Here is a 72089-nt window from a genome sequence, read left to right as displayed (position 1 = left end):
ATTCAACTTTTGACGAGCTACGCCCACCTTCGAAACCTTCGATTTACCATATTTCAAACGAATTTCTGCCTAATTTACGCAAATTAAATCGAGCTGTTCGAAACAAAAGTAAATATACAAAGGTGAATATAAATTACTTTTCACTGTGAAATTCTAGCGCAATTTGTACACGTCCACTTACGTTGTACGGGCCTTAAACATTTTTCGTACGAAAAATTCAAATTTGAAAACACGATGAATCCACATCTTGCGAAACATTTCCATCGCAGAAAGGAATAAAAAGGAATCTCGTATCTCGTTGGTGAAGAACGAAACGTTTCATCGAACCGAGGAAAACTAGTAATATTGCGTTATTCAAACGAAAGACACGATATGCGAGATAAGTTAACTATTCAGAACGCGAGAGGCAAAAAATTGTTCAATGTAAAAATTTTATCAACAGGTTGTTTCTTCGTGTTGTAAAGTTAATACGAAGTTGATTACAAAATTATATAAACTTGTTCACGAGAGATGTGTTCTCGATAACGAAAGAAAAAAACAGAACCCTTTTGAAATATCGTTTTGAAATACCTCATAGTAAATAATAATAATAATAATTAAGAATGAAAGTAGATAAAGTGGTAAATATTCTTGTCTATAATTAAATTTTGTAATAAGAGTAGAATAATTTCGTGAACGCCAATACTCATTTTGCACGTCCACGGAACTTTAAAATTAGCGAGACACTTTCCAAGATTATCGCATACAGTTTTTCACGAATAACAAACGAATATTTCCATGTTCGTTTTACAATACACAACCACAAAGCGATTCTTCCAGATCGATTATCCGAAAAAGCCGATTATTGGAGGACCAAATTTGGCCTAATATTTAATACTTTTTTTTTATTAATCATCGCGTTCCACTAAACACGGTACAACACTCCCTTGAAATCCGTGAATAATATTTTCCTGTGTAAAAAAAAAAAAATAGAAAACAATCGAATACGATGCAATCCCGTAATCCGCCAGGAATTGCAATGCGGTGGCGGAGCAACGAAGCGTTGTGCATCGACAGACGTGGAATCGAGTCAAGGGGTCAAGGTTACCTTTATTTCGAGGAGGAACGGCGTTCTTGGTGGCCGGCCAATCCCTGTCCAATCCCCACTTCCGCCACGTCGCACCCTCGGCCAGCGGAAAAAATGCAAGCCGAGCCTATTAAACCGCTCGACTTGCTCTCAAACTGCTCCTCTCCTCGATTTTCACCTTTTCTCTCTTTTTGGACAGAAACATTTTTTGATTAGACTCGATTGATTATTTCGTTACAATTCTCTGCGCGCAATACGATTTTTGAAACCTGTGAAATGAAATACTGAGAAAACTATCATTTTGTTAACATTTTGTGAATTCGAAAAAAAGAAATAATTAGAATTTCTAATTATTCAAATTTTCTACGATTCTTCGATCGTGTTTCTAATGATATGAACGAGATATTAACGTATTGAAAAAAATGCCATGCTTCTTTATGCTATACTTTAATCACTGCTTCACGTATTTCTCAAGGAAACAGTTACATTCGTATATTGTATATACGAATAGTTTATGCATCGAGCTCGTGGATTTGTGTCAAGAAACAAGATACAATTCTTCGATAAAAAAGCACGCCTGTGTTTCTCCCTAAAACAGATAATAATCGAAAAAGATTATTTCAAAGTCTTTTTCGCATCTTTTCAGAAGCACAGAATCGTTTCTCGATTCTTCTGGAAATTACCATAATCGTGAAATTAATTGTGAAACACGCGATCTCTATACGCCAGAATCTCGAAACTTGGAGAGAATCTTGGTTTCGAGGCTAAGCCTGAATCTGGCAATTCAATTCTGGTCGTTCGTTTAATTAAACGCTCGATAAACAACGATGGAGGGACGTTGAATTCCTCCTCTTAATTGAATCGAGGAGGAAACAACACTGTCATTTTTTCGTTCCTCTCTCCTCCCCTCCTCTCGAAGCAGCAGCCACTTTTTATCGCCATCCATTACCCTCGCCAAGTTGCCACAACAAGTATATTACGAGATCAGTCTTCTCCTCATTCACTCGTTCGGCAAGTTTATTAAATCTTGAAATTGATTTTTCTCGCCTTAGGATTAAGTTATTAATAACAAGGGAGAATTTCGTACGTCGAGAGGAAAAAAAGAGATTGAACGATGACGAGGAAAAAGGTACGAAGAGAAGGAAGAAACGTAAAAAAATACATTCACCCGATAAAATCGTTCGTCCCTCGAATATTCACATTTGAAATCCACGAATTCTCAAATTTCGGAGAATATTAAAGCGGGACGGTACGGTAGTTTTTCGAATGAAAAAAAAAGAAAAAAAAAAATACATCCCGCGGCAAAAGCTGAAAAACCTCCGGGGAAAAAATTGTTTCGATAATAATGGCAAGGTAGAAAAAAATATGGTTTACGAAGGATAGATCGAAAACCACGACGGATCTACGTGGATTCTCTGCGACAGAAACACGAGAGAGAGAGAGAGAGAGAGAGGCGGCTGTGGTTAATCGTTGACACGAATAACCGGGATGAATGGCAGCAGCCAAGGGTAGGCCGTACCTTTCAGGGTTTAATAAAGAAAGGCGAAGCCGAAAGGGGGAGGAGGGCTCATTGTTCCTATCGTTGCTGGTGGGAGTAAACTTGGGGAGGGTTGGAAACTCTCGTTCTACACCCTCGTTTCCACCACGATGCTCCATTCACGCTCTTCTTTTACACGATCCAACATCTTCTCAACTGAGAGCAGCATCTCCTTCCACCCAGGTGGGACGAAAGTAGGGTCGGCAATTTTTTACTCCGATAGAAAACTACCCCCAAGAAATTTCAATCCTTCCCCGCTATTTTCAACGCTCTAATTTTGAAACGAAATGTTGTTGCCTCGCGACAAGTTCCTTCGTTCTTTCTTTCACTTTTCCTTTTATCGTTGGAATACTTAAAGTTTTTCAACACTTTCCTCGGTACGACGCAGAACGAGAAATTATTTTATAACAAGAAACCTATAACGCGATTGTTTGGTTTCGTGTTATAATGGAAATGTTACAAATTCAAGCCTTTATTTACGTGTTGCAAAGTATATTCGACAGAAAAATAATTAGATTTAAGCATTTTAAATTATTTTAAAAATGACACAGGAATTCTAAGGATTAATACGAGGAGGAAAACTGCTGTTTCGTTGAATCTCGCCGTAAAAGAGACGATTTTAAAATCACTTTTAAAGATATATTGTAAATCGAGTTTCCTAAAGTGATAGGAAACATAACAAGTTGCTCCCAATTGTTCGAATTCAAGATAATCGTTCGAGATAGAACGAACCCTCTTTTTCTCGATATGATATTCCCGTGTTCGTGCTCTCGTTGGCAAGGGGGAGGCCATACTTTCCTTCGTCGAACAACTTTATCGAGCCTTCTTGATCGTTCGACGCGACATTTTCTATCTTTTAAATTTTCTACCTTCGTTTCTCTACATATCTTCCTTCGAAGCGATCGAGTTGATCAACGGCTCGTAATTACGTATTCCAGTCGTACGGAGCCATCTTTTTCGCGGAAAATCGACCCGAACTTGTATCATTTGTCACGGCCATTAATTCGAAATGTTCGAAATGAAGCACAACCAGACGCAAATACCGGTTTCGCTGTTATATATACGCTGTCTCCTCGGCTATCTCGCGGTCGATTTATCAGAATGTTTCGCCTTTAATTCAGGTCAGTGGATACCTGCCAATCTTACTCGACAACTTTCAAGAACGCGGGAAAAGGTTTTGTCGGAAGAAAGAGGGAGGTGGCGAGTAAAGGAAGAGTAAAAAGTGGATGGAATCGACGAGGAGGAAAAATTTCAGAGGTTATTTAATTTCGATACATATATATATAGTTTAAAGGAGATTTCATACTTTTATTAGATTGGAAAAGTATGAAACGGAAATTTCGTAAATTTAAAAAATTAAAAAAAAATTGGTTTCTATTAATTTCGGTTTCAATTATCAACTTGACGATCATATATATATATATATTCAGCTCGAAGTCGCATATATCCAGCTTGACTGGGGAATAAAACAAGCACGTTTCTTCTCCAAGTTCGTTTTCCTCTTCTTATTGTACGAAAGGAAGTGGCACCTTTTTGCTTCTCGCTCTCCTTCTCCTTGTTCCACACGTTGCCCGACATGGTCGATTCTGCTCGAACCTCGGCTCAATCTTTTTACGTTTGTTCTTTGACGCGACCGAATCCCTCGTCCAATCTCTGTTTTCCACCGATAAATAAAAATCGTTGTCACAGATTTTTCGGGCAAATTTTTGAGAAGAGAAGGCAAAATTCTTTTCTTTAAAAATATATATCGTATACGAACGCGTATGACGATAATAAAAGATAAATAAATAAATGGATAGAAGAGAGGTGGAAAAAATTTAAAATTTAGAAACACTTTGGATCGAATTTCAATTCCAATTTCTGTATGTGTTTTTCTCCAAACGTTAAAAATAAACAAACAAATAAAGATATCTGAAAGAGAAAAGCTTCTGAAATATTCACTACGTTACATATACGGAATATAACTTGAACCCAATTTTAAATTCTTTCCATACAAATTTCGAACGAGAACGAAAATATAATAACTCGATCTTTTTTTAAAATAATAATAATAATTTTCAATCGATCGAAAAAGAAGGAAAGGATCGATCGATCGTTGCGTTTGAATTCACACACACACACACACACACGCAAGAATAAGCGAGATAAAACTCGTGCCAAAGTGTTATTATTTTATCATTAGCGTAAATTGGACGAGCGTTTTCGGTCAAACGCGTACGAGTCCCTCGAAACCGATCCTCGATTCGAATGAAAACATTTTGTTCCGTGCGGTGACGTGATTCTCGGTGCCCATTAAAATTTTAATCCAATCCCCTCCCATTAATCCATCCGGCCAGAGTTTATTATTTCCCGCGATAATAAATTTCCAACATCCCCCCTTCTTCGTTAATGCGATATTTTTCCGCTCGTGCAAACGTATCATCGTCCCGCTTTATATCCGCGTTTTCTTTTTATTCTGAAATCCGTATTCCCCTCCTTTCAATTTTCACCCCTTTCAAACGAATAATTTTCTTCCAAATCGTAACGACAATCGTATCATCCCGTTCAATCGAACAGAGAATATTTTAGGCGAATTATTTTATTTCTTTTTTCCTTTATGTTTGATTTAACACCAAATATAGGTGACGAGAAAAATAAGATTTTTACCCGTTGTGTTTGTATTTAAGAAGATTAGCAAGAAGAGTAACAAGAGTTCTTAGAATGTAATTATATTATATTTTTATATATTTGTGAATGTAGGATAGCGATTATATGGCGATATACGAGTGCAAAGGGGAATTTTAAAAGAAATTTAAAAGAAATACAAAATAATATACATTGGAATCGCAGAATTTGAAATTTGAGAACGATAGAAACAAGTATGATCTGTTGACGAACCACTCTTTATTATTACAATTTTAAATGTAAAATTATATTGTGTACGTGGTAACATAGGAGGATGTTGTTACGGTTTTTTCTCGGTATCAAACGTTATTGATCGAGAACGGTGGCAAAGTGGGTGGGCAAGTCGAGAAAAAAGGACGATTGCACAGCGTTTACCTAGCCTTCCAATTAAGGGGCCAATTATAACGGAATTCGTTTATTTGGCAAGTTACAACAAAAGTTTCATCTCGTTCCTTCTCTCGTCTCTATTACTTACGATAGCGATGCGTGTGATGCGATTGATAACTCACCAACACTCGAAGAAATAATCGAAAAGGCCAAGGATAAATGTTAGGTGTGCAAATAAAGTTGCTTTTTTTTTTCCACGATCTTTAACTTTTGACCGAATTCGAATTACTTCGAATAATAAATATTGGAATGTTAGAAAGAAAAATGTCCTTAAAAATGTCGTGGAAAAGGATATTAAGCGTCGTCGAGGACAGTGAAAGTTCTGCCAAGAAATAATTTGATAGATATTTTGAATAGTGACTGTATATCTAATATGGTTGTCGACTCATCGATAGCCATCCAAAAAAAGAAAAATCTTCCGTTCTTAGATACGACTATAAATCCACGAATATCACAATGGTGACGAAACTGTTGCAAAATTGTCACGAATATGTAAAAATAAAATAGAAAAACACTTTTTTCGAATCGTCATTGAACACTCCGAACCCGATCTGTAATCATTCATCAGAACAATCAAACAGAATGAAATTCACCAGAATCGAGACGTTCCAATTCCTCTCAAAAAAGTGTGAACTCTTTCCTTTGAATGATGAAATTCACCAGAAATCGAGACGTTCCAATTCCTCTCAAAAAAGTGTGAACTCTTTCCTTTGAATGATGAAATTCACCAGTATCAAGACGTTCCAACTATTCGATAAAAATTTATACTCAAAAAAGTGTGAACTCTTTCCTCAAAAAAACGATAATTTGCCCTTTTTTTTTTTTTTTTGTCTCTCGCGGCAACAACAAACGGCAACTTTCGACGAAAACACGTCGTGAAAAGCGAAACGGGACCAGGTAGCGAAAAAGTGTAATCGCCCGATCGAGTGGAGAGAAAATTCGAGTTTACGAGTCGAAACACGGCCCCTCCCCCTCCCCCCACGATTTTCCACGCGATATCGTCGAAATTAACGCGTTCGCGGCTCTCCTCGATGGACGAGGAGATTCGTTCCAGCACGCGCATTGGAACGGTAAACTGGCGGATAAATAAAACGTCGGGCCTCGATCAAATATCGTACTCGAGTGTGAAACGCGTCGTCGCGCGGGAGTTATTTTTCTGATTTATGGAACGCGGTGTATCGTTTCCAGGTTTTTAATCTCCGTTTTCCGGGATAATGATGGATGCTCGTTAAAAATGATCGATACGCAAGAATAATTTTTTCGAGAATATATCCTTCCAACTTGTACCCTTCTTCTTTTTTTTCAATTTATATCCGAAAAGAGGATCTTCTCTTTCAGGAATTCTGCCTTCTCTTCCCATTGTTGCCGTCCCATCCGCGGGAGGAGTTGATCGGTGGAAAGGAATCGATGGAAATTCTGCCGATGGAAAATATTATCGATTAATTATTCGAACGATAAGTTCGTTGAACTGTTGTAGAGTATAAAGTTCGGTGAAAATTTATTTATAATTTTATTATTGAACGTTGCTAGTTGGTATCTTTTGTTTCTTGATCTTCGATACGCACTTTTCACATGTAATTAAAATATATTCATTCAACTAAATCAGCATATTTTATTTATCGTTCACCTCTGCATAACCAGTCAACGTGCACACTTTCGAACGATTGCACAGTGCCCGATGTCTGAGATGATAACGCAAAGGCGCGTTCTAACAATTGATTCTTTTTCTACAAAGATCATCGAATCGTCTCTTTATCTTTATTATTGCTTCAAGGTTCGTTACATCTTTGTCTTATCCTTCGAAACGAAAAGATCTTGCAACGAAACAAAAGTATGTGGTTCATTGGACACGTATGAAGGTGAAGAAAATTCGTTGAAAGAAAACTAGAAGGAAGCTGAAACACGACAATGTCTTGCCAAGCACGGCAATTTCGTTATAATTGAACGATAGTTTCGTAAACTTTGGGTTGGAATCCTTGCACAACTTCCTTTTCCAGTTACGTTACTGCATAATCGATACTGCTCGAGTCTGTACAGATTCCCCTCCCTCCTCGTTGGATCGTCTTTTGTTTAGAACGAACGAAATCTGTCGTTGCCAAACCGATTTCGCGTACCGTGCACAATACGAGGGAAAAGTTGTCTCTGGGAAACACGCATTTGGAACGTGCACTCTTCTTTTTTATTCTTCTTTTTCTCGAACGAAGATTCAAATTTGAACGTTCATTTTGATAACGAGAAAAGGTGTTAAAAAGAAAATAGAAAGGATCGAACAATTTGAATGATAAAAATTCGTTCAAAGAGCCCACGGGAAGAATTCTAGAAGAAGGAGAACAATTAACCCTTTGCGGTTCTCGCTGGAACAAATTTTATTGAGGAAAGCGATATCGTTAAATATATGAAGTTGATTGATTAAAAATATTTCGTTTGGAATTTTAGACTTTGCCATTACGTATTTTGTTATAAAAAAAAACTAGCGAAACTCATTTCGATCTTAGCAAATGATTAAACTTAAGTCACTAATCGTATCTCTATTTACTTAATTTAATTATTTATCGCAATTCCTGTAAAACGAAAAAAAATAACGCTTTATAAAGTGTACCAGTACCAAACTAGTAAACAACAAAGCATCGACAAATTGAAATTATTTTCTGTCACCTTTCGAACAGAAATGTCATGTCACTTGTCGCGCAAAGGTGTTAAAAATTATCTCGAAGAAAAGAAAATTTTACCCTCGATCGAGAAAGACAGTGGACACAAGGTTCGATGGACACACTCGTTACCCTTCCTGTTAACAAGTTGACCTAACTCGTCGAATCGGGGCGTTGCGAACGGGAAAGGAGAGGAGATGAACAAAGGAGGAAGAAAAAAGGGGAGGCGGAAAATGAAAACAGAAAGGAGCTGCATGCAACGGGGATGAGAGGGAGAGAGGAGGAGGATAGGGGATAAATGGAAACGCGGACGAAAGGTTGAACAAACGAAGCGTTTCACCGTCAGAAGGGACTTTCGATCGACCATGGCTTTCATGATTTTCCAGCTGGAAGGAGATCAGGAAGCGAGCGCTTCTCGTTTTTGACGGAAAGCTAAGTAACGAAGAATCGATCTGGAAGAATCGAAGGAACCGCGATCGTTCCTTTTTTTGGGGGGAGGGGGAGGAGGGCGAGAAACGATGAATCGACGATTCTTCGTTTCAAACAATGGGAAAGTATCTTAGTATCGGCGAGTTTGAACGAGGCGAAGTGTTCATTCCTTTTATAAGAAATTAAATTCAAATCAAGCTACGTTGAGAATTTACGTGGAAAAAGTGAGGGTATTTTTTGGGGGGATGATTTAAGAGAATAATCGTTCGAACGAATATTTTGTTTTCCAGACTCTTAAACAAACTTGATTGTTTCCTTCTTCGAATCGTTGAGAAGGTATGAAAGTTGGAAGGATTAGGAAAGTGTAATTCCAACCATTGTTCAATGATCGATGAAAATGTTCGGATGATAATTGTGCTTTTCGTTCGACGAGATATGCGGCGATATGCGCAACTTGATGGAAACTTTTCTATTGAAAGTTTGTTTATTTTCACGTCTGAAGAGTTTCCACTCGGCCGTCCGACTATGAAGTGGTTATACCACTGATTGAGCTCCTCCACAAGAGATATTTCTACTTTCCGGATATCCCTTTTCTTTTCCCTTCACAATTTACCTTTTATCCTCCGATTTATATCCCCGCTCGTGATAAATTGAGAGAAAAGTGATACGGCGCCATTCCATTAACCAAGTTTAAAATTAAACAGCGAGTTCTTCTCTTCGAATACGAAGAGAGATCGCTCTTCGATCGAATATTTCAATGTGATAAAATAACGAGTGATAACTATACGTTCTTCTTTCTTTTTTTTTTATTTTGATCGATTTGTTTCCAAATATCGCGCTCTCGAGAATTTTTCACAAGTACGCGCAAATATTCGTGTTATGAATAAACAACGAGTATTCGATAACAATCGATTTTTTAACGATATTTTTCAACACGAATAGTATCGATACCTTTTTATCAGTCTCCTGAAAACAACAATACAGAGACAAATTATTTAAAGATGGAAAGGAAGAAATTTGTACAAAAAAAAAAAAATTTATCGTTAACACGTATAGCTTATCGAAGCTATGTTGAATATTTGACTTGATTCAATATCGATCCAAAGAAAAGAATCTTCCATCTTCAGCAATCATCAATCTAAAAAAAAAAAAAGCTTGCATTAGAAATAGAAAAAAAAATTATCTCACGAATTGTTTAATCTGAGTTTATAGACACATGGTGCCATCGTCAACTATATCAGAATTTATTTCATATTCGTGCATACACGACACGATGAAATTTCATTGGAGAGAAGAGTAAAATGAAAATCACAGTTTTTACCAAGTAAACTGGCAAATATTTAAAATCGAATCAACACGCGTCTTCAAAACATCGAGCTTCGTGTCAAGGATAATCCCCAATGGATTAAAGACGAATCCCTGCAGGGTTACACCGGTTAAACTCGGTTTCACAGGTTTGTGAAACATTCACCGTAATCGGTTCTCTCCAAATTTTATGTAAATCGGCTGGACGAAAAATTTATAAAAAAATAACTGGAAATTAAAATTTTATATCCTCTTTTTAAACGGATTAAGCAAAATATATAAGCGGACAATTAATCGAGTATATTTTAATTTAAATCATTAATTAAATCATTGTCGATAGGTTCCTTGCGTTTTTCGTAAATTGAATTTAAACTCAAGTAATTGATACTTCATATTAGAAATTACACATTTGATCAGTTATTTTTCTTTTTTTCCAACAGATTCGACCATCCCTCTTTTTCAATTTGTAATACGAATTGTCCAATCCGTGTATGCAAGTCATCGGATCCAAATTCAAACAGCGAATAAAACTAGCACATTTTTCGTAAGTATATTTTCAACTAATTCCATATTTATAAAAACGGTAATTTTATTTCGCTGTTTTTATTGATTTCCTTTCTATTTCAAGTTATATCTATATTTTTCTATATCGCCACGCATTTTCTTCCCTACTCCACACAAATAAAATTAAATGCACGCGTCGCAACAGAAAAGGCGATACCGTTGTTTTCTAAAAATTAGACTACAATTTGGTCGAATTGGCCTGCCATTATTCGAGCCGCGACAGAGAGGAACGAGAAAACGGAGGAAATAAGGGAGGAAATCTGAATATCTGACGCGAGTGAATAGCGTTAAACCGTTCCTCGCAGCTCATAAAACACGCGCGCGATCGTCTTAAATGGAAATTCCTTTTTCGTAGCTGCTCGTCGAATCCTGTCGCGCGAAATTTCACGCGTCGAAAGGGCGGCGATTGGCCCGCGAGGAATTCGATTATCCCGACACCGAAACTCGAGCAGCGAAAAACGAGGAGAATCGTGGCCGCTCTTCCGGGAATCGTCGAAAGAAAAACGAATTTCGAAGTTTTTGGCCCACGATTGGATTCGAGGATAATTGCAGCAAGGAAAATTGGATCGTTCTTTTCGGATGACTTTCGTGTCACAAGCTTCTTTATCTGTGTAGAAAAATCGATAACGCGTGATGAATTCCAAAAGCCAAATACAAGATCAAACAACTGGATGATTCAAAAGTAATTATTGGGATGAAAAATGAAAACTTGGTTTTGGTGGATTCATATTGGGATTAAAGGAAGAGGCACAGCTAAACTGGCTTGCAAACTACGTCAAATTGTGAACTTGTGTCCCATAAAGTTCTTCCAAAACTTCTTAATTAAAGCAACAACACGGCAACGTGGAATGGAAAAACTCGAGTCTTACGAAAATTATACGAGCGATACAACTTTAACCCTTTAATTAATACTCAACTTAAGAAAAGACCAAGCTGTACTAACAAGAGCAAGAACAAGGCCACCAAAACATTTGCAATATTTGAAACACATCTTTATTATGAGCTTAATATCCAAAGAAGCCAAAACAAATTGCCGAATTCATTCACCAGGCGTGCTGCAAGAAGAAGAAGAAGAAGAGGAAGAAGAGTTTCTGCAGTGAAAGCACTACGCTTGCTGAAAGACATTGTCATCTATTTACTAGATAACCTCGTCGTGATAACCTCGAAGTGACCTAGAACGCGTAATAATAATGGAAAAAAAATCTCTTATCCGTGAAAAAAGTTTAAGAAACAAGCATTAGGATAAAATTCTAGTGCAAATTTATATTACGTATTGTCTCGAGGCAATGGGCAAAAATTAAAAATCGGTCGCTTTTCGTGATATTTCGAAGGCGCGTGCACAACCATTTCGATTGATAATATCGTTCAACGAGAAGTCGTTCGAAGCACAAGGCGACTGGAAATTCGAATCGAGTTACTTTTCACTTGATATAAAATCGTTATAAATGATCCAACAAGTGCGACAATCGAATCGCGAAATCTCTCACGACACCTTCGTTCGTAACAAACGCTGTATTTTTTCCAATCGAGTTTCCGATTTTGTTCCCTTTTTTTCGAATTTAAGCTCGCAACAATCGAACATAATTGTCGTAGAATTTAAAGTTCACTGAAATTTCATTCGTGATTTTATTATTGAACGTTGCCAGCAGTTATTTCATAGTTTTCCGTTTGTTTTTCTTCGAATGTTTTGCAAACACGCGTAATTACGTGTAATTAAATATATTCGTTCAGCCAAATCCGCGGTATTTTATTTATTGTTTTCACTGCCCCAGTCAACAACAATAAACGTATTTTTATCGATTCATTTATTACACCACGTTTAATTTTCTCCTCGATTCGAGGAAAAAAAACCGAAAATCTTTTATCCAACTTCTTTCTCGATACAACATTTCGTGCCATAAGAAAAATTTATGCTCGTCCCTTTCCAACGCTTCCGAAAGAGCCTTTCCTCACGAACGCTTGATCGCCCTGTTTATTATTAATAAGACACATAAACGAAGAGAGAGATGGTGACTCGAGATTCTCTCTCCCGTGAAAAAAAAGTAAGTGGAAAGTTATAATAAAACCGAGAATTTACATCCCAATAAACAAGACGCTGTGCATCGTAAAATCTCTCCCCTCTGCGAATAAAGTTAAACGTTGGAACAGGAGCGACATCTTCCTCGAACGTGAATCTCTCGTCGCCTGGATGTGTGTATTCGATATCAAGGCCGACAACAGCCAGGCGATTTGGATCGTTCGTCTCTCTCTCTCTCTCTCTCTCTCTCTCTCTCTCTCTTTCTGTCATCGAATAACACACTGATTGTGACGGTACGAGGCTATGGCGGTTTGGGGATGCACGCCGGCCCTGTACGAACGCCTCGTCTCGATTGTACACTCGATAATTCAATTCGACTCTTGAAAATCTATGTTCGCTCCAACGGATGTCTCTCTCTCTCTCTCTCTCTCTGTTTTGATCGCGTGTTTTCGATCAATTTCGTTCGGGAGAGTAACGTGGTCGTGGCATGGATTAACAAACACGAAGAGTTTTGGCCGATTGGCCATTTTAGGATTAAAAAAGAAAACGAGGTGGTTTTTTTCTTTTTTGGTTAAAGTTACAAATGGTAGGAGAAACTAACAAAATTATTCTTTTTCCGGTTTTCAGCTTATAGAGGAAATTTAATTTTTAGAAAGCAATACCGATTTTTATTATCAACTTTTCGTTAGAAATGTAAAAGAAAATTATTTGTGTATATTCGAGCAAAACAGTTGATTAACTTGGCATCGAATTTGGCGAACGTACGATAAACTGGGTCTTATTGAAAGAAACGGATGCTGAGACTTGTTGAAAAAAGAAATCAAGCTCAAGTTTAATTTACAAGAGAAAAAGAAATAAATTTATCGATAACGATTTAATAAATATTTTACGATCAGTCATAAAATTTAACTGCTTCTTGAAAATACTTCTCAACCGTTGAAATTTGATCGATTATCGATTACTTAGAATCGTTATTTATATATATATAAAACGTTTAAAAAGAGGATTTAAAACTTTAATCGTTACGATTATTTTTCATACATTTCTTATTCTCGCACTCGATTTAAACAAGGAGCGGTCGCGTCACATCAAGAATTCACGCACGTAACTAGTTTCTTAGATTCGATTCGACGGTTTTCCACGGGACGGAAGAAACTTGGTGATATAATTCACACTTGTTCCCTTGGAGCACGATCGAGCAGGATTGACACCCGACAAATGTAATGTTCCACGATGCGGAAAATTAGAATTCCTCGGCCTTATGAATCGAACGATGAGTCGAACGATGTCGTTGGAATAACGATACACATACGCGTTTAAAGAGGGGGACAGAAATATAATCGAGAAACGGTGGAATAAGATTTTCGTGACCGAGTTATTAATAATCGAGAGATTGAGTATTGTCAAAGAGGTGAGTGAAAGTGAGAAACGTTAACAATTTTTGTTGAATAATACGAGTAATTTTGAAATATTTTAATCAGAAGCAAGTTGTAAAGTATCGTTAATATTAATTAATTTAAGGCGAGTTGTATATTACTGTCAAAGTTCTACTTGGTTTTCCTAACTTCAATTAAACTTGAATAATTACTCGATGCAGAGTTGGGCAAAACGTAATCCGATTAACGATTGAAAATTAACGATTAATATAAAATCCAATTATTAATCGACCGATTACTAAGTAAACAGTTGGTCATCGATTAACGAATAAGAAAGGAATCAGAGAAATTGTTGTTGATCATGATTGCACAACACTCTGTGAACATTCTTTCAGAAATATATGTATATATATTTTTTTTACTCATTATTTTGCGACGATTCGTCTGATAATTTGTGCGTTTCTGAAATATTTGTCTGAAATACTTAAATTTCGTTGCTTTCGTTCACACACGAATCGATTTATTTCAAACGATGATCGAACGATTACTGCATTAAATAATCGACCACAAAATAATCGAGAGGATTAATCACTGGATGAAAACGCGTGAACGTTAATCATCCAGAGAACAGGAGATCTTCTCCCCCACGCGTAGTAATTCATTTCTTATATGAAAACGAAAACGATATATCGCGGCGATTTCAGAACCACGCGCGTGAAAGATTGCGCGCAAAAAAAAAAAAAAAAAAAAAAAAAAAAAAGAGAAATCTACCACTCTCATAAACTCAGTATTCAGTAAGATCTATCGGTGTACAATGGCTCACGCGATGCGGGGGGATTTGCGAAAATCGTTCATAAAGCCGACTGTCACTCGCCGACTGTCATCAGTCAGCGAAAAAATGGGTCGGCTCCATTGTATCGAGGAAACGCGTGCCCTTAGGGAGAAAACAGTTTTCGTCCGTGGTGTTTCTTCCAACCTGACGCGTTTCTTTTCGTTGTACACGTTAATATTTCCAATCGAAAAGGAATTCGAGATAGACGAGTGAATTAAAGAAAAAGAGAGCAATGGATGGAAATATTTACTCTAACGAAAAATCGTTAATAAATAAATATTAGAACAGCGTGGTATGTATATATATTGATACGTTTCGATTGAAAATTTAGCACTTTGAAATTGATTTTATACACACGCGTGTCGATGTATTAATGGAATGAAATTATTCACTCAATATTGTTATAAATTAACCCGTATAACGTTATTATCTCTGCGCGCGAAATTCACACGATTTCGATTTTTACGATACGGTTGATGGAAAATTTAACGTAAGGATCGTAAGGGAGTAAATTTTCGTTGTTCCAAGTGGAATAATAATTACGCTCGACGTGAATACGACGTCATATGGCAGAATTGATACAGGTTTCGTTTTCACACGGAAATTGGGCAGGCGGCGAGTAAATTTTCGGTGTCTGGAATTATCGTACTTACGAATTTCATAGGATAGAAAATGGAATCTCGTTCCGTAGAAGAGTCACGTACGCGGTGTTATTCCTCGAATGGAATACCACCGTATTTACGAGGGACGCGCGCGTCATGCGAAATGCGTCATCGCCCTATTAAATTATGTCCCCGCGAATCTATTTCCGGTGTTACGGGGGCCGATCGTTCGAACGAGACCATGACGTCGCTTCTTTTTTTTTTTCTTTTTTTTTTCTTCATCGATACTTTGTCTGTTGCTGGATCTTCTCTTATTCGGCGGCGGAAATTTGAAAATTTGTAAAGGAATCGTAAGATAATTGGGGAAAACTGAAATTTGTGTTTTGGTGAGAATGAAAATTTGGGACAAATTTATGACAATAATTTAATTTTATATATAATAGTCGATGAAGAAAGATTTGAAAATTATATATTTTATTCGTTACAAGATTTTAATCATTAAAATGTAGAGGTAATGGTTAAATTGATGGATAAAAAAATATTTAATCGTGTATAATAATACAATTTAAAAATATATTATTCATATATATTTCGTCTTATAGATTGTAATTTCTAGTCAATTTGCTTCATGAATATAAATTTTAAATAGCCGCACTGTATATTAATATACTATAATATAATAATAAATTGTCTTTTAATCGAAGAACCGAATTAATGAAATACTAAATTAATGAACGAATGTATTAAATTTTTAATCAAAATCCTAAAATTTAATCACTAGCAATAAGAGACCTATAAGAGAGTTTATAGAATTTATAACGAGCTAATTTTATTAATCCATGTTAATTTAAAACGTTCGTCTTTTTTTTTTTTTTTGAACGCGATTGATGAAAAATCGATTATATACGATTTTGCTCGTCGCGTTAACCAGCAGCACGCTTCCTCGTTATTTTAATTATGAATATAGGGGGATAACTATAGTTCAAACTTGCGCTTTATCGCAAACGATTTACACAAATGTTCCATTCCATTCATATTCTCCCTCTATCAATTTGAGCCCCACTTACAAACCGCAAAAGCGTACGCAAACCGAGCATTGTTTCGGCGCGCAAATTACTTTATCCTTTTATCAACTCGAATCATAACTTTATTACACCATTTGTCAAAGGTTTCATTACGGGGATGTTATCCAGTCTCCCTTAATTGAACGAAATTTAATTAATTACACGTGAAATCTTCCATTTCATTCGCGTTATCGTATAAAATATAACTAATTGAAATTTATGAATTTAAATCAGTAAAATAATGATAAATAATGCTAACGCTGATGATCGAAGGTACAAAAAAAAAAAGGAAAAGAAAAATAAATTTCTCTTCTCCTCAACCTCTTACTTCCATCCTTTATAACGAATCCTTCGTAAATTCGAAAAAATTCTCTTCAAGATTATTCCAACAAAGAACACTTTCCTCCATTTGGCGAGATGAATAACACAGTTTCTCGAGACGGACAAATTATCGAGAGAATTAGAAATCAACACAACGATCGAACGAAACATTACCGAAAATAATCGTTAATCCTTCCATCGATCTCCTTCCACAACTTTCCTGCTTCCAAACTTCTCTCGCGGATTTCCACGAGACCTCGATCTTCCCTCGACCTTGGCCGGGCCGATAATCCTCGACCCAAGTTTCTCCGCGAAACTTTCGATTCCAACTCTTCTGGCCGCCCAAGAAATCGATCTTTTTTCACCGAGTTCTAATTTCCTCCACGGCGACAATAAAGCAGGAGGAAGAGCTCTGTCGTAAACTGTGCTTCCTTCGCGGCAACTTCCTTCCGCTTTCGTGGATAAATTTCAACGATTCCATCCCAGGTCCTCGTGCAACCGGCGTTCTCCACGGGGATATATACGACGGTCGGAAGGGCGGATACACGGATTTCGCGTTTCGAAAAGTGGGAACGGCCATGAGTTTGGATTTATTCCATTTCGAGAACTCGACAATAACGAGCTTTCCCAAGGAGTTGGGGGATATTAAGAGATAGAACCTCGTATATATCGATGGGTGTTCGCTCTCTTCGTTAATATTAAGGATATTGTATGATATTATCTCCTTTCCAAGCTGTGCGTGTTATTCTCGTGAAATTTAATAATAATAGCGAAATGAATCAATGGAGGAATCATTCTTCGCGATCTTCGTTGTTTGGAAGAAGAATTCATTTCAAAATTGGCGCTGTACTTATAATTTGTAAATGAGCGGAGGAATCATCTTTACGATCTCCTCGTGATATTTTAGACGTATTGCTTTGAAGAAGAATTCGTTTCAAAATTGGCACTACATTTATACGTTGTAGATAAGTAAAAAAAAAAAATCATTTTTATAATCTTCTTGTGACATTTTATCTATGTTGTTTGGAAGAAGAGTTCATTTCCAAATTGGCACTATATTTTTCAATGGATACTAGTGGGTTGAAAACTAGATTATAGTTAAAATTTCGAATAAAAGTTAGTCGAAGTGAAAACTTAATTTAAAATGCTCGTCCGACATTTACCACAACTTGCCACGTTCCTCGTACCCCGCTTGTTCAGCAGAATAGAGTTATTCGAATAACAGAATTATCAACTGCCTTTTGGAGAAAAGATAAAAACGAATCATCTTCTCATGGATATTGAACGCAATACCGAATCGAGAGAAATTTAATAATATTCCAAAGATTCGTGTAGACAATGTTTGGAAAGCGTGCATCATCGATGAGAATATCTTTCCCTTGTACCGATATACCGCCTCTTCCCTTTCTCTCCCCGAACGAATCCCATAATCATAATCGCATTCGTGGTTCCCGTGGTGCACACCAGAGGACCTTCTCCTCTCCCGACGAGATGGAATTTACCTAAGTCGGCCGATAGAGGGACGAGGAAATGAAATTCCTCTCCAGTAGGGGTTGAATTAATACGTGTTCTTTTGTCGAGCGAAATGTCGCGCTTCTCGAGCCAGTTAATCGAGGCGATAAAAGAAAGGAAAAAGAGGAGGGGACGGGTGAGAATTCTTGGCAAAGTCGATCGAAATAAGTAAGGGCTTTCGTTTGGGAGACAGAGAGATTCATTTTGAAACGAACGATGTACTTTTGTCACAGGTGTAATTGGTTTAGCCTAATTTAGGATGGAGTTGAGATGTTGGATTTGGAAGGCAGTTGACACTTTGGAAAGATGATAATCGAGGAAGCAGAGTTGTCGCGTAACAATAATATGGAAGTGGTTGCCATTCGGAAAGAGATTATATTTGGGAGTTTTCAGGGAGATTCGATTTCGGTTTAATGATGCCGAATCCCATCTTGAGACGATTTGTAGTAGAAAATTTAATAATGGTTGTAAAGTTGCTTCGATTCGAGCATTCTAACAAATAATTTTACTGGAAGTAAAATTCTATTCGGAATTTTTAACCACGCGTTACATCTGGAATCGTTGATTGGAAATGAATTGGAATCGTGCGAATCGAAGGAATTTTCCTGCATCTCGTTTCTTCCTTCCTTCTTTTTCTTTTTTTTTTTTTTCCCCTTCTCACGAGTATTCGTTAAAAGTATTTTCATGGAGGAAAGGGAACGAAGTTACATCATAAAATTTATAAAGATATCTTTATATCTTGTAATGAATACTCTTTGAAGGATTGTTTTTAATTTCTTTCTTTCTTTCGAAAGATTTCCACTTATTATAGTGTTACTTTTCATCATTAACGAAACAGCATTTATTAAAAATTCAATATTCCGTAAAAATAAAAAATAATTCACGCTGCATTTATTCACATTTATTCCCACCGCCTTATTATTCATACCGTTTCCTTACATAATAAGATATTCATTCCACAGAGAGAAACGCAGCAAAATTCCTTCGAAATTTAGCGGAAGAAAAATTTATACCAGTTTTCCGCGTGCCCCCCAATTTATCTCTATCCCAGTTGACAGAAGGCAAGCAGTTGACCAACTTTGAACGAGACGTATTGCCGCGGGGGGCATTGTTCCTCTCTGCGGACCGGCGCCAGATTTAAATTTGTACGCGCGAAAATGGAAGCTTTTAAGGGGATTCCACAAAAACCACTTTTCTCGTATTTTAATTAATCCGTCGCCTTACGATTTATGCTTCAAATATGCGCGCTGTAAATAAGAACGTTGGTCACACGTTCCGTGGTTTGGCTGAGCGTTCATCATGGAAGAAGTAAAATCGCCACTGTCACTATTTAAAATATTTATCGAATTATTCTTAGCGATTCAGAACGTTCACTGATGTCACCAATAATATTCATTTAATATTTTCATTTCGTTTAATATTCTTTTCGACGACATTTTTAAGCATTCTAAAATCGCTATCGTTATTTAAAATATCCAAATTATCCAAATTGTTTTCTTGGCACAACTTTCACTGTCAGCAACGTTTAATATTCTTTTCGACGATATTTCTAAATATTCTAATATTTTTATTATTTTTCTAGAGAAAGTACATGTCCGAATGCAAAGTAATTCGAATTCAGTCGGAACCTAATATCGCTTTTCATAGAGAAAGTAAAGTTATTACTATTGCTATCGCTATTCAAAGTATCTATCAAATTATTTTCGATCGTGGCAAAACTTTCATTGTCATCGACGACGCTTAATAAAAGGTATCTTTTAATATATTTCTAGAGAAAGTACATGTGCATCGTCCTTAATGCAAAGTAATTCGAATTCAGTCAGAAATAATAATATAACCAGTCGCTTACAACGTTTTCATAGAGAAAGTAAAGTCGCTATTTAAAATATCCATCAAATTATTCTTTGCCATCTTGATAGAACTTTCACTGTCGTCAGCGACGTTTAATATTCTTTTCGACGACATTTTTAAAAGTGCCTTTCTAATATTCCAACATTTCTTAATATTTTTCTAGAGAAAATACACGTGGAACGCGATGAGAGAAAATTAGTAAATGTTTGTCACCATAGCCCGATCGTCGTACTCGGTTATTCAATTGGAAAACACGGAGGGAAGCGCTACGATAATTTCGAATTCTGTCTCGTTTAATTTAATAGCTAATAATTCGTGAAATTATTGCAAGATGCGGAACAAGTAGAGTGATATAAACGTGATAATAAGATTCATAGAGTAAGATACTCGTTGCAAGTGGCTGATCATTGAATATAAAAGAATCGAGTAAATAGAACAAGGGATCGAACGAGTGGAATAAATCACTCCTTCGAACGATGTTCGAAGCGGCCTCGAGTTGATGTTGCCCCTCCGCTTTGATCTTCAAGCGGACGAAATAATCTTTCGAATCGTTGCCTGATAAATGATTGATAAATGAGCGAAATGAATTTAAAAATTCGATATTTTTCAATTTTAAAACGAATTTTCTCTTTATCGTTATAAAATCGAAAAGTTAACTTCGTCTTCGAATTCTCATTCGTGAAATGGCGTGATCAACTTTTATCTTCGATTATTTATCTCCCTCCTCCCCCTCTCGACATACAAAAAAAAGAAGAAGAAGAATCTTTTGAAAGCGTGCCAAAACGCTACTGTTCTCCGTATTATACCTTTCAGCGATTTTTCCACGTTGGATTTATCGAAGGGTGTGAATTTCGTCCAATGACGGATCGTCGTCTTGGGAAAAAAGAAGACGAATTAGAAATTTTACAAAGCATCGAGATGATAAATATGAGCGGTTGGCTTTGTTCATATCCACGATGCATAATCTGATTTGTTAGCATCGAGCGAGATCGATCAATCGATTCGATTGATAAACTTGCCAAATTCGACGAAGGAGAAATTAAATTCAGATTTTACATCCAGTTTTAGAAAATTTAGAATTTCCTTCCTTCATCAACCGTATGATCAATTTATCGCGTTACAAAGCGTTGGCCCCAGCTAGTTGGGATCCACCAGCTTTGAAATTGCACGCTTATAGAGATCGGATAATTTGTAACATTTCAAGGCTATTAAGTAAGCGTAATTACGTAATTGTTCACTTTTGCAGCACAAATTGACGATCGAAAATAAAGATTTTAATTAATTAATTGAAAGTGTGAAATAAATATTTGTGCATTATTATATCGCTCGAGCAATGTTCGAAAATTCACATTAGTAAGATTTAATTGGTGATAAAACAACGATTCTCTGGATATCGTGGCTATTGATCTACCGGTTCGTCGAAATCGAACCAGTTTTATTATATCTTCTCGATTCGACGGATTTTTCTCTCTCGCTACGCTACTCTCGTGAAATAGAAGCAAGCCGCAGCTCAAACAGGGAAGAGATTAAAATTAAATAAAATCGATCGAAACGATTTCATTGTTGGATCGAATATCTCTCGCGTTATTTGATCTAAAATCAAAAACCGAGGGGGGAAAAAACGTACGCGCGCGAGATATTATTTTTCCTTTTTATCGAAACTAATTATCCACTTTTATTACGTTAAATTCGTCGAGTTTTTACCGAGATAAATGGATTAAAAAATTCCACCGTTATTTCTCAACGTCTCGTCCAACACTTTTTCCTTTCTTTCCTCTTCTTCCTCCTTTCGATCCAAATTTATCCTTCGCATTGTTTAAAAACGTAATTGTTGACCAACTCGTGAAAATCGATGCTCTCCTTCTCTGAAAAACAAAAACTTGCAACTGAGAGGAGAACCTTTTCGAATGAAATCGGGCGAAGCTTCGATCGTTTCGCGATGGAAATTAATTCTCGCGCGAATTCTCGTTCGAGAGAGAGAGAGAGAGAAAAAGGGTCGATCGTGAAAACACGCGTTCGAGATCGATCTCGACGAAAAGTCTCGGCGAGTTGTTCGAGGCGTAACGCGAAAGTTAAATGGAAACGTCAAGCGTCCTCGAAAATTTCACCAAGTTGCAAGGATCTACCAGCCCGCCTAACTTTCTCCTCGCTTAAATACGCAACGACGAGTAAAGCAAACTGCTTGGAAAATAAACTCATCCTGCGTTACGGTAAAAATATAATGCGTTAAGAGATTGTAAAGATCCGTTATTCCAACACACAGATACTCTCGAATTAACAGGAAGACAAAAAAGTGGACAGTGGAATTTTCGCGTGACGGAACTAGATTACTTTCCTCCTTCGTTCGAGCAGAAACGAAGAAAATCGACAATTTCTTTCAACATCCAAGGGTCCCGTATCTTTTCATCCTCTAAATCGTAATAATATCGTAAGCAGCTTGCGCCTCGAGCCATGCATTCTCGCTAATTTCGTTTGCACTTTCGCCACTTTCGGCGTCCTCAATTATTTTCTATTTTTCTTCGTAATAGTTGAAACTACGCGTTTTCGTTGGCTCGCCATCGCGATACCGTTCTCCGCTTCGCACCCAATTGATATTAACCGGGCGAACGTATGAAAGTATTCGTCGCATGTTGTAATCCGAGTGTGCAAACACCGCTACGAAACGTTGCAACGCGCGGATAATGGAAATGAAGATACGTCTCTGCTGTAAGTGAAAAAATTGGTAGAAAGGTGGAAGGAGCAGAAATCGAGCGATCGTTGGAGACGGTCCACGTGGAACGAAAGCGGAAAACTCGCGATCCGTTTCCATTCCGACTCGAGCCTCGACGATCGATGTGCACGCTCGAAAAAAAAAGAAAGGATAAAATTTGGCCAGGAACACTTTTCCTTGCGTTACTTGCGCGCATTGGTGAGTCGACTCCACCAACCTGGTGCTTTCTTTCGAATCGTCTCACTCCTGTTTCCCTCCTCCTCCTCCTCGACCATCGTCCACCCACGATCGTTGTCGAAACGAAAATAGTCGAAGGATCGGTATTTTTACCCGATGAAAAGCGTTGATTATTTGATTCCAGAATTTCGAATTTTGATCTTTTTTTTTTTTTTTTGCAATTTTGCAAAGCGGATCGAAAGATGTAAGATATTTGAGGAATATCGAGTTTGGAAAGTTGTTTAATACTTGAATTATTTTCGGTATAAAAAGGAAAAAATTTTAATTCTCGCGTCGGATTTAATAACAATCCTTCTTCCTAAAATATCCTTCGAATTAAACGAATTAATACGAGCGTTTTAAAATTTGATTCAGACTCCTTATCCGCTTTTGCGTACGGAACACATGCGAGCCTCTACGATACGAATAAAAAAGAACTTGATGCTTCGAATTGTTATAGATCCAGCGTGATACGAGGATAAAGCGCGGTTTGATAAAAAAAAAAAAAAAAAGGGAAAAAAAAAGAAATAGAAGAGTAATTCTTTTTCCGGGGATTTTAATCCCCTCGCGTATCGCGTTTTTAAAAAGGACATGCAAATGAAACGGAAAAATTCCACGTACGCACGCTCGGAGCAATTAAATATTTAAAAGCGCGATAAAAATACGCGTTGCAATTTTGCATTTTTATTACAACATTCTCGTTGGATGGAAGAGGGAATAGACGAGGCCAACAACAAGGGCTGTCTTCGGAATGCAAAACGTGCGATCCCATTTTGGAGAAAAGAAGAACAAATCGTGTGTTTCGTCGGGAAGAAAACGTCGAATCCGAAAGTATCGGATGAGAAAAAGGTGAAAGTTGGAAACTTCTGGTCGAAAAGAGTTGGGAGCTGCGAAATTGTATCGATAAATTATCGGCTTCGAACGATAAGCGTCGATCGAACTTCTTTCCATTGCTTTATTTCCTTCCTTCCGGTCATTTTTCGTATTGTTAAAACGATCAAAGACGGTGAATCAATAAAAATCCTTGTGTTATTCCTTTCGAGAATTTTAATCTCTTCCATCTATTTCCGGCCAATTAAATTAAACGCGATGGAACAACACTGAAAGACAGAGATTTTCTCTCCTCCTTCCTCTTCGCCCCCTTTTTATTACGTTTCGCGAGAAATTGGCTCGCGTAAAGAATCGAACATAAATCCGGGGGAAATGAGATAGGCCGAACGTCCGTGACGAAGCTTATCTGCCAAAAAAGAATCTCTTTTTTATTCGTTCAAATCTCGTGTAAAAATTTATCGTTGTGCGTTTCTCTGGTGAAAAATTTTAAAAAGTGTGACAAAATAACTCGTCTCTCGCTCGATCGTGAAGTATTATTTCAATTCGAGAATTGAACGACAGTAACGAATCCGGAACAAAAATCACGAAATTTTTTTTGGGTAGAATTTTGGCAAGGATAATTTCGAGCATATAATTTGATTGCAAGATATTATGTGGTTATTATAATATTTTATTGAATACATCTTTGAAAAATCTTTCCGATTTATTTCCAATCCTAATTTTTCTCTACAAAATAAGATAAGAAAAATATTATATACATTTCGTGGGAATTAGAAACAGCAAACATATGAATACGATGGAAACCACCGTTCGATTCGAATGCAGTTTATTCCATTTAATCCGAAGGTAATTTGCCATTTATATTTCAAAAAAATAATAATAATACGACGAACGTATGTAATCCGAAATATCCGTTACTATCACTCGTGACACGTTCTATTCATTTGATTTCTAATTAACAATCCCGGCGCCACGTGACGCGCCGAATATTAAAACACGTCGAGTCAACGACACTTGCACCCGATTAAATTTTCCATTTCGATTCGTCCAAAATTCCTGGCCCAAAATTTCGCGCGACAACAAGCTTTATTATCTTTTATTTATAACGTTTCCCTAACGATCCGTCCAATTTTCGACGCGTCCATTAATTATACATGGATAAGAAGGATGGAAGAAGAGGAAAAATTCTGGAAAACAAAATCCTTTTTTTCCAGTTTTTCGCTTTCCTCCGCGTAATCGAGGATGGCGCTCGCTGCCAGTCGATAACGAGATCTCGATTACGAAATAATTAGAAGGCTACGCGTATCCCCTGTATTTTTATCGAGGCAGTATTTAACGATAATCACAACGAGATATCCCTATTTTTGTATTCGCGGTGGCATCGTTTAACGTCGTGAATATCGAGTTTTCGTTATCGAAACGAAAGGAAATTCTTCGTTCGAAGAATAACTTGATACAATCATTATAGCAGGAATAACGTTAATTTTTAGAGATAATAAGAAATAATTTATGTTTCTAGAGAATCGATTTGATAAAATTAACCGAGAAATAAAAGTTGAAAGTCGCCATTTCTTTCTATCTTCTCCAAAGGATAAACAAGTGTGAAATCATCCTCAACCATCCTCCAGGTTCGATGAAACATGGAAAAATTTGAAAGTTGCACACGCCCTTTCTTTCCGGCCCAAGTGTCAGACGATAAATCCATTTTAAAATTGTGCGCGAAATTTCTGGAAAGTTTTCGAGGGGAAAATATTCACGCGGATCATCATCTTTAACGCTCGATCCAAAGAAAAAAACTTACTCCTCGGGCAGATCGAACGAATTACGACAAAAGGAAGAGGAGGAGGAGGAGGAGGAAAGATAAAGTATTTCTCTTGCATGAACTTTCGACTTTCCGTGCCTCGTAATTCTTAACTCTGACGAACTTTCCATCCGAGAAAGAACCTTTTGAACTGGTCTGGCTTTCGCAACAACCGGTTTTCCCAGCGAAAATTCGAAGCGAAAAATGGAACAGAGTTCCATTCCTCGAGTTCTTCCTTCGTTGAATATTTCATCGTTTCGATCGCATTGTAACACGCACGAAACATTTTATCCATCGCGGTGATGGAAAACAATGCACAAACAATTTTACACGCGTACAAAATTATGTATTTTTTATCTCGTTTTTTACCTACGATATTAACAATGCTTCGAGTAACGACCAATCGATGTACAATTATTTATACACTTAAGATCCATCGATTCGTTAAACGTTGTAAAACGTTCCTGCGAGGAACACGCGTCCGTTCCGCTCCGCGTCCGGGAAACGACTCCGTTAAATCGATATTTTGAGTATCAATGACAAGCCGGTGTTGTCGTTTCCACCGTTCGCCGTGACTGAGTTTCAAAATAACTGCGACTCTTCCACGCGCGTCGCACGTAACGTGTTATTTATTATTACAATTAATCGAGAGCGAATAAATAAATTACGATAATTTGATATTACGAAGAATATAATTAAAATATATTTCATTAATAATCATTGATTAAGATTAAATTTGCAAGACAAGATAAATATAAATATTCGAAACTATATTTTCAAATTGATATTTCTACTCGATTTCTTTCTCGAGCAACAAACTTATATTAATTAATTAATCGAAATTGTTATCATACGTGTACCAACACCTCTACTAAGAATCAAAGAAACGTGAATCGCAGTGTGTCTTCTCCATGAATGAGTGGAGAAGATAAAAACGGAGAGATATTCACGGAATTTGCAAGACAAGATAAATATAAATATTCGAAACTATATTTTCAAATTGAAAGGATATTTCTACTCGATTTCTTCCTCGAGCAACAAACTTATATTAATTAATTAATCGAAATCGAATTGTTATCGTACCAAACAACATTTCTAATAAGAAGAAACGTGAATCGCAGTGTGTTCTCTCCATGAATGAGTAGAGAAGATAAAAACGGAGAGATATTCACTGAGGGAGACGAAGAATATAATAAAAATATATTTCATTGATTAAGATTAAATTTGCAAGACAAGATAAATATAAATATTCGAAACTATATTTTCAAATTGATATTTCTACTCGATTTCTTCCTCGAGCAACAAACTTATATTAATTAATTAATCGAAATCGAATTGTTATCGTACCAAACAATATTTCTAATAAAAAGAAACGTGAATCGCAGTGTGTCTTCTCCATGAATGAGTGAAGAAGATAAAAACGGAGAGATATTCACTGAGGGAGACGAAGAATATAATAAAAATATATTTCATTGATTAAGATTAAATTTGCAAGACAAGATAAATATAAATATTCGAAACTATATTTTCAAATTGAAATTGATATTTCTACTCGATTTCTTCCTCGAGCAACAAACTTATATTAATTAATTAATCGAAATCGAATTGTTATCGTACCAAACAATATTTCTAATAAGAAGAAACGTGAATCGCAGTGTGTTCTCTCCATGAATGGGTGGAGAAGATAAAAACGGAGAGATATTCACGGAATTTGCGAGACAAGATAAATATAAATATTCGAAACTATATTTTCAAATTGAAATTGATATTTCTACTCGATTTCTTCCTCGAGCAACAAACTTATATTAATTAATTAATCGAAATCGAATTGTTATCGTACCAAACAACATTTCTAATAAGAAGAAACGTGAATCGCAGTGTGTCTTCTCCATGAATGAGTGAAGAAGATAAAAACGGAGAGATATTCACTGAGGGAGACGAAGAATATAATAAAAATATATTTCATTGATTAAGATTAAATTTGCAAGATAAATATTCGAAACTATATTTTCAAATTGAAATTGATATTTCTACTCGATTTCTTCCTCGAGCAACAAACTTATATTAATTAATTAATCGAAATCGAATTGTTATCGTACCAAACAACATTTCTAATAAGAAGAAACGTGAATCGCAGTGTGTTCTCTCCATGAATGAGTGAAGAAGATAAAAACGGAGAGATATTCACTGAGGGAGACGAAGAATATAATAAAAATATATTTCATTGATTAAGATTAAATTTGCAAGATAAATATTCGAAACTATATTTTCAAATTGAAATTGATATTTCTACTCGATTTCTTCCTCGAGCAACAAACTTATATTAATTAATTAATCGAAATCGAATTGTTATCGTACCAAACAACATTTCTAATAAGAAGAAACGTGAATCGCAGTGTGTTCTCTCCATGAATGAGTGAGAGAAGATAAAAACGGAGAGATATTCACTGAGGGAGACGAAGAATATAATAAAAATATATTTCATTGATTAAGATTAAATTTGCAAGACAAGATAAATATAAATATTCGAAACTATATTTTCAAATTGAAATTGATATTTCTACTCGATTTCTTCCTCGAGCAACAAACTTATATTAATTAATTAATCGAAATCGAATTGTTATCGTACCAAACAACATTTCTAATAAGAAGAAACGTGAATCGCAGTGTGTTCTCTCCATGAATGAGTAGAGAAGATAAAAACGGAGAGATATTCACGGAATTTGCAAGACAAGATAAATATAAATATAATAATTTAAAACTATATTTTCAAATTGAAATTGATATTTCTACTCGATTTCTTCCTCGAGCAACAAGCTTATATTAATTAATTAATCGAAATCGAATTGTTGTCAAAGAATGAAAGAGACTTGAATCGCAGGGTGTCCTCTCCACGAGCGAGCGGAGAGGATAAAAACGGAGAGATATCGAGGGAGGGAAGCGATTAAGTAAGACGCGTGCGTGTATTCGCATCGCGTTACCATATATTCGAGATTACGTAAGCATACGCTTTCAGGGAGGGAATTGTGTGCATAGCTCGTGTCCCATCGACGCGCGCCTCCTCCATACAGATCTCCAAATACCGTGAAAACGTTTCACGGTTGTGCATTGTCGATATCTCTACATTTCGAGCGTAAACTGTTTAACGACGTTCTATTGTCCACCCTCGATATCTTCGATACGTTTTCACGTGTATCGCGTTGCTTGGGGAGGAAAAACAAACACGGAGGAATAAATAAATAATTTCGCGCGATACTTGCGTTAAAAGTGGGAATGGAAAGTCTCGAATCGTGGGATAAATTTGAAAGAAAGGTCGTTTCTTCCTTCGCGTTTTCTCTATTTAATGTTTCCTCTTTTTTCGAGGCAATTAATTTTTTGGCTACATTGGTTGGGAATTCGTTCGTGGAAAATTTTTCTTTCGAAATTTCATTTCTCTCTCTCTCTCTCTCTCTCTTTGGTCTATGAAATTTTATTAAGGGATAGTTTGGGTTTTGGTATGTTTTATTTACGCGAAATTGGAAAATACTTTATTGAAAAATATTTTTTTCTATGGGGGAGGGAAAAATGTTCTTCTTTGTCAACAATTTCGCGGTTTTATGGATATAATATAGGCAGGTTTATTTTCTCGTGTTTAAACGAATAGAATTTTCGATAAACATCGCTCGATACTTCGTTTTTCCGAAAGCGGGCAAACGAGAGAAAATAAAATAATATTTATCGCGTCAAATATTATTTCGATTCTATTTTGAAATTATTTCATTATTAAAAAAAAAAAATGAAAAAAAAAAAACAACGTTGAAATTTTTATTGTTGACATTAAAACGCGAGCCATCATAAAGAAAAGATAGCGCGACGAGCGATTTGTTTAAAAAATTGAAGCGTGGATTTCCGCCTGTATCGAGTTTTCCAATTTTGTTTCGATATAAAAATTCTCACCCCAAACTTTCGAATAATTAAACACATTTTTTCGCGTGCAATAAATAATATTAAACCACGAAATACCTCGATCCGTGAATATTTTTCACCGCCGAGAGCAATATTGTTCCCCGAAAATATCCATAAAAGTGTAAAAGAGTGTAAGTTGTGGGTTTAAAAGGTTTAACACTCGTGCACACTCGAAACGAAGGATTTCGAAAGAGGGGAGGAAGGAAGAAAGAAAGGAGGAGGGTGAAACGGAAATGCGAACTCGAGGCATAATAAATTTGACGCAAAGGGATGGAGTTCCGCGACAAAATTTCTCGAAAATTTTATAGCGGTTGGTCCTCTTGGTTCCTGTTTGTTATCGCTGGGTGGAAAAAACGCTCACGCTGTGACATTTTTCCAAGTGAAATATTGAAACAACCGCTGGAAACCATGATCCATCGCGAAAAATTGTGGCCACCGTTCTCAAAATTGAATAAATTCCTCGACGAAACATCGTTGCAGGATTCAATTTGTACAATTATTTATATAATTCTTCTTATATAATTCTTTTCCTTACGATGGGATCGTGTAATCGAATTGAAAAAATATTTCAATCGTGTTCAAAAATTTTGATGGAAATTCATTGAAACGACGATTTTAACTCTGCTCAGAGCGTTTCTCTCGAGGTCCAAAATATCCTTTTAATAATAAATCGTCGTATCGGATACACGTTCATCGTTCACGCGAGAAGAAACGAGTTCGGATGACGAATTTAGAAATTGGAGAAATTTGGAGATAAATTTCGATACTTTTTCATAAGGCGAACTAAATCTTACACGGTTTCACAGAGAGCTACGATATCCTGACTAATTACTACAACTACCATTTGTCAGACCGCGTACAAACTTGTACTACTGCGCCCGATCCGAATAGAGACTTGTGTCACTTCGATATTAGTCTTCACCATTTGTCGGACCAATGATTGACCTCGATCGGTTACCATATATCTCCAACTATAAGCGATTGTTGTATCACTTTATCATGTGTATTATTCGAATAATATCACTCACTGTAATTCAATCTCTGAAAGGAAAAGAATACTATTTCTATGAATATTATTATTTCATTGTTTCCTTCGATAGAAAATGTTTAAAGAATGCGAGAAATCTTCATTGCGCAATTTTAATTGGACGATCGGATACGCTGTTTCCCGAAAGAATGTTGCAATCAATAATTTAGATCGGAATAAAAAATTTTGGAAAAGATGGATCGTTTTTCGTTATGAATCTCCGAATTGAAAAACGTACACATATTTCTTGAACAACAGAAATGGCAGAATGGTACACATGCAACTTGTGTGAACAAACTGGAACAAGTTGGCAACTAGTTGCAAATTTCTGTACGGTCATCGGGGGTCAGCGGCGTATAATTTTCACACTGTACAAACCTTTGTAAAGTTTGTTTCGTTTGTCGAGAGCCCACTTGCTTTCGCCCACCTCATCGGAAAGTCTTTGTAAAACGAAACATCAAGTTCAATTTTGAAAATATCAGAAATATCGTTCTTATTGCTCGAAAGAAAATTCATAAGATCGTTTTAATTTTTAGAAGCAGCAATTTTATTCACTTGGCTGACTCTATAATATCTGTTGGTCGGTTGTGCAGTGGTGAACAATAAATAAGAAATATTACAGATTAATGGATATATCTCACGTGACGGGCTACAGAACAGCAACTGAACAACTGACGATCGCGTATCGAAGAGAAACAAAAGGATGCCAGCTACAGAATAGTGACACTGCTAGAAACGTTTAATGATAAAATTATAGATAAAATTTCGGTGAACTTTTATAACAATATCGCAACACAGAAATTGAATACGATGATTATGATTAATCGAAAAGAGTTTAAACATTGGATGGCGATATATAATCCAAAATTATTCGATACGTAATGTACATCGCGGCAAATTTATTATTCAACAAATTTGCACATGTTGTGCACGCGACAAGAGTCGATATCAAACTGTTCGTTTCGAAAAAAAAACGATCGATGGAGAAATCGAGAGAGAATTGGAATATCGAAACGACAAGACGAAAAACAATCGTGGAGCCAATCCGTAAAAGCAATTTCTTGCATTTCCCAACCTCCGGAGGTAACAAGGCTCCCCGAACTCGATTGTTACAAGGCTGTAAACAACCCTTTTCGAACAAAGGGGAGGAGGAAGGTTTAATTCGAAACTGACCGCACGTGGATCGTTGGCAGGCCTCCTCCTTTTACACACGCGATTCCAAGTTATCCCTGTGTTCTGATTGAATATCGAGTTGCCAGCTTGATGAAAAAACTGATTGAAATCGAGAGGGGGATGATGCGGATCCTTCGCGCGAATTATCCTTTCGATTTGTCCTCATTCATAGCCTTTGACCTTTTTTTTTTTTTTTCAATATTCTTTCAGTGGATAGAATTTCGTTTTTCCTTTTTTTTTTTTTCACGTAACGTATTCGGACTATTTAATTTAATATTTCAACAGATTTGGATTTTTATTTTTCTTCGTAATCGCGCGGATTACGATTCGAAAAATCCCGAAACTTGCCTCGAGAGATTTCTGTTGTAATTAAGGCGGAAAGAAAATTTATTTTATAAAAGGTTGATAAAAAGAAACTGATAAATGGAGGGATAATCTTCATATTCGTTAATTAAAGTAGATATTTTTAAAATTGTAACAACGTGACGAAAGGCAACCACCTCTTTTCGTTCTCGTAATCTCTCTCGTTTGATAAAAATTCTGGAAGGAGAAAGGATCCTTCTCTCTCTCTCTCTCTCGTTATTCTTCTTTCTCCTTTCGATCCAAACTCATTTATCTCCTTTATATATCGTCCACGAGTCAAATCCTTCGTATCAAAAGTCCACGACGTGTAGCTTCCAATTTCTTCCTCTTATTTTTTTTTTTCTCCCCTTCTCTCCATCTTTACTTCTTTTCTCGACTGCTGCCTCTTCTCATTGTTCGTTTCTCTCAAAGGTTTTTACGAAAAAGTAAGAAAAAAACGAGTAAAAGGCGCGAATCTGCTTTAGCTTGTCAACAAAACAGAATCATCGTCGAAAACAATGTTTTTAAGAGATGATAATTCCATCGAGAGTACGTTTCGTCTTTTTAGAATTTAATTGATGATCGTCATTGACTGCGAATAATCAACGTCCAAGATGATTCTCTATCGATGAAACAAATATAACGCTTGCGAACGTCGAGTATATTTGATTACATGTTTGTTTTTTAACGAAGAAATTAGTAATTTTTTTTTTTATTATTGCTTGCCAAGAGGACAGAAAAATATTCTCAGCCTTTCTCAATTTGTTCGAATATGTATGATTAGATTTTAAATATTTATCCAAGCTTTGAGGAATTTTTGCACAATAATTGCAATAATTGCAATAAGAGTTACAGAAATCGAAGAATTTCGACGTTGTTTGAAAAATAAAAATCTGGCCTCGATTCAAACGTACGACGTTTCATTGATGGGGAAGATTTAATAATTGAACGATAATTTATCGTTCCAAGCATATAATACAATAATATATATATAATAATATAATAAACAATTAATAACGAAAATATATCGATTATAATCTAATAAACGTTATTTAAACAACATTTTAATAAATAATTACTTAAAACAATAACTTTATTTTTTAAGTAGTTACTTTTTCAATCCCGATTCCATCCATTGATTTATCGATCTCACGATCGAGAAAATAAGAATAATATTGCAACAGATATTTTCAGAGAAAGTTCCCGGATAAATCAACGACAAAAGACCGCAATAATCTGCCCTAATTCAATCGCTCCTCTACACAGATCACGAAACGTGTTTCGTTCAACGTGTTCCTGAGCTCGTTTCACGATTAAACCGGTGTTTAGGCGGGGAGGGAATTCCCAGTGAACGTTAGTTATTCCCGCGATAAAGCAACTGCCAGAATCCAATAGCAGGAATTGGGAAAATGAAAGCAACCCCGCTGTAATTTCCCCTCTGGCCATCTTGGCTACGATCGAATCGATAAAGCGTTCCTCAAATTTTCAACCGATTTTTCAACATTTCTTCTCTACTTTAAATTCGCTCACCCTCCTTTTTCCTTATACAAAAAAAAATATCAAAATCCAAAAATCAGAACAATCTTTCTCTTTTCTACTCGAGATACTCGAGCAACCCAAAACGAAATGGTAATCAATTTCACCGGAAAAGAAAAATGGACGAATCGAAGGAGAGCAGGATCGAAAGTTAACAGAGAAGAAGAATTTCTCGAGGAATCTATAACCGAAGAAGAGGAGAATTTAATTGGCAGCTCGTTGGAGGGGAGAAAAATAGGCGGAATATCGGAAGCACACGTAAACAGAACAGAAACCCGGTTCCAGTAACCCACCATTCCTCAAGTATTCCAGGTATTCCATTCTCGAAATACCTCTGAATTCTGTGCTGCGCCTCGTAACCGGTTATCCACCCCTTATCCGACCCAGTCGCTAAAATACACGGATAAATCTCCTCCTCCTTGATTCGATATATCATTTCGAGCGAAACGAACATGATAATAATTGCTCGTGTTTCGATTCCTCGTTGATTTCTCTCGACTCGTCGTCGTGTTCGTTCGTTCGATCGTGCAATATTTATTGTGGGGAATTTTAAACGTTCAAAAATTCCAATGCCAATGTATGGGATAAACTATAAATTTATGAATAAAAATTATTCATAATATTATGAATATAATATTACTTTTTAATTTAAAAAATTTAATTTTTCTTTTGAGTTTTAAAGATTTAAATTGAATTTTTTTTTTAATTTATAAAAATATATATTAAAATTTTAAAGATACAGCAATAATTTTATATTTGAATTTTTATTTTAATAGTATAGTATAATTTAAAGGAATTCGGCAAATATATTATAATTTCAAGTCGATCTGCTCCATGAATTTAAATATTTAAATAGCTGCAGTATATTGACTGTGCAGCAAGGTAGCACAATAAATTGTCTTTTAATTGAATGAACGAATTAACGAAATAATTTACTGTCTCTAAATTATTTAACGAATTTAAATTTTTAGTTAAAATTCTAAAATTTAATTATGGGACGATAGAAGGCCCTATAGAATTATAGCGCGTACGCAACGCGAAGAAAGAAAGATACGGAGATAGGGTAAGCTGTTACTTTTTCACTTTTGTGTACAACGAAATCCTATCGATTTATTTGTAAATAAAAAATTTGTAACGCCAATTTTTTCATTTCCTTCGATTGAAAAATTTTTTCTCTGAGCTTAAAATAAAAGGAGAAATTGACCAGTTTCGCCACAAGTTCAATCTCGTTTCCAACTTTGAAACGAAATTGAATCTCTCCCTACTATATCCTCTCTGTCTGTTTCAACATTTCGCGATTCAATTCGCATCATAACGGATCTAATGAAATATCACATTTTTGCCAGATCGTCTTCTTCACCCCGTTTCCTTCACGCGATACGTGCACGGTATCGAATAAAGCGAAAACGAGGGATTTTCTCAGTTCGTAAAATTTTAGCAGGGAGGAGGAAATTTACGCGAAGAAAGTTTGTCATCGAAAGAAAGCAACGAGCTCGGTTGTTCCAGCTATTAATTGTGGGGGCGCCGGGTTAACAAGGTTAATTAACGTCTGGAGGGGGAGGGGAAGGTTGTTTAATCAAGCTGGAAACTGTAATCGGATAACGTGTTCACTCTCAATCGGGTCCTACCTTAGAAATATTCGTGTAACAAGTTACACGCCGTATTGCCAGTTCGCCTAACTTCTATTAATCCTAGCCATAATTAAGATAATCTCCAATTTGGGAGATTAAGCGTGAAAGGTAAAAATGGTTGAATATTTCGAGCGAAGTCGAAGTTAAATTATTATTGTATAATGCTCGAACGACGATTTATTAAAATCGATTCGTTTTTCTTCGATTCGACATTTTGAATCATGGAAGTAACTTTATTCGTAACTTCATTAAATTTTGCTGTCCAGATTACGAAAAATTTTAAAATTATACCTTTATTCGCAGCTATTATTGTTGTATCCATGATACAACACTGTTTCGCATTATTTTGGCGATTATTATCCTGAACGATAAATCATCGAAGTAACTTTACAACTTTCGTAACTTTGACTATCAAATTTTCACTCAATTCACACGCGAATATACGATCTCATATTTTTGTGAACTCAAAATTAATCAAATTCTTGATTGCACTCCGCGTTGGAAAACCGATATGAAAAAGTAACTAGTTAAAAATTTCGTAATTACTTTCGTTCGATTATTATTACGATAAATCATCGAAGTAACTTTATTCGTAACTATTCAATTTTCGCTGCTTGGAGAGAAGTTCGATTTTAGGAAATCTATAAAATTGGATAATTTTAAAGCAAATTTTTTCAATCAATCTCGATCAATTTTTGTCATTATTATTTGATATTTAAGAAACGTAAGAATTAAGAATAAGTAAGAATAACACGTCCAGGTTTCGCACAGATAAGTATAAGTAAAATAAAATTCTCTAATTTATGTTATGAATGGCGTGACAAAATAGTTGTACATATGTATGGAAATAACATAAATTGTTAGTTAAAGAAAGTTTTAACTCGAATAGTTGATTATTCAAAGAAGAAAGAGGTACACTGCAATCTGGTTAAATAAATTGATTTGCTTTGTAAAGATAAATTATTATATTATAGTTTTAAAAATTATGTTATTATTTAATAATTAGTTCTAGTAACAATAAATGAAAGTTTTATTCGGAAATTAAACTTAACAAAGATTTATAAATTAATTTATATTGATAGATCAAAATATATCAAAATTTAATATAAATAATTAAATTTATTATAATTTTAGGTGAAATTTCGAATTGATAACAATAATTATAAATTAAATTGATTAATAATTATTAGATTTATAAAAACAACTAGGATTAAATACCCTACTAGAAAATTAAAATTAAAATATTAAATAATTAAATGTTGAATCATTAAAATTTGCGCTCGAGTCTGGCAGTGATACGACTGAAAAGGCTAAAACTGGACAAAATATTATTTTCAGCTTATGATTTAATTTTCAGAAAACAACATTGCTTTTTATTATAATCTGTTATCTCATTGAAAATGTATAAAAAGATTAACATTGGATTTCAATAACACTTGAATAAAAATTCTGTATTGAACAGGATCTTGCTTTCTCTTCGACAAGAAATGTACAAAATCGTTTTACATTTGACTACTTCTCGAGGAAAAATCGTCTAGCGCAAACATCGTACGAATTTCAATTTCAGCGGATCGATCAGCTAATTATTCGAACAGCCATCGTGTTGTCGACGCAAAGTTTAGCCAGGTTGAAATCGATCCAGAGGCTGCTACACGACGCCTTTCCCTCCCTCCCAATCCGTTTATAAATTCCATGCATATCGTGCTCGATTATTCCGAACATGGACTCGACCGGTCACTCGACCGTCTAACAATAAAGGCTTCACAGTTTCTGAGAGATCCGCGGTTTCGGAGAGAACCGCAGGAATTTCGGTTATACGCAGAGAGATGATGCTCGTCGGCGGTTCACCGCGATTCACTTTCTCCAACAGGAAGATTCGAGTCGAGAAAAAGAAGAGATCGAGCTATATTCCCGATACTCTTAACTGAGATCGTTCTTGCTTGCTGAGAACTTGCTCCCTCGAGGAGGGAATTTTAAATTCACCTTCGAATCTCTCGAGAAAAGTTGTTCAAAAAAAAAAAAAAAAAAAAAAAAAGCTGGAAAGCGTGTCGAAGAGGAGATCGAGAATCATTGAGAATTTCGTAAAATCCTCCCCCCCCCCCTCTCTCTCTTCTTCTCTTTTTTGACAAAAAAAGAAACGGAAGGTTATAAAGCGAGTATAATGAATTAATTAATCGAGGGGTGAAAAAGAAATACAATTGGATTAAATTTTCATCGCGGTTGAAAATTAAAAGTACGATTGAATGGGGATAGAGAAAAAGGGGGAAGGAAGGGAGAAAAAAAAATTTTTTTTTAATTAAACTTCATTGTATGTAATATTCAACGTTTGCGCGACTAGATATTGCACTGTGAAATTGGTTTTTATAAAAATTAGAGCCGAGTTATTCCGGTTATATATATCGTTAAAACTGTTTTAAAAATTTTTCCACCACGTTTCTTTCTCTTTCCCTTTGTGACACATGCATATTGATAAGGTTTGCTGGAAACGAGGAAGGAGGAGAGTTTGGCGAGACACACGTTGCGGTTAATCGTTCCAATCGTTGCAACGAGGTGGAGGCAAATATTTGAATTCCGTGGCTTGGAACGGCGAGAAAGAAGAGGGAGGAGAAAAGTAAAAGCGGCCGAATTAAGTCGCTCTCTCGCGTTGTAAACAATCTCTCGATCGAGCAGGGTGAATTCATCTCGTTTATACGAAATTTCGTTTATTTTAAATTGTCATTATTCGCGATAATTCCCTTCGAAGTTTCGTCACTTTCGTTCCTCCTCGATCCTCGATTATCGCGCAACAAAATGTAAGACTTTTTCAACGAAAAACCTTTTTTCCATCGTCTCGAATTCGATCTCGAGCAAAGTTTGTCAGAGGAATTTGCGGAATTTGGTGGAATTCGATGAAAGCGAAATGAAACGAATGAAACGCACTTTTCTACATCCAAGATATTTTTAATAATTAAATTTGATATTTACAAGTACATAAAACACGTTATATATATATATATTTAGGAAGAAGAATGAAAATTTGGAAATTGTCGCAATTTGCACGAGTGCAACGCGATTTGCATTTATCATAGCGGCGATCGATCGAAATTCAATAGCGTCGATTAAGTTGGCCAAACCGAATCGAATTAATCGGCCCCATATCGAGCCGATATCGGCCAATCGATATCGGCGTTTAATTATTCGGTCAAACCTGTCGTAAGAATGATCGTGAATCAACCTTGAAATTATTCATCACGCATTGTTGTTGATAAATTCGTCGTCGTAATACGACCAACTCCTCCTTCGATTCGTATCGATCGAGAATTTGAGTGTCTTGAATCGTTGGATAATTTAAGAAAGCCCGGGAGAAAGCGGTAACAAAATTGTTATTTTATTCGACGAAATCGAAGTCTTTTGTCTTTTCCAACCACGAGAAACAGAGAAAGAACAAAGCGGATCTTATCGAAGCGTCGGTCTGTAAAAAAGCTCCTTCAAAAACTACTACTCGTACACCTACTTCTTTCCTCGCCTGAGTGTGTGTGTGTGTGCGTTGTCGGTTGACGAGAGGAGAGAAACAAAGCGAGGAAGGAAAAAAGAGGGGGGGATCGAAAATAGAGAGGAAGAGGAGCGAAAAGGAAAAAAGGACGGATGCAAGTGAAATTACAAATAAAAATAGAAATGACTCTCGTCTCATCCTGTGACGAATAATTTTCAAACACATTCGAACAATTTACTTTAAAATTAATATACACTTTTATTCTCGATCTAAAATCCGATTTAAAAATCTGGCCAAATCAAACTTAGCTCGTCGTCGAGAAGACGAATCAATGGAGAGGAGAGGTTTCGTTTCTCTCGCGGTGGATTTGCGTTGACACGAGGATATTGACATTCCTGAAGGGAAAAGACGATGCAAAATGATGGTATCATGGGGAGGGGCAAATATTTAATGTTGTCGACAAATATGCCGAATGATGGAAAGTTGAATCGATCCGGATAAGGAAGATGGATGTTTGGCCGTGCTTAATAACCGGTGCTCGAGTTTACCGGAGGAACGATAAACCGTGTCGCCCCATTTCCTACCTTCGATCGACGTACAATCGAAGAAATATCGAACGATTTTATTGCGCGAATCAAAAGAGTCGATATCTCGAGGTCAAGTGTTCCAAATTTCGACTCGATTGGTTTAAAATTTACATTATTTATCAAGTATGTAATTGCATAAACTTTGATTCAATCTCAAATTGAAAACAATGGGATCCCGCAGGCAATTGTGGATATCACAACTGGCACAACCAGTTGTTCAACGCTATTAGGATATTATATTATGCAAGAAGTTACGGTACACTTCAAGTTCTATTATTGTGTCGTGTATTCGTAGATCGGCAACTTTGTTGCTCAACTCAACCCCGTCTTGGCTGCCCCCACAACGATCCGTTTCCATTTCGAGGTATCGTTGTATACCCGGTCGTTTGTTGTTTAAAAAAGACTCGTCCTCGACTTTTTAAAATCGTATTTAAAATCATTCTCCTTTCGCGTCCTTTATCTTCCTTTAACAGCTTCCTTTTTATTGCCCTTCGTAACGGGAATTTTTTTCTCGAAACAGGTATAAGTTGAGAGGGTAAAATATTTCTCGAATCTCTCGTGGCGTAACTTTTTACTGCGTTACGTAATTTTACGTAACATCCTGTGAAAGTGTACATTCGGGAGGATATCAAAGAAACTCCAGTAGTCCACGTACGTTGTTCTTCACCGTTTTGTACGATATCCGATATCGATCAGGTAAGAAAGGTTTTAAAATATTCGTTATATATTTTAGAGAATCGGTTTTTTTGGATGATGGCCGTTGTTTCGATTCTATCTCGTCTGTTTTTGTCCCTTTTCGAACCGCCGCGCACTGGTTCGAATAACACGAGATAACAAAACTGTTTCTTTTCAGTTTCGAGCTTTGATTTTTAGAAAGCAATACCGATTTTTACTGTAATTTATTAATTCGTTAGAAATGTGTATTTACGACATTGCATTTAATTAATTAGCGTGGGAAAAAAAATATTTGAGATTCGAACAAAAATGTTGTTCACAATTAACTCAGAAATCGAATTTGACGTACGATAAACTGATGGTGATGATCTTGAGAATTGAAAATGGTATTCCAAAGAAACGGGTGTTGAGGAAAAAAGGCTTATTCAATAGATGTGGGTCTAAACAGTGATAATTTAACAAAATAAAAACTGTAAGAAAACATGCTGCATACCGAAAAAAAATATAATAAATAAACAAAGATAGAAATGCATATATTATAACATAATACACGGCTTAAAATTAATTCATAAATATGAATGGCTGGATTAAAGGATCCGCTAGGTTTTGCCCTGTACACATCATGGCCGGCAGCAAACGTTCAAATTAATATAAATTTCACAAAATTTTGCGAATCAAATATAACGAAGTAGAAAAAAGTAGAAGGTTTCCACTTTTCGAGTTTTATCGCGTGAAAGCGTACGTGAAAAAAATCACTGACGAAACGTGTGAATTCCTAATACGAAATCATTACTTAACTTCAATTTACAAAAAAAAAAATAAATAAAAAACTTTCTCAACTATCGAATTTTGTTTAATCCGTAAACGTTGACAATTGTTTTTACAATTATATTTTATAAATCTGAAAATTAATTTCGTCCATTTAATTGTAATTCCACATTCACATAATTTTATTTCTATTAAATAGAAATTAAATATATTCTACAGTCATCTCTCTAATAAAAATATACAAAGAAACAACAGCCCTCGAAATAAGGGCTCGTTCAAAGAAGTTGAAAACGAAGTTCAACCTTGTTCTTTCTCCCTCGATCGAGAGAGAAAGAAAGGGATCCAAGTGGCAACGAGGGGAGAGCTGGAAACATCGTTAAGAAATTCGAGCCAATTATCCCCCTAATTCACGAGAAGTTCGGTGTTTGCCGGTTAACCATCGACACGAGGAGAATAACGTTTTGCAGTAGGACTCGAACGCCTTTGCCTTTGTTTCGTGGAGAAAGCGGGATACAAGGGAACGAGAATTATTCACCAAACTCGAAACAATCTCGCGAGATCTTGAGTCGCTGCAATCCCGTGCATGCAGCCAGCGATTTCTGGGAAAGGGACCATCTTTCCTCCGTTTTTAGACGAATTCCAGCCACGCTGGGAATTCCAACAGGGAATCCTCCATTTTGGAGAACGAGAAAAGGGAAAGGGAAATTCCGTGATGAATTTTTGAAAAAAGTTTTGAGAAGAGAATTTGATTCAAAATGGGGTTATACACGTTGATGTAGAGTATTAATTAATAAGAGAAGTAGAGGAAGAAATTATATATATATCTATAATTTAATCTTTGGACGTTTCTTCGTTTCGTTGCTGTTCTTTTTTTTTTTTTTTTAAAAAACTATATACTCGTTGTTAATTAAATTTTTATCACGGTTTCTTGAAAATATTAATCAAGTTTCCAAGCGAAAAGTTGCAGTTCCAGGTATAACAACCGAAGAAAAATTGCATCGCGTTTCTCGAACGTGGATTGTTTGAATTATTGCTGGCTGCGTGTAAATTGAGACAAAGTTGTACGAGAGTTCAACGTCCCGCAAGTCAGGAAATCTAATCAACGACGAACTTCTTTTCCCGCACCGATGAGAGCCCGTGTTTCGTAGCAAAGTAAGAATTTTAGGAAGACCGTTCGATTTTCGAAATCTCGTTAACTTTTTCATTAAACTCGCGAATTATTGCCTCAAAATTTTTTGCGTAATCCTTCAAATCCTCTAAATCTCCTTTTCGACATCGCGGTTTCAAATCAATTTAATTTCCAATCTTAAATTTCTCCGGAGGAAAATCACATTCGCGATATATCGATTCACGAATACATACATTTCTCATCGATTTCCATTTCCAATTTCATGAATAAAGGGAACTCGTGCTCTCAAATTCTTTCTTCCAAAATTGGAATTTTTCAAAGTAGTTGATCAGAACCTTGTCTAAGGAAGAAAAAAAAGAATAATAATTTATCGTCATACACACGCGTTATTTACTTTTAGCTCGACAGATTAAGATTAATCCAAGGTACTCTTGGAACGAAATCAGAGATCCGTCTGGGAACCAAATTTCCATCCATTTTGTTCCATCCAAATTGCGGGGAACAGAGTTCGATACATGCGGGGGAAGTAAACGAACTCGAAACGAGGCTTTCGACGGCTTCGAGAACAATGAAAATTCCGTGTCTGCCGTGGCTCGAATACACGTCGTGTAACGATCCTGCACGGTTACAGGCGGATACCAACTGCGGTTCCACGCACGTTTTCGAGATAAATCGTTTTCGTTTTCTTCCATCATTTCCATCGAGGTAAACTGAAAATAACAAGTGGACGGTGGACTCTTCTTGTTTATTTTCACGACGAATATTTGACCGAAGGATAAAGGTAAATATCGAAAAATAAGACGTTTCTGAGGAGAGAAAAGAGACATTCTTAGCCCCCTTTTCTTAGATAAAATTTTTAGACAGGAAATTTTCGTGATTAGAGGATCGAAAGAATATTTAGCTGCTTTGCTTTCGAGATTCGCATCGATTTACGTCTCGTTTCGAAGAAGAATGAAAAGCGGAATTCATCGATTCGAGTTGAAAAACCATGTCGAATGTCTCCTCCTTTTAACCTGGTTACAGTAATATCGAATTGAAAAAAAAAAAAAGAAGTTGGAAGGGAAAGAAGTTACGATATAAGAAATTACGAGAAGATGAAATTACAAATTGCATAAGCAGTTTGAGCGAGAAAATAAAGAGAACTAATTCCAACTCGAGACTCCTTTCGACTATAATGGAGAAAAAAAAATATTCATCCAATTGCATCAAGAAACTTAATTTCAACGCAGAGATACAAAGATAAACGAAATTTATTAACCATTTCTTATCTTCATCGTATCTCGATACATTTCCTACAAATTCGCACGATTGCTCGAAATTAGAGACGATTATTGCCGCCGTTCCTCGATTTACCTTTCAAACAATCACTGCCGGTTATATAAATAACAGAGCGGAACAAGAGCGTCGGTTGTATCAATTACGCTTTCGTTCAGGCTGATTATCACAGACCGATACAGAACGAATTGTTTCGAGAGCGTAGTCGTTTGACGCGCAATTTCGAGAAGGCGCAATCCAGGTTTGTCATACTTAAGCGCGCTTAACGCGGTTGCCCTCGACGAAACTCTCTTCTTGCGCCGCGTGGCGCAAGAACGGCGAGGATAATGTTGGAACAACGGTGCGGTTAATCCCGTAATTAACCATCTCGCCGAGATCGTGACGGCCCTAACCGAAATCGGGGAATTATTCAGAGAGGGGGATTGAATTGTTTCTACTTCGAGAAAAGTGTATTCTCTCGTTCTAGGATCAGATGATATCAGAGCAGTAATTAACTCTTTACGTTAGTTCGGTAATTGCCTTGAAGAGCTTACAATTTTCAATTTACAATTTGATTGATTCTTTGTTGAGATTTGATAATTTAAATTTAAACTTTTAGTCTTCGAAATTGAATATAAAAATTATTTTTAAATCTTAATTGTAAAATTAATATCAATTAATATCATAAAAATATTGGGATATTATATTTTATTTTGGCATTATGATCATCGATAAGATTTAGAACAGAATTAAGATCTCCAGGATCGTATATAACCACGATTCGGATGAATTGTCTCGTTGATTTCGTTTGCTTCAGCTTACAAGTTTTTTGTTATTTTGGTTGTTGAGAGATTATTTTCAAAAACGCTTAAATTATCAGATGAATCGTCATTATTATTATTATTATTATTATTATACTAAAAATAAACGAGTAACTCGTTCTAGGGATTTTCTGTGTAAAAATTATGTAAAAAGATATTTCTGTTCAAAAGAATGTTCACATTGATCGCGACAACTTCTGATTCCATTCTTATTCATTAATCAATGATAGTATCGATGATCACGATTAATAATTTTATATCAATCGTAATTTTCAATCATCGATCGAATTACCCAACTCCAATATGGCGTCTATTTGAAAGAGTTCCTCATCCTCTCGATTTTTGACGGCAAAAAATTACCCGACCCTCGACATTTATCTTTCGAATCATTATTCAAAAAATCCATTTCGCCGGCTCCTCTCGTTTAAAATCGTCCCCCTTCTTGCTTTAACAATTAATATCGAACCGCCTCTGTTCATTAATTTCTGTAGACTAACAAACATCGACATTTATTCTCTCATCTCATGCTTTTAATAAAAGGCAGCGCCCTCGTTTAAACTGATTTTAAATGACGTGACGTGAATTAATAAATCAAAGCAACACGAGGCGCGTTGCAATAACAGAATCGATCCTGAAGCTGAAATAAATAGCGCATATATTAATACAGCGATTAGCCTTGATATTATCGTAAATACATTCCTTTATCGCGGATATGGAAATTAGAATTTCCATATTTCTCCTTCTTTCATAACATAAAATTCGAAATAGGTAGTAATAAAATAATCGAATCTGTAAAAATCTTACCTGATAGATAGAATCGAAATTGTCGCGTTTATTAATTCGTCACGAATTTAACGCGAGATCCGGGTTCGATTATATTAAACGATAATTCTTTGACCGGTTATTACCGGTGTTCCAATATATCGTAATTAATCAATTTAATAATTTCCATCGTTTTATCGTCTGATGAAGATTTAATAACATCAGTCGCGTTTATTTGAGATAATTAATCACGCAACAAATCCATACACATCCCCACGAGGGCTTCTTCGTTTATTATCACGAAATATCGTGTACACACATTTTTTAACCGAAATAATATTGAAACTTTGAACTTATGTTATAATTTCGACGATAATACAATGATTCTCGATCAATAGGATAAAAGACCATTGAAAATATCTCGTTCTTCTCGTATATATTATTTCGATACAATTTATTTCTGAGATGTTAGAAGATACTGATTTCTTTAAATCACTTCAAATCAAATGAAAAACGTATTAAAATTAGCAAAATTTTCAATCGTTAAAACTTTAAACATTAGAATTTGAATTTGAACGATCGTTAGAAATGCAGAATCTTCTACTCTTTCGTTTATCTCGATACGACTTTCGGTTCCCAAGGTATCTGTGAAAAGGAAACGATAATTTTCAATAATTTAGGAAAATTTCGAACACGATTACTTCCGATCAACGAGCGAACGATCGTTGGAAGCGCGGAACTTTCAAAACGCTCTCTCTCTCTTCTATTTCGATACGACTTTCGGTTCCCGAGATATCGTCGTGCGAAGAAAAGGCTAATTTTTTTAAATCCTTCACCATTTCCTTATTCGAGTCTCTCATTTCACACCTCGTTATCCCAAACTCGAGACAGACTCCTGAAGAAGCATATCAATTTATTGGCCAATCAAGAAAGCACGCAGTTCCATTGATAAATTCATCGAAACCAGACACTTCCTTACGTGTCTCACGTTTCTCCAAAAAGCTCGCAATTTTAATTCAATCAACTTCAACGAGGCGTATATTTTCATCGTATATTCACGTTCGTCGTTCCAAAATTATATTAATCGTCTCGTTATTCTCCTTTCTTTTTCTCAGGATCTCTCGCATGATGCGACGATGAGGGGTGTTGACGAGAGAACAAGACACCCGGACGAGGGGCCGAGGCTGCCTCCACCCTCGTGAACGGACGAATCGAGAACCGTGTGCTGGCGAAAGAAGAAGAAGAAAATAACGAAAGGAAAAAAATGTGTCGGTTCGCGTACGCCCTCGCGTTGCTTCTGTCGGTGGTCGACTGCCTGCAGACCAGCGGCGTGACGAGGGGGGGCAGCGGTATCCAAATAGGGACCAGCGATCGCAGCGCTTTCGGAAAGGCGACGGGATACGGGGGACGCGGCCACTCGGGCGTGAAACTCGGCGAGGCGAGGTTCCCCAACTCGACGAGGCAGAGGCCGTACACCACCCCGTCCACGACCACCACCTTCACCTACGCGCCACCTTCGACCGACAAGAACGGGTACAACAGCACCTTGAAGGTGAGCAGCGGTTCGAATGGAAATTTTGCGAGGAGGAGGAGGGGGTCCAAGGGAATTGGGTCATTAATATTCTCCGGCTGCCGTTTTCCAGATTTATGGAAATTGAAGGGGAGGGGAGAGTGTGGATTTTTATAGCGGTTTCAGTGGGGCAATTGGCGAGTAAAAATGCGTATCGAGTTAATTTGATGTTATAAAGTGAAGGTAGAATCTTGAAAAGAGTATTGGGCTCGAATATCGAAGGTGTGCTGCTCAAAAACATAATTCACGTGATTATGTTTAACCACGATGAGGCTTGCTTCGTTTCTCTGTTCTTTCTCGAATCGAAACTTCGCTCGAAACTTGTTACTTATCCTTCTTTATTTCAAGTATGCATTTCGATCTTGAACGATTTCCTTTTTTCGATTCCTATAAATTATTCCCACGCTTTTTCAACCTGGCAAATCGACATTTGGAAGGATAAAATTAGACGGCCCCATCCCACGCTTCTGCTCTCCTTCTCGGTATCCCCGATAACAATTTTCCTCTACGAATAGTTCGAACACCGGTAATCAGGACAACATTCCACGGTTAGAATTCCGAATATCCGAAGACGGATCTAAAAGCTATTCCTCCTTCCTTTCTTTCTCCTCGTCGGACCGATTTCAGTCCCTTTTCGGAATAAAAAATTCAACGAAACCGAAACACGGATTCCACCCTCGCCGCTCTTTCGAATGTGGCGACCTCCTCCTCCTCCGTTTCCCTTCCAAGAAAATCGATTTTACTTCTATATAAATTCGCTGCAATCGGATGATCTTGTTTAGAAAGAAAATGCTAGCGCGTTTGAAGCGCGGGATTAATTTCGAAAGGATATTTTATTCAAAAGTGGATCGATGCTACCCTTTTCCGGGATAAGGATTAATTTTCAACGACGAAATATCGAAATTTTTCCCCCTTTCTTTCATATAGATATCCCTTATTTAGGGCAAAAAGAAACTCATTTCGAACGAGTTTCCAATCCAAATCGAGATTAAAATTATCGAAATTCGCTTTCGAATAATAATAATAAGAAGAAGAAATCTGCTCGCTCGAATCGTCACTGCGCGTTTTTTTATCCCCCAAATTAATTTCGAATGACAATATTAATAAGAACTCTTTAAATTTACTTGAATCGTGACCACGCGTTTTTTATTAGTTTCGAATAACAATAACAATAAGAAATCCTTGTCACGCGCGTTTCTTTATCATTCAGATCATTATCGAATAACAATAACAACAGAAATCCTCGAATCTGCTCGCGATCGAATCACCACCGCGCTAGTATCACTTTCGAATAACAACAACAACAACAACAACAACAATAATAATAATAGAGATTCTCAAATCCTCGAATCAAATCAATCGAATCGTGTTTTTTATTCCCCACGTTAGTTTCGACTAACAATAATAACAAAAACTCTTTAAATTTACTTGAATCGAATCACCCCTTTTTTTCATTCCCTTATTAATAAATAAGAAATCCTTAAATTTACTTCAATCGAATTGTCACGCGCGTTTCTTTATCGTTCGAATCACTTTCGAACAACAACAACAATAATAATAACAGAAATTCTCAAATCCTCTCGCTCGAATCGAATCAATCGAATCGCACGTCGTTTTCAATCAATCGCTCGTTTTTTTAATCCCAGCAGGCAGAAATGTTACACGTGCCGTTTAATCACCACCGGCTCCTTGCCCTCGCAGAACGCGTGCGCGATCCGAGCGGGGATAATCGCTTTAAACCCGAAAAGCCAACTTGAACCGAGCAATTATTCCCCGGTCGCGCTATTACTCTCCATTTTCGCGCCGACTATCGCCACCTCGATCGCTCCCCCCAACGTTTAATCATCGTGATGCGCACCTCTTCCTCGCGGAATCGCGATCCGCCGATTTTCCCTACGACGATCCACGCTTTTGCCAACTTTCGCGAAACAATCGAGCCATCGTGAAAGCCCCATTGTGCTCCCCTACAAAGTGGAATTCGGTGATTCGGTAATGGAATGGACGGATGGATGCTTAAACCAAGAAATTTTTTTCTTTCTACGTTTTCGAGATTACTCCAAACTGCGTTGACTCTTTCCCTTTCTTCCGCTTTCGATACCAGATTTGTTTTTTTTTTTTTTTTTTTTTGCGGTTGTTCGAAAGAGTTTAAATTCTTTGAACGATTTAATTTTAGATTCGTCTCGAATTCGAGAAAATCTATCACTTTCTACTTTTTTTTTTTTTTTCGGTAGAAGAACGAGGATTACAATATTTTTGGAGAACGCGTTTTCTGAAGTGGAAGCTTCGTTCGATGATTCGATTATTATTATAATTTTCCAACACTTACGCGTGTTATTTCTTTCGAATAATTCGATACCAGGATGCGGAAGAATGTGGCGTTCGATTTTTAGAAAGAATGGGTAACGCGATTCGAGATTTGTTTTTTTACGATTGTTCGAAAGAGTTTAATTTTAGATTCGTCTCGCGTGCAACACGAAAAAAAAGGAATTTCCCTTCGAGAAAATATTTCTTTCAATTTTGACAGAAGAGCGAGGATTATAATATTTTTGGAGAAAATAGCGTCGCTGTGAGAAACAAATGAAAAGCGGACTTGAATTAAAAAAGAGAGAGAGAGAGAGAGAAATGGAAAGAAAATGCGTGCGGTGCGAGGAGGATAGAAAAGAAGCAGGATAATAAGAAGGGAAAATGAAAAAATTCGTGGCACGAGTGAAGAAAAAAAAAATGTGTGAGGAAAGAGGACGATAAAAGGAGCAAAAATTGAAGGATAAGAAATGATGCGAGAAAGAAGAAGAGCGCCGCGAAAAACGAAAGAAAAAAGTCGAACGGTCGAAAAAACCTAAAAAAAAGAAAAGGAAAAAAAAACGGGACGAGAGAATGAAATATAACAGCGAGAGAAACGAAACGAACGGTAAAAAAAAAGAAAGAAATGAGTAGAGGAAACGGATGAAGGAGAACGGAAAAAGGAGAGGCCAATTTTTAATGCATTAGCTTAAACTACCGCGAAAACGGTGGCAATTATGGCGACACGTTCCATGGGAAACTGGGTCGCGTCTAATTGTTAGTTGCGGGATGATTTATATTTCTAATTAACCATATATTTCAAGGCGAGGATGAAAAATGCATTTCCTCTTCTTCTCTCGTGCAAAAACCACAAAACTTTTCCGCAAAATATGTCTTAATTGTACATCGTGTCCCATTTCGTACATCCAATCCTTCAAACATTCTTTAAAAAATTGTATCCTGCTTCTATCCATCTTCAATTTCAATAATGAATCCGCTGTCGAAAAGTACACACTTTTTTGCATCCTTTTCCACAAGCGCATTGGTCATCAAAACGATAAAAAAAAAGTTAATAAAAATCCTCGATCGTTCTCCACGTTGGACAGAAGTTTTAACTAGTTAAAAATTTCGAATAGAATTATCTTAAGGAATTATCTAAAAAAATTAAAATTATTGCTTCGTTCTTCGTTAAAGCTCGACCACCCACAAATCATCATAAGTAACTTTAACTTCGTAACATCAACTATTCGCAAACGTACAAAGATACGAGTAGCCTTCTCATTTTTATATCATATTAATCTCGACTGAAAATTAATAGAACTCTCGATCGTTGTCCACGCTTGGAGTGTTCTGCTAATCAGCTGTCGAGCGCGTTGAAAGATGGAGGACGGTGGTAGGCAGTGATGTTAACTTATACTCTGCCCGCTCTCTGCCTACGTATATACCATTCATCCGGCACGATCGATTCAGCGCAACAGGTGCTAGCTGATCCATTCTGGTCGTAACAAAGTGAACACTCTGGATGCACTTTTTCGCCCGTTTCAATGCGTAATACCCTCGCCTGTATCGCGTTGTATCGCGTCCCTAGTCTTCGAATAAGTGGCGAAGAAATGGCGAAACTGCGCTGCCATTCTCTTTTTTCCAAATATAACGATGAAAATTTCAAGAAGTAAATTTTTCGTTCTACGAATCGCTCGAGTATTTCTTTTTGTTGTTGTTGATTTATATTTTGATCTTGAAGATTAAAAAGAATGTAATTTTTGAAGAAGGAAACGAATAATTCAGGATATTCGATCTCGCGTTTCAATCTCTTTAATATGTCGAAACGTTTGATCGATAATTACTCGATTAATTATACCCCATCTTATTGAAAGAAATTGATTATCGAGATTATTGTTTCGATCAATTAATAATCGTCACTTGGTGATAAATTTTAATAGATGTGACGAAATTATTAATTAATTAATTCGGTTATTATATATTGATCGTATCGATCGATGATTCGTACTTTTCGCGTAAAGCAAATGCGATTGAACACGGTAATTTTCGAAATTATTTAAACGCTACGTAAACGTCACATTTTACTTTTTCTAAAAAAAAAGGAAATGATCGAAAAATTACTCGACATTAATTTAATACAAATTTCTCGAATTCGACTAAAAAAATTCTCTCCACCTTCATACTCGAAACAACACGATGCAAGTGGTAAGTAGACTGAAAACAACCCGCCGACGATCGTAAGAAATTTCAATCCCGTTAATTCGAAGTGTTGCGTGTAACAGGTGGGCATGATGGTTCCTCACAAATCGTTCGAGGTGAGGGAGTACACGAAGGCGGTGACTTCGGCTATCCACACGTTGCAGAAAAGCACGAAGGGCCGGAAATTGAGGCTTTTCGAGCGGTACGACATCCACGTGAAGGTGGCGATGAAATCGCTCACGCCCAGCCCGACCGGTAAGTCGCCAATTCCGTTACAGCAACCACACTTTGTTATCTCTTATTAATACACAGAAATTATATTCCATCGAATGTAATCTCGACATTCAATAATTGTTAAACTGTTACAACAATTCGATAGAGATCGCGTCCATAATGTAGACGTCGTACTCTCATAAATATTATTAACTTTCTAATTTTAAAATTTCTAAAAAAATTCGAATAAATGGAATATTCTTATGTTGTTGCAAGTTGGATTAGGAATTCTTTGGCGAGGAATCCAATATTTGAGCGTGCCAACGCGACAATTAAGATCGAATTTGCCTTGGACCATTCGAACCCATCCCTTTACTTATTGTTCCCTCGATAGTTCGAGGCTAACGAGACGAGAAACAGACCGACGATGAATTAAGAATTCTTCGAGTGAGAGAGAGAGAGAGAGAGAGTTTCAATTAATTCTATTCATCGGATCGGATTTTATGGCTTGGAACGGATTTTAACAGGAGGAGGGGATTAAGAAAGAAAATTTAATAAAAAAAGAAAAATTGAAAATTCATCCGGCGAGAAACCCCGGTTAAAAATTATTCCTCGAACGTTGTTTCATCTTTTAATCCAATCCCTGTAAGTACATTTCCTTCCTTCCCAGGTAGAAGGAAGAATAAACGAAGAATAAATGAAAAAGATCGTGGAGATGTAATCTCTCCTCGAAGCCACCACCGTATGTAAATTTAATTCTCGATTAAACTCTGTCAGACGGAGGCGGAGGTTTTATATCTTGTTTTTAAATTGAGAAACGTTCTTTTTCTACTCTTCGTGACGTCTGTATTTTCAACGCAAGGAAACTTTTTTTTTTTTTTAATTCGAAACCAGAGGTTTCCACCCGCACGATCTGAAGTCTGAATATCTTTAACGCGCGGACGACTTTGGGAAAAATTGAATTTTGAACAATGTTTTCGCGAGAAAACCGTAACCTTTCTCGCCTTTTGGAGGGCCACCTCGTGAACGTGGTCGAGTAAAGTGAAAAAAACGAACCAACTTTCCCGATCGACCAACTTTTTCAACTTTCTTCCTCGTAATTAGAGGAAAAGGAAGGAGGGAAAACAAGGAGGAGGGAAGAAGAAAGGCTCGAGGCGTTTTACTGGCGCCTGGCCAGTTTGCAGATCGTTCGGTTAATTAATTTTGGGAATCGGATTCGAATGATTAATGAAGTTCTTTCTTCGATCGCTCGTTTCTTTGCAAATTTTGGATGAAAGGATTTTGGGGGAAAACGAACGTATTCGATTTATTTAGAATAATATTTATAAATTCGATAAATTCGCTTGGGAAATTTTAATTTTCTTGTCCGTTCACTTTTGAAAAATCAGCAAGAGTAAATGCTACTCGAAAAAGCAAGGTTGGAAAATGTTTCAACGGAACGGAATTCTCTTCCCTTCAAAAGGACTCTCTTCTTACACACTTACCAGAGAAATACGTATTTCGAACGCATTCCGAAAAGACCTTTGCAGGGAGGCGGCCAGAGAAACGTAAAATTGTTGTAAATTACAGGGATGAAATATCGGAATAATTTACGGAATAATAAAATGTCACGTATGATACGAGAAGAGAATGGAGGAATTAAAATATCGTTAAAAATAGTAATTTTCTCTGTTTCCGTAAACAGGGAAGTCTCGAGAAAGACTCGTGTTGTAAAAGACAAAAGGCTTCTCAGGGATAAATCACGCTCCTCTTAATTACGCTTCATCCCAGATTACCCGCACACGGAGAAACCGTTTTGTTCCGTTTGCCGGATTCCAATTTTACCATCCCAATTATATACCATTGTCATCCTCCAATTAGATATAATACACGTAACTTGTTCTCGACATGAATGTTAAAATGAATCGATGTATAAACAGAACGGAATAATAATCGAAATAAATATTTCATTCGACAATTTTCATGGATGATCCGTCGAGTCGAATTTATCTTCGTAAATATAAACCTATAAATCTCTACAAGTCTTATTATTATTATTACACGCTCGAACGGAGATATTATTTTATCAATATCTTCTCCATAATATATTCATTCAAGTCGGGGAATTATGCGCGAAAAATCTTGTCGACGCAAGACGAATGCCTCCATAACTCTTCGTCGACGCACGCTCTTTTTCCCTTCTTTTTTAAACGGATTCACGCTTCGCCGATGTCGCTCTTTTTTTTTTTTTCTCCTCTCTTTTTTCAAGAAGCTTTCAAACACAGCTAAGTAATCGACTGATTTATGAACACCCCGCGTGCACTCCCCGATGAGAAAGAGAAAGAAAAAGGAGCGTGGATAAGGTTCATCCCGCGGTCTGATGTGGGATTTAGGGGGATGAAATAGGATGGCAGGGACGAAAGGTCAATGCATGATTCCTCTCACGTTTCGGGAATGTCTCGAGAATCTCGTGTACTCGTTTTCGAAAAACCTTCGATCGAACCTTTTCTTCTTTTTCCCTGGAAGAAAGTTTTTTCGCACACGCGTTTTCCATCTGTCGCTCTCCGAACGAGAGAAAAAAAAGAGGAAATTCTTCGAACCGGCGAAGGAAAAAAAGAAAAACGAAATAATAATTGTCCTAATATTCTTTCAAAATTTTCTCGAAATTCTTGAAATAAATCGTGGAATGGAGAAAAATATCGGAATAATAAAGCGCGGAAAGTATCGTTCGTCGAAAATAATCTGTCAACAGATTGAAATATTCGCCGTTGGGCTGAAACAAATACCGTTTAATTAAAAACCGAAATCGTTCGGTATTTTTTTTTATAAATAATATTTCCATTTATTCGTTGCCTGGAAACGATGCGACCATACACGCGCACGCGGACACAGCGAGGCTTTGAAACCGCAATTTAATCGCGGTTATTAACGAAGCTTTGCTCGCGAAATATTGTTGGCCAAGCGAAATATCGCAAGTTTAACCTTTAAATTTTTTGAATCGGTTGGAAGGATGGACTCGATAACTCGCATTGCGAGAAAAATTCAACTCAACTCGGCCTCCTTTTGTTTACGATCCCTCGACTCGAACGAGATATTCCGTGAAAAAGAGGGAGGGAGAAATATTCTATCGTTTATCGGGGAAAATTGCAAAGTTGCATCGAGGGGGATCGATTGATTAAAAAGAGGGATCGAAAAAATTTTGGTTATCTAATTTTTTTGGGATTGTTTTGTTCCTCAACTTTTCCAACGCGATAATAACAATCCCTCGCGAATGAGCGAAGGGAAGCTTTTTCTTTTTTTTTTATTTGTAATCATTTGTTCAATTTAAAACTCGAGTATAACGGAAACTTTTCTCTTTATAAAGGTATAAAGTTTTTCCGAAGCCACGCCTCTTTCTCTGAGGATTATTCACCGAAAGAATAATTGAGATAAGAAAGTTGTGCTGGAAGACTGGAAAGACTACGAGAGGGGACAAAAAAAAAAAAAAAAAAAAAAAGAAAGAAACTTGATATTTAATGCAGACAAGGAGATACGGGTTAATAGACTGGAAAGAGAAATAATAACGTTCTCCTATAATTGCAAAAAAGTTTCGCTCCCCGGGCAAGCTGCACTTTGTGTTATTAAAAATTTATTCAACGCGTTATTTATCGTCGTCGCGATATCGCGTTTAAGACGATTTTGAAAATTGTTGAAAAATCAAAGGATGTGAATGGGGGGCAGAGAAATTTTCCACCACTTGAAGGGATCGAATAAATTTCTCTTCTCTTTCCACCCTCACTCTTTTCTTTCTTTGATAAAATTTTTATTAAGATATTTATATTTCCATTCGATGTTTCCATCTTTCGATTTAAAACGATAATTTAATCGTAAATTTAATCGATTCGCTCTTCTTCTTATCGAATTTGCGAGAACACGCCCGATTCCCTTACGCGCCGCAAATGAAAATTTAATTCCACGCGGGACGCCGTATTTGGCCATCGAGAAGAAACGAAAAAGGTGTAGTTAACCTACGCAAATCATATTACGTGTACGGCAGCCAGCCGCCATTGGGGCAACGACTCGCCTGTTCCATTCCCATCTACGGGGTGTTGGAGAAGCACAATCAACAATATTTCAAGATAAACAACAAGAGGAGAAGTGAACGAGCAGGAATTTCAAATGAAAGAGATATTTTTGCGAATAATTATTCGCGAAAAACTTGAAAAATTGATTTTTAAGGGACGCCATTTTTTCCTTTTAAGATGGCGCGCGAAGCAGTTCGAACGTATCTCGAGAAGAGAATTCCCTCTTTTCGAGCGATAAAATAAATAAAATTGATTAGAAAAAAGTATGTATAACGTGTTACTCAACACTCGAAACAAGAATAACAAGATTAATTAGCTTCCACTAGAATAAAGCATAAAGCAGCAAAGAATTCGTTATATAATTGTATTGAATTAGTATAAACGCGAGGAATTACGGAAAGTAGAGTTCTTGAATCTCTGAATTGCTCGGTTTCTCTTTCCCTTTTCAATTTTATTTCGTTTCCTCGAACGAGGTAGAGGGAGGAAAACATTTCTCTCTGCAATTAAACACCATTGAAACGCTTGAGAAAGCTTGGCAAGCTTATTTATTTCCCCATGTTTGTCGATCCAATCCTTTGGAAAATGTAATTATTATTTTCAAACGCGCTTCTTCTTTTTCTTTTCCAACACCCGGTGTATGGGTGAGGGCGCACTTAAAGTGCCTACAGCGATCCAACATCCGGCTAAAACGATGCATCTTGCTCGCGTCACCTTCCTCTTTCGCTCCATTAAGCTGCGATACCTTATGAAAATCGTGGCCGTCGCCCTCCACGCGAATTTATTAAATTGAAAAGGTGGGAAGGCAAAAGGAGGATCGAAGGTTTTCACGTCTTAATACGATTCTCGCGCGGGAGACCGCCACGGGTGAATTATCCCCCTTCGAAGCGTTTTAAACGATAGTATAAGAAAGAGATTTGCTTTCTTTTGTTTTGTTGTTCGAAATCTTTTTTATTTTAAAATTGTAAATTTCAGAGGTGCTGTGAATAAGCTACAATTCAGATATTGTATTTCTTATGTCTCTCTGTGAAAAGTAATGGATAAAAATATTGAATGTCCCTTGCATTTTTGTTCCTTTGCACACGTTGTGACTTGTAGGTATGTACCCTTCACGCAAAAAATCAATTAAATTGTTATATTTACTCGTTGTAGATGCTTTAATCCTTTAACAAGAATATTTCTTCTCGTTAACGCGCGATAAAATAGAATAATTTTAACACGTGAATAATAATGGGATGCAACGTGTAATGAAACACGAGGGGACGAATGTGCTAAATTAATTCAATTTATTTGCCCTTTTTTTATTTATTAAATTAAGAGGATAGCGAGTATAAATTATATTTATTTGTATCCAATTATAATGAATGAATACTGTGTAATAGAAATATAAGAAAAAAAAAAAAGAAAAAATATTTGGAAAAGAGAAAACTTAATTAAAGGGATTCTTTGAATGAACAATTAACCTCGATGTTATACAATTCTTTTTATTCCGCCAATCAAAACGTTTAACCCCATAGAAAATTTTCAAACCGTTTTTACTTCGTCGTCGTGATTTCTTCTAATCAATCCACACGTTGAATTGGTTTAATAGATTTAATAGATTATTTGAAAAATCACGATTGATTGTCGCATGACAACGATATCCGTAATAAAGTGTTGAGTAAATTTTTCCTCGCATTCAACAAAGGATTAATTTAAAAACTAGTTTTAATTTTAATTTCGACTTTCTTTGAATTATTACCATTTTATTTAATTTTTTCTTTTTTCTATTTTTCGAGCATTGCTCGATTCTTTTACGTTACGCAAAATTAATATTACTGGATTAACATTACGCGTGCATGAATATTCGTGCGATGAAAATTATCGATAATAATTCGAAGAACGCTACGTTTCGACGCTATAATCTGGATTTATCACGTGTAAACACTTAACACCGTGAAATATTTACCTGTTTTATTTTCCAAGTGGTATTGAAATCAACCGAGGACGATGATGATGAAAGATTAAAAAATTAGAAAACTGTTATTACTTAACAAAAGGAAAAAGAAAAACTTTGCGTGCGTTAAGCGCAAAGTTTAACGAGATCCAACACTGAATTATTCGAAAAGAACGTCGCTAAATCGCTTGCATTATTCACGCAGAGTATCCCTTTTTATCCGGCACTTGTTAGACCTCTCAGCTCCGATCCAACGAATTCTTTTGTCTTCTAATTTGTCGCGTTGCATCTGACGCCGCTCTCAATTTTCTCAATTGCGAAAAGCTTTCTCTTTCTTCCTTTCTCTCTCTCTCTCTCTCTCTCTCTCTCTCTCTAGCCCTCTCTATGGAAACTAACTTTGGAACACAGCCGTGGAAAAAGAGGAATAAAATTATTCCTTCGTTCGATTCAATCGCGAAGAGGGAATTTTTCGAACTTGATTCGACACGTATTCGAAATATTTACGTGAAATTAAAAGTAAACACCCGATTTTTAACGATATAAATATTTGGAAATGGACACATTTGACAAATTATTTTTCTTCCACGAAGGTGGATTTTATTCAAAACGAGAGGAGTGGAGAAGTGGGAGGGGAAGATATTAAAGCACAAATATTTGGCGTGAAAGAGCGGCGGATGGAGCTGAAAGTTAAGTCCGTGTTCATCCCGCGGAAAATGCAAACTTTTTGGCAACTAATGTGCGCCACGGGATGTGCAAACGAGTTCAAAGGGGGGGTTAATGAAGGTCATGCAAATTCCAGATTGCGTCCCAGAATTAAAGCGTTTAAAGCGAGAAGGGAAAAGTTAGCGTCGCTTCATCATTGTCGCTTTATTTGACTAATTGTCATAATTAGCTAAGAAAAAAAAAATCGTCATCGTGCGATCAACAATTGTAAAATTCTGTATCCTTTTCTTCGAGGTGAAATCACATTGTGTTCGTAAAAAAAAAAAAGGAAAAAAATGTACAATTTCTTTCCTTTTCAATTCCTTTTCGAAAAAGATTTCGAACGACTGAAGAAGTTTAATTAATCGTAATTTCGCACGATTTAAAACACACACCGATTTGTCAATAAACCGAGACGAGATACCAATTGTCAAATCGAGCGATATAATAAAATAATTTTCGTGAAAAATATTGAAATTATTTCTCCCTTTGTCAATAAGTGGTACAAACAATCGTATTAAGGTAATGATAATTCGCGCGCATATGCAATCCCGTTGAAATGAAAGATAAACACATACGAGTGGAATGGAAAAATTTCGCTTGAATTGAAAATAACCGAGTAATTTCAATTAATTCGAGATATTTGTTTTAGCAAGCAATTTGCAAAAAAAAAAAAAAAAAAAAAACAATTTCATTTCGTATATGTACACACAAAATCAATCGTTTTGAAATAATTTTTCACTCTCTTCACGTGGCAACATTCATCCGAGAAATCACAATTTAACAGCGCCATCACGAGATGCATACATTTATCCAGACAACATTCCTCGAACGAACGACAATTGTTCAAGAAATAATTCATTGATCTAAAAGAGAAATCGTCATCAATCGTCGGTTGATAATCGCGATTCAATAATCTCTCGATCTTCCGTCATTAAATCGCAACCGTTTCCGCAAATTCACTTTCCTCATCCTCCCCCTCCCCCCCCTCCCCTCCCCCGCGTCAGAATTCCCTGGATACCGAAGCGAGGAAACGGGTCAAGGTTAACTGATCCGAAACGCGGGGCTGAAATAACTCTCGTCGCCGGATTGTTAATCGTTGGGAACGAGGGAGAGCGTCGTCCATTCTCTCCCAGCGGCAGGAAATGGGCTGGCCGCAAAGCAAATTGAACGCCGCGGTTAAACGCGCGTCTCGGAATAATTGATGCGCGTGGATCGACCGCCCGCGATTTGTCGAAACGAGTGAAAAAAAACACGAGTAATCGTAAATCTCGTATATTCGGTCGACGAGTTGGAAATGGCAGGATCCTCGTCGGTTGAAAAATATTATTGGTGGAGGAGCATCGATCGTTGGAGAGCAATGGACGATTAGCTCGATTCGTCGGCGCGAATCTTCTTTTCGCAAGTGTCGCGACGTTGGAAGAATTATGGATATGCTTGGTCGAAGTGCACGTCGTTCCAGTTTCGTTGGTTGGGACGATGATGCTCCTCGTTTCGACGAACGACGAGACGCTAATCGTTGCGAAAGATTGGCCAACTTTCTCGTCAATCTATCGTGAATTGCGAACGTAAAATAATTCTTGAAAAAGATACTGGTCTTTTGATATGTATGTATAAGAATTTATATTATAATTAATAATTATTCTCATATTCTTGAATCCCCTCCCAAAGAAACAAGTACCGTTTCAGGTCAAAATATAATTCCAAACGGGATCTGTAGTTCAGTTTCCCAACCACGTTACCAACCACGATAACGAGTCTACCTTCGCCGCCATTGTTACCTCTCTCTCTCTCTCTCTCTCTCTCGCTGTTACCAGAAGTGGTAAAGACGAATTCCACCGCTTTCGGATCCACCAATTTCTCATTTTCTTAACCCACTTCTCTCCAAAATTGAAAATAACATCGTGGGTTTCGTTGGACCCTCGTCTTCCTTCCTTTAAAGTCTGTTCAGAACTGTTGAGAACGGAAAACGACGAGTTACCACGTACGCAACACGGGCGTTCTTGCAAACTACCGCCACCTAGCGAAGGAACGTGGAACACATTTTTAAATGGATCGCTCGCCGCGCGATTTTAAAGTAGGCGACACGTGGCGGACGATTTACCGTCTGGTTTCCTCGGAGGAAACCCGAGTTGATTGATAATTCAGGGGATGTTTATCGATCGGTCCCGTGGGTGTGACCCGAAATTAATAACGCTTTCGTGGGACGCGGTTAAAGGGTTTCTTGCAACGTTTATGAGCGAAACGTTAAATATTACATCCGTTTCCGTATTTAATGCGATTTGTAGCGACTCTCTCGATAGACCGACTCCCTCTGGGATTTAAACGGAATTCGTGTTTGATCGGGCGGATACTTGGCTTGGATTTCGATTAAAAGCCAAGTGGAAAAGCTATTTCGTCCGATGTTTCTGTTGAATTAATTAGTTTGGATTGCTGCACGTAACGGTACGTAAGTTCGCGCAGCGTTTTAATTTATTTTAAACTCTCAATTTTCGCTGGCTGGCCCTATTGAAATTCGAATAAATATTATTCCCCTAGATTATTATTCCCCCAAGATCGAATATATCTTTTTTTTTACTTCTTTTACTTACTCACGCGAAAGAGAAGCCCTTTTTGCAGGGGAAAAAATATGCGGGAAATAATTTCTTCGTTGCATATAAATCGATAAAAGTGATATTTTTATCTTTACCGTGAAACTACGCCAGAAAGAAAATGAATGAGTATCCGTGTATAACGCTCCTCGTTTTCTCGCGAATATCATCCTTTCGTTTGAAGAGCATTGTACGCACATATCTCTTTCTTTGGAAAGAGAAGCTTCTGAACAGCTTTCCTTTGAGCTTGACGTCACGTAATTAAAGATGCGCGTAGTCAGGTTGATAGGAAATTAATGCACGATGCTTTTCTTCTAAAGTGTTTCTAAAAGCTCGTATCATTCCATGCCGCATTCTTTCATTTCGCGATCGAATTCTCGCTTCGTCGAAATTTGGGAAAAATCGGTTCGCGATTATTATAAATCCATAAGGACAACAAGGATAATGGAATCGAAACGAAGAAGAAGAGAGAAAGGAAACGTAAGGATCTAAAAATTCTCAGCCACGGAAAATACAAAAAGACGAAAAATATGTCGGCTTTTATACGCGAAACTTCTTATCGATTGTTCGTGTTCCTTGGCGATACATTTTCCGAAAGTTAGGTAAATCGGAGATGAGAAGGATTTCTCGGTTTCCTGACCGTTGTGAATTACACTACGTTTTTGATTTATATCTATTGAAAAATTTAACGAACGATTATATCAAGATTTTAATCTTATATTTTTAAAAAATGAAGAAATCTTTGGGAGGTGTTCCTTGTCTAGATCTGATTATATCTGATTCTGTGAAATTTTAAACGTTCTAGTATTTTCTTCTTCTTTTTTTTTAACTTTTGTTCCAATTATTTTGTCCATTTTAACACATCTCAAAATAAACACGATCGAAAGTAATATCCTCGAAATCCTCGAATCAACGTTTCTCTTCAATTTTTCATTCACATTCGTTCCAAAAAATTTACCGAGCCTAAAATCGAAATTAAAAGAGAGACAGGAAATTACTTTCAAACGCACGATACACGAAGCCTCTCTCTCTCTCTGTGTATCTCTCGATTCATCAGCGATGCGGGCCAATCTGAATACACGGTTGAATATCGATCGTCGCGGATTCTCTCTCAAAATGCAAAGATAGGCCGGATTAACCGACGATCCATAATACACTCCTCTGGAAATCTCCCGGATCATCAAGAATCCAGGGGATACTTTTGATACCTTCCAGACCAACTAGAATTCTTACAACCCACTCGTCGAATCTTTCCTCCTCTCGCGCGCGGGCGAATCCGTCCCATTTCCCTCGAACACCGCCGCTTTTCGAGATCCTCGGATTCTCGGATCTGTGCGCGATATCGCCACATACAAATACCTTTCGAGAGTGGCGGGATGGAATTCGTACGACGTTTCGCCTGGGATTTATTTTTACCTTTCTATATAAAAATACCGGATATTCTGGAATATACGAATACTCGTTTTCCTAAGGGATTTGTCGGCCGAATCTTCGTCCTACGTCCAACATCATTTTCAATATTAATCCGTTTGTACCACGGTTTCATTAGATTCTCTTCGTTCTTAAAAAATCAAGTCGTCGAAGTCAAAAGTTTTATCATACTTGCGAAAGATTTCGATTTAGAGGATAATAAAATCAAATTTGTCTAATCCGTGAGATCCCAAATTTTCCAAATTTTCGTTCGAGAAGCTTCGCTCTTCTTTCGCCCGCCAACGTCGTTGTAATTGTCGCGGCACACTTTAATATCATAAAGGACGACAACAGTTTGCCTGCATAGTTTACGGGGCATAGGTGGAATTGCTCGCTGTGCGGTTATGCGGTCAGGGTCAAATTCGAGCGCAATCAATTGCAATCCGGTTGCAATTCGATCGAAGACGGATCGATCGCGACTTCCGGATTCCTTCGTCGGGTTTTAAGACTAGAATTAAAAGTTTTCCAATTAAAACGAGCGACAGAGGTGTTTCGAGCAACAACGTTCGTCCCAAAGTATCGTTTTACATCCCTGCCAACAGGAATTCTTAATTAATCCACCAGTTCTCGTGCGGTTTCACCCGTAAAGGGGAAAGTTTCTTGAATCTCGCTGGTCATCAAGGGTCGAAGTAAAGACGACTGAGTTTCGATTAAAGCTTATTTTTCAATTTCATGTTCATGTAGAAGGAAACCAAAAATGTAGATCACGTGAAATTTGATTTTTGTTGAATGGACGAGAAACGATACAACGATCTTTACTCGAGTGAAAATATGAGGGATTGGATTTTTGCAAAAGTTCGTGGTTTTAGCGCGAACAAATTCTTCGAATACTGGGATTCCACCAGGTTCTCTGAGCTTCAAAAACGAAACGAGTGATATATCCGGTGGATGGGTTAAGGTTTCGATTCAGTTAATTTTCGTGGAGCAGAAGAATAGATCCGCGTCTATCGATTAACTCGGTTCGTTTCTTAATCAATTTCTAACTTTTCTCGACGGTTTCGACGCTCGTTTTGGATTTTCATTGGCGTCCAACCGGATTGGCGTAATTATAATCGCAGGTTGTAATTCTGCTCAAAAATGGACCATTTCGAGCTTCACGCGATAAGCGCGCTTCCAATTTTTTCACATTAATTGGAGATGCGTCTCACTCAATCTATCTTTCTTTTTAAAACACGGATCTCGTTTTCTCGTTTCCGAATTTTTGAAAGCTGACAGGCTTAAACAGGAATAATATTTTAAATTATCGGTCGCTTGTCAAAAAAGTAACAGCGAAAAAAGAAGTTATTGGAAATACGAGAGGACAAATATGGCGAGCAGAATATACGATTCTCGTCTATTCTAAAATTGGCAACTTCGCAATCTGAAGACACAATCGTGAAATTCACTAAAGAAAGGGAAAAAAAAGACTTATCCAACGACTAACCTCTCCCTAATATCCCTCAATACAAATAGAGCTTCCGTCTTCGTCCCCTTTATCGGGCAAAAGATCGTCCCTTTATCGAACGACAAGAAATTTGTAAACCCTTTACCCGTGTATAAAGGACACGCGCTCGACTCCCTTCCACTCCTTTTATCCATCTTTATAAGGCGGCATTGTGTGCACTTTATCGATCGACAAACGAGTATAACCCGCGAAATATCGGAGGAGAGAACGTGCTCCGAACAAATTTCATTTTTGTTATCGGTTCAATCGGTGGCGATTGACAAATCTGCCCCCTTTTCGACGAGTTTTCTCTTTCTTCCTTTCGTCCATTGAGGAAAACCCAGCCGCCGCTCATTCAACGGCTGTGCCGCCCTCGATCGAGTGGCTCCTCTCCTCGTATCTTCACTCTCGTCGTCAACTTTCTTCTTTCGCGAGAAATACAATAAAGGAAGCCATTAAGGGAAAATCTTGACGAGGGAAGAGTGGACTTAGCGATCGAATTAGTCGTATATTCGTTTCTTTTATTTTCCTTTTGGTATTCTTTTGTTTCGAGTAAATCTTTCCACCGATCAAAATGTAGGAAAATTTCACGATCCAACAATTTATAAATTTCCTTCGTCACGAATACAGGTTTGAAAACTGTTTATCACGAATTTCATCCGTTGAGAAAATGATTCTCGATCCGATTTTTCTCGATTGAATTACAAAACTTTTTCCCCTTTAACGATATCATTTCCACGCTTCCGTTTATCGATAAATAATAAACTGGCACACCTGAAAAGCGAGTAGATTTCAAGGAGTAAGAGTTCGGAAACAAACGAGGACAAAGGCGGGGAAAAAGATATACGAAAGTAAAACTGGAAATGATAAGGTTAATCTGCAGAGAGATGGATAAATTGGACGGTCCCTTAAGAGACAGTCGACTAATCTTTAAATCCTGGAAACTGGAGGAAGAAAGGAGTTGTGCCGGCATTGAACGTTTGACCCGGGAAAAGAAACGAAGAAGATACGAAGAAGAAAAAGTTTCGATTCTTTCGCCGATTCCGGGAAATCATCGCTGGATTCACAACTTTCAAACCGCGGAAAGTAAAATATTCCACAATGGCCGAGTTTCTCGTCGAATTATCTTAATTCGAGGGGGAAAAAAAGTTCCCAAAGTTTCGAGAATTATTTCACTTCGTTTCCTTCGCGTCGCTTCCAACACTTCAGCCGTGATTTTCATCGATAGCGTCGTCGAATATTCTCTTTTATCTTCGCTTTCTCGCTCGTGTCGAATTTTAATTATTGCCACATTTTTAAATTAATAACATTCCAAACACAAGAAAGGAGTAAAAAATGATTTTTCAAACTAACTAAAAAAAAAAAAAAAAAAACCGTTCTCTCACATCTCATGCTTCCACTTTCGCTCTCGATTATCACGGGAGACCTGTCATGGAGTTGGCGCTACTCCTCGGATAAAACAGTTTCTGGCGACGTCCATTATTCGAGGCGAGAAACAAGTTTGATTAATTTCTCGGCGGCGTCGCTTTAATCCATCCCGTCGAGGCCGAGAAAAATCAATCATTATCGGAGCGAGCAACGCTCCATTTTCCAAGAAAACTTCGTTCCGCTTTTAACGGGATTAATAATGGGAGGATCGAGCTTTTTCGTACGGAGAGTTGACGCGTTGCTTTTGTCGGTTTATCGGCCCTTATTGTTCTCGTATTTTGGGGGCACAATGGGGGCTGATCACAGGGAGACTTGTTGCTCGAGAGAGCGTGGTTTCGCTGTTGTGTTTCGTCTGCACTATCCCAACTTTTATTATTAATTATTGTTAAAGGAGAATTGCGAACGCGCATATATGATTCGATATTATTCGATTGAATTTCTGTCAATCGAAAACTTTGGTCGTCAAAATCATCGATTTTAATTTAGAAATTCACACGTGAAATCGAGTATTTCGTAAAATCGTTGAAGAGGATCGATCGATCGAGCGGTGAATCGAAGTGTCAAGCATCTCAGGCGAATCTCGCATGATTTGTAACGCGGGCAAACAAGCACAGGCGGTTCATTTTACGCTCGCCTCATCCTCATTCCTTTGAAGTTTATAGCCAGTTGTGACAGGCGGTGACATAATATAATAGATCACGTTCGTTTATGTTATATTATTATTAAGTCGCTGTATTATTAAGTCACCGATCCCGGACCTTTGAAGTTGGTCGCGTTCCGCTTGATCGATCATTCCATCGCATGATTCGATTTCAGGGATGACGTGCATAAGCAAAGGTGAGCTTTATTTATTATTTATTCGTTCCCTTCGTTTCAAAATTTCACTCGAATTGCTTCACATCTTCGAGTAACCTCGAATATTTCTCAAATCTCTGAAAAATTAAAACAACTCGGAATAATCATTGATCACATTTTATTGAGATAAAATTTTTGATGTGTAAGCAAAGGTGAGCTTTGTATTATTTATTCGTCCCCTTCGTTTCAAAATTTCACTCGAATTGCTTCACATCTTCGAGTAACCTCGAATATTTCTCAAATCTCTGAAAAATTAAAACAACTGGAAATAATTATTAATTATATTTTATTGAGATAAAATTTTTGATACATAAGCAAAGATGAGCTTTGTATTATTTATTCCATGTACGATCAATCGAGTTTCATCGTTCTTTCTTCCTCTTCTTCTTCATACGTTAAAGGAAGAATTGATTCATTCACCTTCTCCTCCAATCTTGACACTCGTTCGAACATTTCTCAACTGTATGAGAAATTAATATAATTGGAAATATATACAAGAACACGATCGAAATATATAATCCGCATTACATTTTATCGAGATGAAATTTTTATGCAATTTTAAAAAAACTCCTCTCGTCGTTAAAAATTTCTGCATCTGAAATTGCGCATTGGAACGAGAAAAAAGAATGAACAATGCTCGAACGTAAACGTGATCAATAAGTAATTAATTCCATCCGTTGAATCGTTGAAGCGCGTGAGAATGAAAAAAAAAAAGAAAAAAAAGAAAGAAAGGAAAAAAAATGGAGAAACGGGATGGGGGTTGTTATTATTATCGGCCATTATTTATCGATCGAGCGTGGAATTACGTCAATAGGCCGAAAATGATGGCGGATTATAAAGAGATTTACGGGTGGCGTTAAAGTCTCATCCGGGCATCGTTAAAACACGGTCCAACAAATATGCGCCTGTTTAATCGACTTTGATTATCGATTTATCCTCCCACGCATCCTCGATGGAACTCGAAAGTTTACGCGACGAGATGTCGAGTGGTAAGAGGAACGAATTGCGAAAAGAACGGGATCGATCCTTGGGCTGGTTTTAAAACGTTGCTCTCAAAATCGCCGTGAAAACTTTTTAAAAAAACGATCCTTTAAGATGAGGGATGATGGAGGAGGAGGAAACTTCATTGGCTAATGAAACTTTACCGGAAAATCTCCTCCACCGTTTTTTTCTTTACTCTTCCGCGTGTTAAAAGACACGTGAAACGTTTTGCAAAAGACACATTCTGCAAGAACTTTTATACTTGACTCGCGTAATAATGGTTATAATATTGGCGGAACGATACGGAATATTCTTTGGATATATCATGAGACATTTTCAAAAGTAAGTATAAATATTGTCGAGTGAAATTTCTTTTATTTGGAATAATTTTAATTTAAAAAGAAATTGAACGTGTCTTCTCTGAAATTATAATGGAATAGATTTCGACATAATTTGCCTACAAAAATTTCATTATATTTTTATGTTATAAATTCTCAATCTTTATAATTCTTCAGATATACTATAAAATATTTTCGAAACGATTATCATTACGAAATATTATCAATGCTTCGAGTTTTTTTTTTACTTAGAACTTCAATTTAAAAAAAAATTGTCTTCTCAAAAAATTACCATCGAACAAATTTCGATATAAAATTGGTAAAAATAAAATTTGCCTACAAAATTTCGTTATACTTTTACATCATAAATTCTCAAACTTTATAATTTTTCATTACAAATTAGATTGTTCAGATATGCTATAAAATATTTTCAAAAGCTATGATTATCATTATGAAATATGTCTTCTCAAGAAATTACAATCGAATAAATTTCGATATGAATTAATAAAATTAATCATTGCTAATAAAATTTCATGTATTTTTACGTTATAACTTCTCAAACTTTATAATTTTTCGTTAATTAAATTCTTCAGATATACTATAAAATATTTTCGAAACGATTATCATTACGAAATATTATCAATGCTTCGAGTTTTTTTTTTACTTAGAACTTCAATTTAAAAAAAAAATTGTCTCCTCAAAAAATTACAATCGAACAAATTTCGATATAAAAAATTGGTAAAAATAAAATTTGCCTACAAAATTTCGTTATATTTTCACATTATAAACTCTCAAACCTTATAATTTGTCACTCTTGTCAAGCGCGGTATACGAGTCGGACATATATATATTTTCCAGCAAACAATGTTCGTGGTGGCTAGTGCTTTTACGCCGGTGCCACGTTGAAACGAGAACGTCGATATCGACCGATCCCACAAGGATTGAAAAACATCGGTATCGTGGTGCACTTTGCGACACGGAGGAGGAGATCCCGCGTCATATGGGGGTCGGAAATCGATTAGCAGAAATCGCGAAAGCGATACAGAGAAGGATGGATGGAGAAATGGGGGCATCCTGTTGAAAAACGCCATTAACCTCCCCGCTCCACACTTTTTCCTCCCCTCTGTTATTAGCCCGCCCAGTCTAACGTCTCACTCGCACAAATAAAATGGATGATTCGATCAAAAAAGTAACGCGACTCGACGTGAAATTTGAAATTTTAAATATAGACGCTTCTCTGTCTCCCTTAACAAAAATTAATTTTACAGACAGAAGCTGTTCACGAATTCTAAAACGTAGAACGGAACTTCGAGCGGCTCCAAAGACACGGGCCAGAGTTTTTGTCGATCGTTTAATTTCATCAACGATGAATTATGTACGTTGCAACGTGCGCGAAGAGAGGAGAGTAAAAGTGGCTTTTCGTCGACGACAAAGGTGCAGCTATAAAGAGTGGATTTGCATGAAATCTCGTTCGAGAATTTTAGCAGAGGTTGGTGGAAAGGTATTCCTCCAGGTCATTACGGATATTTCCACGAGGAATATCGCGTCTTTGCGATCCGTCAACGCGATTTTTCCAGTCTTCTTTTTCTTTTTTTCTTCTTCTTCTTCTTCTTCTTCTCTCTCCACTCTCCAAGGGAAAAGCGAGAGGGAAATTTTTCTTTTTCCATTCGAAAGGGAAAAGAGAAATGGTAAGGGAATGCTTCGGTAGATGCTTGATTTATGGGGAGAGGAGACCTTTGATGGACGTTAAAGGGGATGGAGACATTTTTGTGATATCTGGGTTTAAAATATCTGTGCAAAATTTATTGATGATGGATCGTGTGTTAATTATTGACGAAGAAGTATAAATGGTTCGTTTGGGAATAGAATACGTGTGGAATAGAGAGAAGACAGTTTGATTTATCATGGTAAATAATATCGTTTTGATTTTTGATGTGATACATTTTGATGGTTGTCTTTTTCTTCTTCAAAAGCGTTCATACTTTTTTCCCTTTTTAACTCAGTCTTCTCGATAAAACTTTCTTGAATAAAAATAAACACGAATAATATCTATCATTCATGATTCTTCAGAAATGTTATTTTCATCAATTTTCGTCCCATCCATTTTTTCCATCATCCTCCCGAATTCCTTCGTTCCTTCTTCGTTCGCCTAAAATCGAATATTAAAAATAAAAAGTGCTTCCTTTTTATCACCACAATTTCTCTCGGATTCGTGTAATTAGAGAGAGAGAGGAGGGAGGGAGAGAATTATCCTCCATTGGATGATTAGGATTCGTGAAACAGAAGTTTAATGTGTCTCATCCCCGATTAAATTGCCAGGCGTCGTAAACAAAGTGAAGGGAAAAAGGGGTTGCCCTCGAATTGGCCGGAAATTACCGACTTTTAATCGCGGTCGCCCCGTTTATTTCGTTTATTTCGCGGGTATTCGCCAAATTCGTTCGAACCAATGTTTCTCATCCAATTCGCGATTTTCAATAAATTTTGAATCGATCAACCGGATCGCCCGTAAATTTTACAGGAAACGATCGACCACGAGAAGATATTTCAAACGATATATTTTTAACGATCGATGCAAACATCGTTCGAACGAGTAAACAACGAAGGTGGAAAATAGATGGAGCGAATTCTACTCGAACAAGTGGAGCAAGGTTACGTGTTAGAATAAAAATATTATAAAAAATTAACAATAATATTATTTTCTATTCGAATACTATTGATCGTGATTTGCACGTAACGCGCGAAGCGAGATAAGAATAAAGGAGGGAGGGGAAATGATGAATATTTGGGACGAATAATTGGCAAGATTGTTAATTTTGATCCACCATTGTTATTTATACAACAATTTTGCTTTGCGGCAAACTCGAATCTCCTCGTCGTCCGCGATTTTCCACTGTTTTTCTGAATGAGAAACGTGAACAGGAGAAAAGAGAGAGAGAGAAAAAGAGATGACGAACATTTTAATTAAACCTTTGTGAAAGGTCGCCGGTCCTTATTAATTAAACTGCTGCTCGTTACAGAATTGTAAACACCCGAATCAAACGGAAAAATTAAAATGAAGTATTAAATTGAATCACTCGTCGAGGATATTCTCGATAAAACTTTATGTTATGGAAAATTTCGAACGCGTTCGAATCCCTGCTAAAATTATTTACCAAACTGTTCGCTATTTCGAATTCAAAACGTTCGTTCCTCTAAAAGGAGGCAAAGATTTTCTCCGGGTCCAACTTTTTTATCCCCAAAAAAGTACAGAAAAATTCTCTCGCATTTTCTTCTGAGTCACTCAACGAGAAACTCAACGTTTCATCTATCTTTGGAAGCAACGATCGACAAAATGTTAGAAAACTTGGAAACGTTAGATTTAATAGAGCCGGTCGAATAATTCAGATTATTGGTATAACTATATTTCAACCAATTAACTTTTCACTCCGTTGATGAGCGGCTCGACCACTCCAAAACACCGTTAATAAGCTGTTTCGACGTTTCATCATTGACATTGATCAGCTTTTCACGAGTGAATCGTTGATGCGCGCGATAAGAAAGTGTTAAGAAATTGCAGAGAGATAAACGGAATGTTTAACGCGTCCAATCTCCAATTTATACTTTAACCCTCTGTGATCCACTCTCGAGAAGGCAGGAAAAAAGCTTGTACATCATTAATAAATCCCCTGGAGCTGGAGACAAGCCGAGTACACATCCGAGCCTGGTTGATTTACGATCTCCTTGCAAGCCTTTCCTTCGTCACGGTTTGAATCCGTTCCTCCCTGCTGCCATCTTCAGCTCGCAAAAAGAAATCACCCCTCGTAGTAAGAGGAATATTTTATGTGGATTATCGAGCCACTCCGCCCCAATGTTTCGAGGGATGTTCGAAATATTCCGGATCCTGATCGAATTCCAGCCGGAAAGCTTCGATTTCTCATTAACGATGGCGCTGTGCACGCGAGGGGAGCGTCCCCTGGAGAATGTTTTCCACGTTGTGTGCGGTATTCTCCGAATTCTCCCGGAGAGGAGTATCCCTCCCTTGCCAACAATTTTAAATATTTATCGATTTGCGAGTAGGAGGAAGGCTTTCGAGGAAACGAAGAAAATTTGAAGATCGAGGGGAAAAGAGGAGTGTGTATATTTGGTTTCGGAGAGCGTGTGCATTTCGCAGAGTAGATATATCGTGTCTCGATTTTTAATTTTTATATTAAGGGAGGAAAGTAGTTTTGAATTATGGAGGAAAATACAATATTGGTGAATTAACAAAGTAAGCTTGATGAATTTTTATGCGTACGTGTAAGAAGCAAAAAATTATTATTCAAATTTACACGGGAAATGAATATTTAATATTTGATATATTTTCTTTCAAATTAAAAGGGATATTTGGAAAAACGTACCAAAAATGAAATAAAATAAAATAAAATAAATTTCAGAACAAGCTTTTTTTCCCTATGATTCCCCATTTCTTCATCCACATTGTCAATTTTAATTGGGAATCACTGGCACGTGTGACACGAATGTAATAATATCCCCCAAATACCATTTTTCTCAAAAATTTCGAAATCTCTTTTAAATGTTCTTCTTTTTTTTTTTTTTTTTTTTTAATACTCGTAAATACAGTTTGTAAATTAAGTCGAAAGTAATTATATTATCCCGATGAATGTTTCGAGAGGTAAAAGGTACAGGTTGTTCAGTCGTGGAAAATTAAAGACCGTATACAACGGTGATGAGAGAATAAAATCGACTTTCGTGTCTCGTAAATAAAAATAAAATTTCAAGAAGGTTGTTTATAAGAGAAGCTTTTGTACAGCTTCTCCAAAAATATCACGTTTTTTTCTCCACTTGATTTTGAAATATCCTTCGTCCACTCAACTTTATTCCCCGTTTAATATCATTTTCCTTTCCAAAAAACAAAAGATCCTTCCGTGCCATGAAATCCACATTGGTCGAAATTGCGAGCTCGGTGGCACAGGTGGTTCGTTAAACGTTTCATATTCACCAAGACACTTGTATTCGACTTTTGTTCGCCACATCGTGCATCTTTTGTTCTCGACTTCTTTTTTTTTTTTTTTTTTCATACCTCAAAGTGCCTCGAGCCTCGTCGTTAATTGATGGGGAGGCTTTGAAAAAAAATTTATTTATCGTTTCAAAGTAAAACTCTGGACCAGTTAAATTTCATTTTGAATGATTAATAAAAGGGACGTTCCAATGGTTCGCGCACGAAACATT

Source organism: Apis florea, unplaced genomic scaffold, assembly GCF_048593485.1.
Source record: "Apis florea isolate Af1SG1 unplaced genomic scaffold, ASM4859348v1 contig_3170_pilon, whole genome shotgun sequence".
Classification (NCBI taxonomy): Eukaryota; Metazoa; Arthropoda; class Insecta; order Hymenoptera; family Apidae; genus Apis; species Apis florea.
Note: the sequence above shows the minus strand (reverse complement) of the source record.